Genomic DNA, 72089 nt, shown 5'->3' on the forward strand with positions numbered 1-72089 from the left:
CATGCCCTTGTTCGCCGCACTTGAAACACCGGTTATCTTTACGATAACGCTCAAGCTCTTCAGGAGAGAGTTTATTCTTTCCTTTGTAAACTCCCTTCTCTTTAGCTTTGTTGGAATTGCCCTTAGGAGACTTTTGGACATTGTCCTTCCCCTTAGGCTCATTGGAACCCTTGTTTTCCGGGGGCTTATTATTTCTTTTACCCCCCGTTTGGAAATTGATTCGCGAGGCCACCATAGTATGGTGTATTACCGCCGATATGGTACGTGGCCTTTGGGAGTTGACATACTCCGCCATTTCTTCGGTTAAGCCCGCACAAAATTGTTGCTTTTGCTCTCCAAAATCCAACTTTTTGAAGACAGTGGCTTTGAGTTGTAGGTCCCAAAACTTGTCTACATATTTGTGGATGGATTCATTGGGAGAGAGCTTTAAGCTTTGCCATTCGGTGAGTACTTTGTCTTTGGCATCGGTGGCCAAAAACTGCTTCATAATGGAAGCTCTTAAAGCCTTCCATGTTCGTGGAGCTTCACCGTTGGCTCGTAGGCTAGACCACCATTGTCTGGCGGACTTTTGAAAGTGCATAGCTACATGGCGTAGCTTAGAGGACTCCGTGAAGCCCTCATCTCCAAACGCCGCATCGAATTGCTGGATAAAGGCCAAAACTTTGTCTGTAGCACCGAAGGTGCCATCATAGGTAAGGAAAGAGATGCTCTTCCCTCCCTCTTTGAATTTCTTCAGCTTGGACGACCTCTTCCATGCGGCATAGGATTTCCTATGGCCTCTTCTTTTTGATGGTTCAAAAGTTGCACCATCACTTTCTTCAGAAGATGAAGAATTTGAAGAAGGTGGAGAAGAGGGTGACCTCTTTCTCGCCTTTTTCTTGTCTTGATCTTTGTCGTCTTCACCATAGCTTTCATAAGAGGAAGAGGATGAAGAAGATGGAGAAGAGGGTGTCCTCTTTCTCACCTTTTTCTTCTCTTGCTTTTTATCATCCCTCTTTGAATTATGGCGTGGAGAAGAGTGTGATGGTCTTCTCCGCTTTGGTGGTGATGGAGAGCGTTTAGCCCGCCGTCTTCGTGGAGCCATCTCCGCCGAGGTGGCGGGAGACTCGCTTCTTTCTCGTTCCTTCGGTGGAGGCTCTTGAGTTCTCCTTTGGGAAGGAGATGCATCATCAAGAAGTAAGTTCTTGAGCCCTTCATATGGATTCTCTTCTTCTTCCCGAATCGGAGAGAGACCTCTTTTGGTAGTCTCACAAGGAGGCTTCCTAGGTGTTCTCTCGTCATGGTGATGAACTTGGAGAATCCCGTGAGCACGGAGCTGCCGTTGCACTTCACTTTGGAGAGATGGATTGTCCATGGCTTGTTGAAGCCTAGAAACAAGATAATTAACAAGCATTGAAGCATCATTAGTAGCTTGCTCATGAGCAAAATCAAAGTTATCAACATTAATTTCACTCTCTTTAATATTGTCAGCCATTCTAACAACTTTTAGGTGTAAACTTTTTAGGTGTACTTTGGCACTTCAAGCCCTAGTTGCTACTCCTCTTTACCCCTTTAGAAAAAGCACTCAAGCTACTGTACCCGCGGCTCGAATACCATTAATTGCAAGGAATAGAAGAGAGGGTCTTTCGACACCAAAACAGCACCGGCTCCTGTCAAGCTTCTAATAGCTCAATAGTGGTTAAGCCGTAGGCAAGCCCCGTAGGACTCCACTATTAAGACCATAGCTCTCGACGGTGATGCCCCGTTAACTGCACAAAGGCAGGCGCACTGCAAGGCTGAAAAATCCCTGTTCTACTTACTCACAGGCAATTAATAATACCAACCATTTGTAGCTAGCTTGAGGACCTCCCTTCTTGAGCAAGAAAAGAGAAACCTTGAGCTCTGATACCAATGTAACATTTAATGGCCTAAAATCTTTTGTGTAGCGGAATTTAGCATGAACATAGTGGGCATTTCATTAGAGTTGATTCCTAATGAGATTTACAAGAGTGCTTGGGTGGAGAGAGCAACAAAAAGCATAACACCTAGTTAGATAGCATCGACAATACTTTCAAAAGAGAGAGCAATTAAGCTATTGACAACAGTTGAGGACCGGATTTGCATGGAGCCGGTCCCCCCTCCAAAAAGGCTTTGTATTATGGTTTCTCCCATCAAGAGAGACATTGTACAATACAATTCTTTGTGTTCCTTCAAGACTAGCTAGTGCAATGAAGATGGAAGCTTCATACACCAAGCAAAACACTTAATCAAACACAACTTGAATTATCCCCGTTCTCAGACCCAAGACCTCACACACCTTCGAAGATGGTGAGAGCTAGCAGGGTATGAGAGTAGATTGAGAGGAAAAAGAAGTAACTTACGAGAAAGAAGTACATCTCCTCACATAATCACTCATATTAGCATAGCTTAGCTTAGTAATTAGCTTGGTAGAGAAGATGAGCATGCATTGAAGCTTGGCTCTTGGTTGGATTTGCATCCACATGCCAAGAGAGAGTTGATGTAGGCTTCTATCTCACAAGCTTGGAGTAGGTGATGAGCTCTCCATTAAAGCTTGGGAGGAGATAGAGTATTTTCTCTTCACACATGGTCAAGTGTGAGAGTGTGTGTATCAATGCCAAGCAAAAATCAGCCCCCTCTCTCTCTTGGGCGAGCCCTAGCTGCTAAATAAGTCTGGCCTTTGCCTCATTGGACCTCCCCGGGTCAAGCCAATAGGGATTAAGCAGCATAAGTGATAGCCTTCTGACATGTGTCCCCCTTTCCCCTTTTGTGAGAGCTTTAGGTAATTAAATAATTAAACTAAACTCTCATTGGACCCCTTTGCCTCCTGGCCAATAGGAATCAGGCAAGCCATGGGGCTCCTGAATGCTCATTGGACCCCTTGGGAGACTGCCCAATAGTCTTCTAGGAGACTTAATTTTCATTGGTTTCTTTTATTAAATGTTTTTAAATTAATTAAACTAGATTTACTCTAGCTTAATTCTCATTGGTCCACTTCAAGGGTCTTCCAATAGGAATTGGGCACACCTTGTGGGCATCTGGCCTAGGGAGCTGACATGTGTCCCTCATTCCCTTTGTGTAAAGGGAGCCTGTGTGTGTGTGTGTGTGTGTGGCTTTCTCTCTCATCCCCTAGCTTTGGGGCTCGCCCCCTCCCATGTAGGGATGTAGAAAGACTTTTTGGCACACACTAAGCATCCAATTTTCCCTAGGGTTGACCTTTGGACACAACCTTTGAATTTTTGGAACCTTAGCATTTTGGAAGTCTTAATGGGCTGAACCTTAGGGTCTTTTTGGCCCATTGTTTCACATGGTTCTTTTGCAGATGGCCCCCCCTTTGGATCCCTATTTTCCCTCCTTTGGATCCCTAATGTGGCCGGTCTGCTAACTTAACCAATATTCTAGCTTTTTCTCCCTTGGCACTTCCCCACATTAAATGATCAGTTTAATATGAGAAAATCATTTAGGAGAATTAGATTTTGATTATTATGACAGATTGTGTGAAACTTTAAATGATTTGAAAAAAAATTAACTTGGATGGCCACTTGAATTGCATCAAAATTTTCCAAACACTAAAACTACTAGGAAATTGAGCTAACTTACCGCAAAAAATGTAAAAATAGTTTCATATCTTATTGAATATACACTTAATTACTGGGGATCAACAAAAGTAAAAATGATTATTTTTTGAGCTAGTAGATAATAAGAACCCTTATTATAGCCTACTATCCTAAGAGCTCATTTTTAACAATTTTTTGTTTCCAAGGTTAGAAGACCTATTTTTTAGGGTTGTTTTTTGTTGTTTTTGGATCTACTTTGGGATGTGTGCGAAGGAAGTTGAATCAAGTTTAACAACAGCTTAATTGCAAGTGCTTGGAAATGGCTACCACATGTGCTTTGTTGTGCTCAGATCGGGCTTTCAATGCTCAACTACCTTGGCACTTCAAAAAGCACAGAGCTTGCTTAAGGAGCAATGTTGACAATGATTTGGTTAATAAGCATGCCGAATGTGGTGGTCTTCAGAATATTTTGGTTAATATGAATGCCAAATATTGTGCTTAACAATCCTTTAGTCAATATGTATGCCAAATGTGATGCTTTTACAAAAGCAAACTTATTTATTATATGGTTTCTTATCCAAAAAGTCATCACTTATGTTTTTTCTTTGAAAGGCTTTGGGGTGGGATGTTATGAGATGTATGTTGTGCTAGGCAATGCTTTTGTTGATATGTATATTAAATGTGGTGTATTCATGAAACGGTGTGATTGCTAGTCAAGGGTTGTTGGGGAAAAATGTTGTGCTTGGCAATGCGTTGATTGAATGAACACACTAGCCGGGCCTATTGGAGAAATATTTTGTGCTCTAGTAATGCTTTGGTCAACATGTAATCCAATTATGGTGAATGGTTTACTTGAGAGAGGGTGGCTGCTCATAAGATCATGGGTGATGGCGAGCCAATAGAGAAAAAGGACTTGATATTCTTTCTTAAGGTGTGAAGAGGGGAAAATAAGGTACGTATGGTGCACAATAGCAATGAACACAAGAGGTTTTGGAGCGGACTAAGTGCTAGAAAGACCAAGAGGAAGTGCTGAGGAGACAAAAGAGAGAGAGGAGACCTTTGCACAGTGTTTGATCCCATCCTTGGTCAATTTCATGTAGGGGGAGATTCGAGACTACCACATCATCATCAAGAGTCCCATGCCACGTTAGTCACGCTGTTGTTGATTGATGTGGAGAGAAAAAAGGAAGGGAAAAGAGAGTTAAAAGGAAAGGGGATTTTTCGTATGCAGGGGGAACGAAGGGACCTACTGAGAGCAGAAAAATGAGAACAAAGAGGCAGAGAGGAGAAACTCTTGATCTTTTCTCTTGGAAACCTCAAGAGGGTGGTGATGTAACAAAAGAGAATCTCTCTCTCTCTCTCTCTCTCTCTCTCTCTCTCTCAAGCCTCAAAGCCGAGGGGAAGAACATGGGAGTGAAGAGATCATTGGAGGATGTGTGTTGGCAAGAGATGTAAAAGAAGGTGATAGAGGGATCTTCTCTCTCTCTCTCTCTCTCTCTCTCTCTCTCTCTCTCTCTCTCTCTCTATATATATATATATATATATATATATATATACACACACACACATCTTGAGACTGGAAGCAGCGGATAGGGCAAGTCAAGAGGGTAGAGGTAAAATTTCCTTTCTCTATAGCTCGCTCTCACTCTCAAGCTCTTATCACAAGAGCAAATGGAAGTCGTATGCTTGTGACAAGCATGCTCGCTGCTAGCATAGAGTCACATGCTTGTTGTTTGTCGAGAGTCACATGCTTGTTACCTAAGCCAGCAAAGTTCATGCCATCAATTCTTGTGTCCACTCTTTTAGAAGCTCTTCAATCCAACAACCATCTTGCAATTTGATGTCTCAAGAGTTAATTTCTTACTCCAATGTTGCTCAACATCTCGATTCTTAGGTAAGCATGTTGCCTCTAGCATACTTGAAAGTTGATTTATTCACTCTTGCAACTACAATGTCCCTTGCAACATAGGTTTTCTTCAATTTCATTTAGTACTCTTCACTTGTCTTACGTTTTTGTTCTTCGCCTTAATATTTGGGAAACTTGGACCTAAAGAGATAATTTGTGTTTTTTGGAGACTGCCATGGTCCGTGGGCCTCAAACATTACGTTCAATTTTTAAGCCTCCTCACAAGGTACATAAAATATTGCTTTCATTCATATATTTAAACCTTCTAGTTTGTCATTTAGAGATGTTTCTTGTGGTCTCTTCCTTTGCAACCTGCAACGTGTCATGATCTACAAGAAATTTTTTACATTGTCTAACATGTGAGAATTATGTGGAAATGTACCAATTATAGTTATGCTAGAAGAATAATTTTAAGTTGTTCCAAGTCGAGGTAGAGAGAGAGAGAGAGAGAGAGAGAGAGAGAGATTGGGTACACTCTTCGATTACAAAGCTTTAAATCTTGTGTGGGAATCCTACAAAGAAGGTGGCACATGTAAATTTGAAAATTTGATCTCTATAAAGGGGAAACTCAAGCAAAAAAAGTTCGTGGAGTTCTTGAAATTTTCTTTAAGCTATTGAATTGTTTGTACATATAAGGTAGGGAGGGCATGTTAATACTACAAAGGTCGCATGTAAGGGGTGAATTAGTTAATCCCCCTGTGCATGCATACAGAGGTGTAAGCCCTTGGCGACAATGACGGCCCCTACAAATTGAGCCAATATCTTAAGTGCCATGCACAATCTATATTGGTATGTATTTCCAATTCCCCAAACTTGTGTGTGAGTGCCCTTGATCTCAAGTCAATGCCTTGGCATGGGTTAGAAGCCTTGCTTCGCACGAATGCTTTCAAAGCACTTTGCTTTATAAAATAAGCAATCCTTGCCAATCTTAAAGGTTAAAGCATAGCAAAACTTTTAACCTAGTCATCCTGTTGTAGCCAATTGTCTTGAAATTTTGAAGGAAAATCTCGTTCAAAGCTAGCCCCATAACCATATCTACTGCTCGCAAGAGAGTTGTTGTATGTACCATGTACACCCTCTTAGCACGTAATGAAATAACATGCAGACACATGCCAAGTCCCCCCAAGTCCATATGCTAATAGCATATTCCAAACTTTGGAAACCTCGATGCCACATGCCAAAATTGAAGCCTTGCTTCACATAAGTACTCTTATGCTCTTCCCCCTATTTCCTTGGGCACCGGGTGTGAACCCTTCAACTCCAAAAAAAAGGAGCTACGGCGTATCTGTAGCTATAGATGACTGTGTAGGGGAAAAAACGCTCATAGCGGCTCGCCTTTTGCTCAAAACAAGGCAGTACAGAAGCGTTTTCTCCTCAAGAGGGGATGGCGATCCCATTTGGAAGCAACCCCACCGATTTTTGCAAAAGTCGACGCGACCCTCTCCTTCCTGTAAGATGGCTTTCCCGCGGTCATGTTTTCCTCTATCGGCCATGTCTTGCTCAAACCCAAGGGGCCATGCCTACACAGCGTGTTGGGAAAAAGTAGCTCCTCTTCCGTGAGCTTACCCTTGGCCCCCCGAGGTCATGCAGCCTGCCTTGGCAACTTGAACACACGAGAGAGAGAGAGAGAGAGAGAGAGAGAGAGAGAGAGAGAGAGAGAGAGAGAGAGAGAGAGAGCATGCAAATCCATGCAAGGAAGCTTTTGTCTTCCTCCATAGATCCCCCTCCCTTGAGAAGTAAGAACCTAGGGAAATGCATAGAGGGTTCTTCGTCCTACTTCCCATTATATAGGACCTTGGCCATCCTTTTTAGAACCCCCCTATCTGCAACTAGCAGTTGGTCCTTGGACTGAGTCCATGACCCCTTGGGTTTGCCCTTGGCCTTACAGTTGGACAAAAAGGGTTGTCAATGGAATCCCAAAAGTGAAAATTGGTACAACCTCACACTCATTTACTTGAACATATGGTGTCTCAGAATGGTATAGAAGTTGATCCAAAGAAGGTGAAGGATCTTGTGTTGATGGAGTCCCCCAAAAAGTGCTCAAGGTTTGGATTCATTTTTGTATAAATTGAAATATGTGTTGACTTTTTTCTAGATGCTTTCTCAGTATGTGTATTCGCTTCAAAAGGTGGGACAACAAGTTCATGGTTTTCAATGGACTAAAGATACACAAGAAGTTTTGGCAAGGTTAAGGAGACATTATGTCAAGAATATGATTTTTATGTTTCTATGACTATGGTCACGGTTTCATTTGGTGTCGTTTTGTTGCAAAAGGTAGGTATTTTCTATAAGCTTGTCTATTTTGACAATAGGATTTTAAGTCTGAGAGAGATTACCTACATAGAAGCAGAGTTTTAAGTCTGAGAGAGATGACCTACTTAGAAGCATTTTTTAAAGTTTGAGAGAGATGACCTACATAGAAACTGAGCAATGGGTTACTACTTTGGTGTTTGCATGCAAAAAGTTGAAATTCTACTTTATTGTTAAGTCTTATGTGATTAGTTCCAATAACCTATTGCTGAAGTGGTCCTACATTTAAAGCCAAGGAAGCATCATGAAGTGGGTATTGGAGCTACATGAATTTAAGTTTAAAATTGGTCATACTAGAAAGTCCAACTTGGGAGACATTTTGGTGAATAGGTATGCAAATCTACCTATGTGCCCAATCATGGTACAAGAGGAAATGGGCAAAGATCCCAAGATGGAGAGAGCGTTTGTGATATGGTTGATGGTGTACACAAGAGATCTCTGTAAAAAGAAGGTAGAGTAATACTCATTCAAGATTCTCAAGGTAAAGTGGTGTTTCCAACTCTAATGATATCGAGACTATGTGTACTAATAACAAAGTGGAATACTTGGCACTTCATTTGGGATTGAAGCAATGCATAGAGTTTGAGATTCCATGCCCCTTGTGAACGGTGAAGCTCTACTTGTTATAAAGAAAATTTTGGGGCAATGGTAGGTAAACAAAACTCTTTTAAACATTTTTCTTATTCATTCAAAAATCCTTTGTAAGTATTTTGAAGCAATTCAACTCAAGCATGTTAGAAGAAGAGAACAAAATCAAATGGCAGATCAGGTTGTCAGTAATCATTTGCAAATGCATGTAGCAGGCTTGTATGTGGCTCTAACCATGCATGCAAGAAGGGAAACTTTGAAGGAAAGTGATAATTTTTTAAGTACAAGGAAATGTTTGGCAACCCCACGACAAAGCTGCAAAAGAGGAGGGTTATCCAAAAAGCACACAAGTTTCACTCTTGTCGCTGATAGTTTATGGTGAAGATGAGATGTTGAGAAGGGTACTAGTACTACAAGAAGGAGATGGTGATGGTTTTGGAGAAATGTCATGAAGAAATTAAACATCAGAGCAAAGATCAAATACTTTATTGTGTCTTGAGGGTAGGTTTTTGGTGGCCTTCTATTGTGCAAGATGTTCATTATTGGTGAAATATGTGTCATGATTGTCAAATCATGGGAAAAGAAGATTGGTGGTAGAGTCGCAATAGCTATTATTTCTCATGATGCATTCAAGAAGTGTGGTTTAGATGTTATTGGCCCTCTTTCCAAGTTGGCAAGAGGTAAGAAATATGTTATTGTTTCCATGATTATCTTACCAAATGCCATAGTAAGCTAATGTGTGCTTTGGTTGAAATTTTGAATTTAGCACAAGTTTTATTTTCCATACCATTCTCAATGTAATGGCTTGGTGAAGTGTGAAAATGGAAAAATAGTCAGGGTGCTAACCAAGTCGAATGGAAAGCAATTTGGTTAAGTATTTTTGGACTTACATGACTTCTTATAAAGAGGCTATTAACTTCACACCATTTGATTTGGTTTATGGAAAAGAGATAGTCTCACCTTTAGATGCACATCTTGGAGTACTCAAAGGTATATGGCGTGTTAATAAGGCTCAAAGGGATATTGTGCAAGATCAGATTACTTGTCTTGAGACCTTGCAAATAAACGAGGTAGCTGTTGCAGATTTTTATGTGAAGCAAAGGGAGAAGAGAGTTTCCAAATTCAATCAAAGCTTTCTAAAGAGGATATACAGGATGGTGACTTAGTGATGAAGTATGAAAGCTATTTAAATTTTACTTTCCAAAAGAAGTTCAAGAAGTGGATAGGACCATACAAGGTGTAGAAAGATTTTCCTCACGGTACATACAAATTGATAAGAATGAATGGCAGTCAATTGTGGCATAGGGTTAATGGAATCCGTTTAAGGCTTTATTTTGACAATCCATTGGTTCCCAATATGCAAATACAAGGGTTGGAAAACCCACTTATTTATGGCCTTTTGGTAGCCATGAATAAGAATTCGTAAATATGGTATAGTCTTTCCCTTAAATAACAATTTTTCTTAGTGTTGTAGTTTTTACATTCAATATGCATATTATTGGTCAAACATGAACGTTCAACAAGGGGTTTTGGGAAATGATAGTGAAGCCAAAGGCTGTTGATGCTACAAGAGGTGAGAAATGCACATATGGCTACAATCAAGAACAAGCCAAGGTGTTTGGATAGTAGCTAGACCTAAAGGCAAGCAAGGGAACCAAAAAATGTGTACTGAATGTGGTTTTATAGAGTAAAGTGTACAGTTTTGATGCTACATGGTTGAAATGCTTGGCACTTATCAAAGTGCAGGTTTTGAAGTGTTTTATGTGCCACTCAATACACTCTTCATTTTTTACACCTCGTCATAAGGAGCTATGATCGTCAAGTTATGGCAACAAGAAGTTAAATTGTTTTGCAAATTTTTGCCAAGCATGCTAGTCTCATTAACCTTCAAAGTTTGTTTTTGGAAGTATGTCCAAAAAGTTTAACATGGCAAGCAATAAACCCGAATGGAAAATGTTGGGGAAATATATGTCTCTTATATAAAGGAGCATGAAACTCTCATCAAGTGAAGAGAGAGGAGCTTAGAGATCCTTGGCTATGGTGGCCACTTCATCCTCCTTGTAAGGGCATTGTGTGGGTAGCAACTTGCATGGTGGTCTGCTGGTGGTTTTGGATGGTAGTGGGCAGTTGGTAGCCAAATTGACAACTCTCTTGGGCTCGTTTCACACTCAACCCTCCAAAAAAGGGGCCCCCTTTTTAATTGAAGGTAAGGTGCACTTCTCCTTTGGAACAATCACGGTGTTGTGACTATTCCAAAGAAGAGGAGGGCAATACTCATGTATTGGAATTTCCTAAAGCTAAAATAAAGTTTGGCTGGAGGAAAAAGAGGTAGTTTCCATGGAAATCTTCCATCCAAAGTGGGTGTGGTATGAGGTGAGAAGAAGAGGGAAGAAAAATCTCTTAAAAATGAGGAAGGGAAGCTTCATGCACACTTTACCTCTCCCCTTCCCTCTGTAGCAAAGACAAGGTCTATTTCTCCCTAGTGCCGGAGAGGAAGCTTGCAAGGAGCAAACAGAAAGACTTTTTTGAGGAAGAGGAACCGATTCTTGAGGATCCGACTCCTCCCTTGTTGCACACTACAAGAAATCTTGCCATAGCCACCAATTGCCCTATTTTGCATTGTCTCTACTTCATGCTCTATGTCTTTCTTGATTTGTGAAAATCAATGGATGTGTGGGTGTGTGTAATGAGAAGAGAGTTTTGTGACAATTTGAGAGAACAGAGCAGGGATTTTGATTGCTTGGTGGTATTGGATTGCATTTGTATAAATGGTTGTGTGCATGTGAGAGAAATTGTGCAATCTTATGTGTGTTTGCAAGTAGGTTGTGGTGTAGTATGTGCCCTGGGCTATAGAGAAGAAATTGTATGCTTTGGGTGTGTTTTTCATTCCCCCTTTTCACCATTCAATTGTTTGAGCTTTTTATGAAAGAAGGTAGCACCTTTTTTGGACAATTTAATGATTTCAATGTTATATTCAATCAATTGACATCACAAGGACTCAATGTTCATAAAGAGGTTCAATTTATCTTCTTGTTATGCTCTCTATCTTTCTCATGGGATACTTTATACACAACCATAAGTAACTCTACATTTAAAGGTTAATTGGTCAAAAATGATGTAGTCACTAGTTTGCTCATTGACGAGATTTGTAGGAAAACTCTTTAACCTACCAAGAGCGGTGATTCTTATCTTGCACAATCTTGCAAAAAGAGAGGTCACACTTATGATCGTGCCAAGTCCAAGGATCACAAGAACTCACGTACTAATTTTTATGGTCCATGTGTAATGTTGAGCGCTATTGTTGCCATACAAAAAGGTATGTAAAGAAGGATTGTCGTGTTTCACAAAGAGGTAAGAAGTTTCAAGAGACGAGAAATTCTGACAGTGATGCAAAGGGCAAGGCAAAGTTTGAGTAAATCAATGTTGTAGAGTCTCTTAAGACTCATGATGTTTTTGAAATAACTCATACTTCAGACATCTTGCTTTAGAAAAAAGCAAGGGCTTCATGGCTAATAACAGTAAGGAATATGTTTTGAAATCTATATAATAGACTTTTGTGCAAAAAGAGAGCTTTGGTGGTAGTTTATTATGCCATACACACTTGCCCAAAATAGAGTAGCTAAGTATATGAATCACACAATTTAAGATCATGTGAAAACTATGCTTTCATAAGGGGAAAAAGGGATTATCTTGCAAATGGGTTTACAAAAAGAGTTTGCATCAAGAGATCCTAAGACTAAGGCTTGACTCGTACAAGTAGCAGAGAGATGTAGATTTTGATGAAATGTTTTCACATGTGATCAAGATGGCCACTTTGTGTATAATCCTTCAGCTAGTAGCTATTGAGGACTTGAAGTCAGTCCAAATGGCCGTGAAAACTTTTTTTCATGGTAATCTCCAAGAGGATAGGTACATGTAACAATCGAAAGTGTTTGTTAAGCCAAGTAGAAAAGATCTTGTACATAAACTCAAATAAGCACTTTATGGCTTGGCGCAAAGATCCAAGCAATGCTATCAAAACTTTGATATGTTTATACAATCTCATGGATACAATAGTAGTCAAAAGGATCATTGCTTGTACACAATGAAGCTTAGTGATAGATTATTCATTCTTCTTGTGTTATATGCCGATGATATGCTTATGGCTAGGAAGAACTTTCATGAGATTGCCAGTTTAAAGAAGATGTTGGTTAGATTTTTTCTATAAAGGATTCCAAAAAAGTTAGTCATTTTCTTGGTATGTGTATCAAGCATGATAGATCAAAGATTCTTGAATTGTCTCAAGAATCATACTTACATAAGGCTTTGCATCATTTCAATATGCAAGGGGGGAGGCATTTAGTACCCCAATGTTGGCATATGTAAAACATGCAAGGATAGTTCTCCTAAATCAAATGGTGAGAAGACGAAGATGGTTAAGATTCCAAATTCCTCAATTGTGGGCAGTCTCATGTATGTTATGGTGGACAGGCATTGCACTTGCGATGGGAGTGGTGAGTTGTTACATGGCTAACCTTAGCAAGAAACATTGGCATGCAATGAAGTAATCCTTGTGTACTAAAAAGATACAAAAAGCAAGTGCTTACACTTTGAAAACAATGTTACATCCATCGTTGAATATGTAGATGTGGATTATGTTGAACAATCGGATGTCTATATCTTACTATGTTTTCATATTTGTTGGAGGATCTGTTTCTTGGAGATTATATCTTCAAAATTGTATATCCTCTTTCACTACAGAGGTCGAGTATGTTGCAGTGTTAGATGCCAGCAAAGAAGCTTTATGGTAGGCACATTTAGTGGGAGATCTCGATTAGGGTCAACAAATTCTAGTGTTGCATTGTGATAGTCAGAGTGCCATTGCTTTGGCAGAGAGTCCCGTGTTTCATTCCAAAGAAACACACATCAAATAAGTGGAGAAATCTTGTCAAAGTTATTACAGATGAAAACCTTGCAGATGTGCTTACAAATATCTTAGTCATGAGGGGTTTGCACACTGCATAGAGTTGATGGGTGTGGGGTGAATCCATTGTCATCCTTCTCCACTTATTCCCACAATGGCCGTTAAGTGGGAAGTTGTTAGGGTAATGGCCAAGTTCTCGATCGGACAACCCGCACACCCATCCCTTAACTCTAAATCTACTCTTCCTTATCAATTGATTAAGGAGTTGGTCAAAGATTTGTCAATATTAAACTCCACCCACTCTATGTGTCTCCTCCTCCATAGCACACGCTTCCCACTCCCACTATCACATAGAGGTCATGAGATGGTGCAAATACATACCAATCACCAGAGGCTCATGGCCAAGTTCCATTGCATGGGGGCCATACACTTTTCCCCTTGTGCCTCTAAAGACACCCCTTCATGACTCATCTACACATGCATTCTACCCTTCATAACCCCCTCCTCCTTGCTAGTGTCCAAGCATTTGTGTTATATACCATTTGCTAGTACTCAAGATGTCTATGAAGGATGACTTTATTAGCACAATGTTGTCACTTGCAAGAACTAGTCTGTTGCAAGTACTTGAAACTATATGCTCTCTTGAAGGCCAAGCCACCAAATACAATGGTTCTACTCCGTATATATTGAGAAAACCATATAAACTGTACAAAGCTCTACAAATTCACTTGCATTACATATTCTCTCTATTAGTGGCATAATCTCATTGGAACACATTAGAAACGTTTAATACAAGAGATCCCTTGGTGGTGGAAATGATATGGTAGTCCTCACAACGTACATACGAGAAAGCATGTCAATGAGTCGTCTGACATCCAACAATGGTCTCTAAGAGTGCTATCATCATATACATCCGCTTGGATGTAGCTTTCAAATCTCCTTCGACCCCAACACTCCTCCCTCAACAATTCTTGCTCATCCTCGACTGCCACCTATCTCGCTCCTTGATCAGCTTCCCAATGCATCCTCTCATTCGTTAGTCTTGGCACTCCATTACTTTTGTAGTTTTGTTTTTTGAGTTTTTTTTTTTTTTTTTTTGGGGGGGGGGGGGGGGGGGGTGGGGGTGGGGGGAGGGATTCAAGAGACTTGTAGACTTGGACTTGTTGCCAATCCCTCACCTTGGCAATTTTCTCTCCTTTTGTTGAGAGTGTAAGGGGGGTCCCATGTCTTGTGTTGCTCATTGGTGCTATACAAGTTCCAGAAGACATACGTTTTGTTTAAGTTCACAAAGAAAGCAAATTCTCTTATTACACCCTACCCCATTAAGCAAGACAAGTTCACACCTTCCCTCCAGGTTGTGGTTCATGCGCAGCTTCGTTCTCTATTTACCTCTTGTAAAATATTGCCAATCATCAAAAAAATCTTTATTTTGCAAACCATGCCCGGACCATTCAACCTCATAAACTGTTGGCCATGGGGGGGGAGGGATGTGCTACTCATCAAGATTGAAGAAAATGAGGCCAAATGGCATGTACTCCGTCCAGTTAACTGATTTGATTATGCTGTTAAAATCATCTTATACATCAAACTAAGCATTACAGAAGCTCAAGGAAGTCAACCCATAAAATATGTAAGGGGCATTCCCTTTTATGTCTCTGTGAGCATGCCACATGGAACTTGATTGTGACATCTCATTCCTGCAACATGAATCAGTCAGATCTCTCCTACCTTCATTCTTGGTTGTTTCCCGCATAAACATTTTATCTGTCTCCTCTACCACTCGCTGCAAAAATTGTTCTTCACCTGCTAAATCGAAAAACATCACCACAAAAGAGTCCGTCAGAAAGGGAAAACTAGAAGAAAATACCGAAGCAAGGATCAAAGAGCCTAAGTCAAGACATACCTTGAGACTTTTTCTTTCCTGAGTCGTTAATAATCAGCTAGCCTCTCTAGCTCATACCACTCACTTTACGCACTTGAATATGATGGGTGGATTCTGTGCGCCATATAGGTGTTCTGCCACTCTGCACGAGTGCAACCTCTTCCCCAGCTTTAAGTAAACCACGCTTCTGAAGAGATTCCACAAATATGAGTACATAACAGAAATGGACATTTCACTTGATTTCTTTTTACCAGGTTTACAATTGCAATTTGAAAGATGCCACTGGGTATCAAACCAGGGTCTCTACACACCCACACATCCACCTTGACCACTAGGTTACGATCCTGTTGGCAATTTCACTTGAAATTTAGTACAAATAACCTTTACCTGCAAAAGAGCCAGTGCTTCAGTAAAGGTCTTCTCTGCATCCTCACAAAACGATATCATGACTGGCCGTATACCATGATATAATGCCAGCCTCTGCTGCACCTTTTTCCTACGCAGTTCATATGGGCATGTTAGGCACACGTGTACAATAACCCACGCACCTCAATAAAGAGATACATACTCATTGGTGAAAGCATATACTGTGCCAACTGGTCTATAATGGCTGAGTAGCATTGCCATAAACCCACTCCTAGTGAAAACCAAAATTGATGTACCAAGCGTATTAGACATCATCGTTGCATGAAATGCGAACATTTCACTCATGTGTCTCTGCAGGCAAACAAGATTAAAGATCCATGAGTAGACAATACCTGCTGAATATGATAGAAAACTTTAACTAAAATACTAAGCACTCACACATTAGGAAAAAAAAACTGTTTCTCACTCAAAGAACAAACTTTTCAGCTAGAACTTAAGTTTCAAAGCTCGGTCACTCTTTTTGTTTTCCAAGGTGTTCTTTTCATTGATGAGCATCAATGTGCTAGTGTGACATGTCTTCTCACTTTGTGGGTTTACCCAAAGCATTCTAAAAGCACCCATTAAAAAGCAACCTTTGACCTAAACCAAGAATACCTTAAATGCTTGCCCAAGATTTGCCGGAGGTTTTTGACTTGCAGACATAGTTGCCTCTGTACGCAAGGCGACTGTATGCATCACCTTCACAGCTTTCAAAGGGTACCTAGCGCAGCAAAAACGACATCAGCTGAATCGTAATACTGCGTTTCTCAAACAACCAAGTGACTCCCTAAATACACACTTTCCGTGTGCAGTCTCGCCTGACAACATCACAGCATCAGCTCCTTCTCTCACAGCAATTGCAATGTCGGACACTTCAGCACGTGTAGGTGTAGGATGATTAATCATGCTCTCCAGCATATTGGTTGCCACAATGACAGCTTTGCCTGCATTCTGGCACATTCTGATAATTTCTTCCTGGAAGACCATGTCATTAGTGTTAAACATATGAGATGTCAAAAAGCCTTGAAAACTACCAGCACCTTCATATTCCTACCTGGAGCAAGGGAACCTCCTCTATTGGAAGCTCTGCACCAAGATCGCCCCTAGCAACCATTGCCTGCAAAGCAAACGCATCTATTTGAGCAAGGTCCCTGTCACATTTTCAACACAAAGGTCCAGATAGTCCTTACGTCCCTCCCTTACACTCAACAAATTCCGAAGTCCCAGTAGTTCTTATATCAGACCTTCATGGTTCCTCCACACTCAACGGGACCCCAGAGGCCTTGATAGTTCTTTTGCCACGTAAAACCTACCATGATCAACATAAACTTTATATGTATGTTTCATGGCAGTGAAGACATGACAGACTACCTACAACAGAAAGGCAGAAAATGGTGCCTTGATACCCGGGAACAAAGGGGTTGCGACTAGTGGGAATCAAGGTGTTAATTATCATTTCCAAGTCGCCATAGCACGCAGCTTAATACTGGTACCAGAGCCCCATTCTTTCCTGCACTCCACCTCCTGTGGTGTTCGGGTTGCTAACCGCGTCCACATCTTGTTGCACTTAAGTTTGCCACCTTGGAAAAGCACAGTTGTCTCGCATACTCTACTACACGCAATCACTTCATGTCAGGTTCAGTTGCCCTGGTTCAAGGCAAAGTGAACTCTTCTACATCATTTCCAGCACAAAGTAGCCATATTTGGTCGCCCTGGTTTAGACCTTTTGGCATGGCATAATCAGGCACCGATTAGAGAGTGCTAAGCGTGGATTCTTCATATCAAGCATGGCCTACCTAGTTGCGCCTTACAAGAGCAGATGCCACCCTTTCAATGCTTAGGCTCCCCGAACTAATATTACAGCATTCCCCCTCCCCACTAAGAGCATCCACCTTATTCTCCTCTGTTAATCAAGAGTTTAACTCTCACTCCAGAAATAACATGTGTCATATAACTAAGTCAATCCCTTAAAAGATTTGAAAAACTTGTGGTAAAGCATTTTCCCTGAGAATTGCAAACCACAAAAGTCTCTCTATATAGAAACGTCTCTTTGACAAATTGATTCAATACAACACAAAAGAGTACAATCACACAACCATACATCTTTGAAACCTCAAAAATTATCTATTGCAAACAATTTGGTAAGTACAATGTATCATATCAACAAAGCAATCAGCGTTAAGGGCAACGCACCAGGCTCATACTCAGCCTTAATAAGGGATCTCTTAGAGAACCGATTCTTTCCAATTAAACTCACCCCATCTGATGCATCAATAATAGAATGCAAGTTCGGGATTGAATCTGCACTCTCTATCTTCACAATTACATGTATGTCAGCATTGCAACCTGCAGCACACACCACACTATTACAAGAACACCTACACAATGAATATAGAATGTGGAGTAAGAAAATGGCTTCAAAATTAGAAAATTACTTTTCAAATAAGCCTTCAACTCATGCACAACTTGTGCATCCTTGACAAAAGACACTGCATAGAAGTCCACTTCATTTTCCACTCCGAACTTGATATCCTCCCAGTCTTTCTCTGCAAAAATTTCAATTTAGTGAGTTATTGCGCCATAAAACCTTAGAGCTAGACTGCTTCAAAAAAGCCCCAGCTTTCAGATAACACATAATAATTTATCTTCCACCTACAGTACCATTTTTAAACACCAAGAGCTAGAGAAGAAAACAAGTAAAAATGGCGTCAGCATACCATGTGATGTAAACAAGAAAAGCTTTAACATTTCCAACTTTGCAAAAAATGCACATTTAAATGGAGTGTTTGGTGGCACATGCACACTAAGGAGGAAAGTAAAAACATTTGTTCATCACCAAACACCTTAGGGGCACATTAGGGGCTAAGAGCAACAACACAACTAGCAAAAGGATATGTTGCAGTCAATACTTGTCCAACTATAATCGTTTTAAAGAAGCAGGTTCTATCATTTCATAAAATTTCCAAGAAAAACATAGGTCTTTGAGTGCATAATCACCACTCATCCACTAAAATCTTTAGGCGCAACTACAGAGGTGAGAGGACGGTGACTGTGTACTGTAGTAGTTTATATAGTGACACACCAATGCTCCTCCATGCCACGTCATTACTTGTGACCTCCACACATCAATGTTACAATCTCGCAGAGATATATGATGCTATAATGGCACAATGCCAGAGAGAGAGAGAGAGAGAGAGAGAGAGAGAGAGAGAGAGAGAGAGAGAAATGAAATGTTATATTAACGTCTTCAAAAGGCCAGAGTGACCTATGAGACCAAACTGATACAAAAGTGGTGAATCTGTTACAATGTCTGAAAAGTGTGAGTGTGAAAATAAATGCGAAAACTAAATACAAAGTATTAGATAAACTTCTTGGGAGCATTCTCGGTGTCTGGCTAGAATGCTTCTAATCCTTTGCTGTAGTCTCCTCCGGTGAAGTGTGCTTCTGCATCTTGGTCGTGGCCGTCTCGATTTCCTAAGCTCAATCGCCCTGTGAATGAGGGTGCCTTTGGTATGAATGTGGGTACTCCTTTGTGCTCGCTGCTGGCCTCTTGCTTCTCCTTCCATTCCTGCTTCTCTTGATCCGAAGAAATTTGAGATCTGCCTCTGAGGTTGTAGTGCTCTTTGTCTTCTCATTAGATTATCCCTGTGCCAATGTAGTTCCAGTAGGTACATACCTAAGCACCTTTGATCTTGGTATTGCATGACTCTATCTAGAGGTCCAAAGCCTTCTTTGAATAGGCAATGGAAACGCCCACGTATCTCATAGTATACGGTGCAATGGCATATGTAGTGTAATTCTGTCTTCGGCTCCATTCTGCATAACTTGCAAATTCTGCTCTCAAGTGGGATTCCCCTAAATCTGCCAAATTCAATTTCCAGTTGGTGTGAGGATGTACGAATCTGACCAATAGCACATCTCAAACCATGAGACAGGTGGGTATCCATGTAGCTCGGGCGAATCACAAAACCATCTTCAGATAGCTGTAGGAAGTTTTCTTTGTAGTCGGCCATCTTCGTGCCCAATTCTTGTGTAGGGTCTACCCATGTCCTCTTAGTGTCTAACTGTATAAGATCCTGGCGGATGATTTTATTAATCTCCGTTCGTGTGATTGCCAGTGATGGAGCCTCAAGAGAGTATTGGAAGGGGGGTATCTTTCCATACTGAACCCGTGTCTCTGAAACCATGAGGACAGTTGCGCATACCAGCATGTTGTATCTCCTTTCATTGCTAATTGTCGAGAGGATTCGAGGGCCAATCTAGTATATCGGCAATTATTTGTATCCCATAAACCATGTATAAAGGACATTGATCTGGTAAGAGCTTCAATTTCTATGGGAGGGGCAACTAGTTCCGCTCGGGTAATCGCGTGTGGTACGGAGGCCTTGGCTCTAATCATTCGGGAAATCATAAATACCAAAGGTCTCTCCATTGACTTCCAATTATCTTGATCCACAGATGGTCCCCAAATCTGGACCCCATAAAGCATAGCCGAAGCCACCACAGTATCAAAGAGCCAAAGTTTTGTTCGCGGTTCCTGAAACTGCACTTGTGAACACATCCTCTCCAACCCTCCCAAGGCCGCAGAGGCTCTGGACAATCTAGCATCCGCTGCTTTCTTAAGAGTAAACTTCGGTCCTGTAAATACCACACCAAGGTATGTGTATGCATTTGTGTACTCTACTGTATCCTGGCCATATGCAAATGTAGGTGTCGATCTCCTAACCCACTGCGTGTGGTGTTAAACACCATAACTTTGGTTTTACCCAAATTTACCGACAGTACGCTATTAGCGAGAGAGCGAGAGAGAGAGAGAGAGAGAGAGAGAGAGAGAGAGAGAGAGAGAGATCTATTAGCGTCTCATATAGGCCACAGAGGATTGGTCTATGAGATCTCTAACCGTGTTTTGCAGCTCGGCACCCAATTACGCAAATCGGATGATGAGCGCAAAGAGGCATTTCTTTATGGCTTGGACGAGTATATCAAGTATGATGTCGAAGTACTCGATCCAATAGATCTCAACAAGGCGGTAGCGATTGCTCTCGCACAGGAGATGAATCACAACAAGTGAAAGCCTAAGGAGAACAAGTCTTCTCACAGTACCTCTCAGACTCCTCAGAATCCACAGAACGGTAAGAATGGTAAGAACGGTAACTCTTCTAGCCAATCTTCCTCTAGTATTTCGGAAAAGAACACTCAAAATGAATCTAAGGGTGAAGCTAACACACCTGCTAAACCTAAGCTCACCCCATATGAAAAAACGGCACAAGGAATTGTAGGAGGATACATAACTGCAGAAGAACAAGTCATTTATTCTAAGGAAGGTCGTTGTTATCAATGTCACGTCAAGGGTCATATACAGAGCACATTAAGCCCAAGAAGCTTCGAACTTCATGGACATTCTTCAAATCGAACCAATCACGAATAGTCTCTATCTTGGCTGGGTCCATCTGCACTCCTACTACTGAGACAATGTGTCCCAAAAAAGTGTATCTCAGGGCTCGGCTCACACGGTACGGTGGCCGGTTCGGTGGTGTGCTTCCACGTATCAAATCAATGGTATGATCCTCAGGACGAGCTGATGACAACTCGCCTGGCAGGCCCTCTGAAAAGCAATCGGCATGAGTGTGGAGAAAATCTTGTTCTTTTTTCGAGGTCAAAAGATATTCGACCTTCAATGATCATTCAGTTCTCTCCAAAAAATGAAGTAAAGAAACTAAATTTCATCAAGTACAATGGTTGTGCCCTTCATTTGTCAAAGTCGCTTTCTCGATCCAATAGTCAACCACGGCGTTGTTCTTGTGGTACCAAGGGATTTCGAAGAGGATGTCACAACCTCCCAAGGAATTTACGTAGAAGTCCTCGTGTCCTAAACACCCCTGACATTACAAACGAAGTTTGCCAATGGTCGGTGTCATGGCAACATCCCGTCCGGGTGCCCCTAGAACTACCTCCGCCTGTGGCCTCAGCCTGTCAGGCGTAATCCCAAATCGAGCCACCCATTCAAGTGAAAAAAAGTGGGTCTTGGCTCCTCCATCAAAGAAAAATGAGGGCTTCCTCATCTTTCACTTTGCCCTAAATGCGGCAAAGTTTTGTACTTTCATTCATCTCATTCGGTTCGGGCCCCATGCAATGTGATACCAGTTCTGCTTTCATCTCCCTTTTCTACCACGTTCCTCAGCTGCTTTTCGAACTCTCTGGCCTTTCTTCATCTTGTTCTTTCGGTGCCATTTTAGGGCACTTCGCGGAGATGTGTCCTGTTTCCTCGCATCCAAAACACTTTCCCTCTTTGATGTAGCTGGCTCTTTCCTGAGGAGTGAGCCGCGGTCGTACATCCTTATCTTTTTTATCTTGGGGACTCTTCTTTCTACTTTCATTTTTAGACGTCTCTTCTGTTTTCTGCGTCATGATCTCATATGTGGGTAAGTCAAACTGCCTGAGTAAATGGCAAAGCCCCGTTTCGCATGACTCATCAGTTCTTGAATAGAATCTGACTTTTGCTCTAAGCAGTGATCTCAAATCTCCATAGGAAGTCCCAAGGTAAACCGCTCAATCTGTTCTTTAAACGAGATCTTCTTAAATGAAGAAGCGGGTAGAAAGAGCTCCAAAATCTCTCGCAATATGCGTCCAAGGTATCTTTCTTGATCATCCAAAGATGGTTCCAAGCAATTCGTATATCGCATTCGTACTCCCAAGTCAACCAAGAAGAAATAAAAAGCCTCTTAAATTTCAACCATTTAACTAGCGCTTTCTTGTTCAATAGAAGAGTGGACCACCAAGTTCGAGCATTTCCCTTGAGGTAAGAGGTAACCCTCCGAATCTTGGAGTGCTCTGAGTAATGTCCTCAAAGAAAGCTATGTCAAACTGCTGTATGAAGGCCAAAGCCCTCGAAGCATCTCGAAATCCAGGAAACGTGTCAAATTTAATTGATTGTCCACCTTCTCGAACTTTCTTGCGTTTATCCTCAAGAAAATTCATATTGGTTGGCTTAATAGAAATTCTTCTTCTTTGCATAAAATCTGTGATCATCGGAGTTCGATGTCACGTGCACATCTAACCCTATGTGTACGTGGACAAGCTACTTCATGACATGGGTTCAGTTTAGTTAGATTAGGAAGTGATCTGGCACTTTTGTGAGTCTGTTCGCAGACCGTGCATGTCCAGAGTCCAGACACTTACAGCAGATGCATATCCTCTGGTTGCACACAGCATGATCATCAGTTTTCCATCAGAACCTATCAGGAGCATTTCTACAATGCATAGACCTATTTTCCCTATTTTAGCCAATTTTCACTTATTTTTTTACGTGAATTTTGTTGGGAACTAGGTAGGGCACATTAGCAAGTGAACTATATAAGAAAACCCTAGCACTAGCAATTATGGCAGAAGAGGCCGCAGGAACTTCGTCTTCAACAGGCCCCTTCTCAACAGGACCCCCGTCAACAGACCTAGCGTTTTTGCATCAGCAACAAGCTAGCGTTTTGCAGCAAGATCGGCCAGCGTTTTTGCATTGCAGTAGCCTGGCGACAGAAAGACCACAGAGCAGCCCTAGCGTTAGCAGATTTCCATCGCAAGACACTTTTCAGCCCTAGCGTTTTCGCATCAGCATAGCGTTTTGCAGATTCACCGCAACGGAACACCAAGAAGCATCAGCGTTTCCAGTTTTCAACATTCAAACATCGCATAAGAAGTCCCCGAACCTCGCAAATCTCACCTTCCCATAGCAAATCCTCGCCGCACGGTCGGATCCCACGTAGTTTGCAGATTCAGCCCGGAAAACGCTGATTTCAATATCTGCATTTTCAGCGAGTTGTCGTCGCATCGTCGCGATCGACATCGTCATCGACATAGATCCGGAATTCAGCACATACAAGATTTGTAGATTTCAGCCATTAGCATTTTCAGATTTCAGCCCGTCCCGTCTTTGTTCTCATCATCGTCGACATCGTCGGCAAGTCCAAGCATTGTAGAGATTTGTGCAATCAATAGTAGACCGCTCTCGCCATAGAGAGTGGGGCCTTCGGAGGAGGGTTTGACAACATTCTGGAGTCGTATTCTTCTCTCTCTCTCTCTCTCTCTGTCTCAACACCTTCATTCACAGTGTTCACCACTTTGTTTGTGTCCATTTGTAAAAGACTTGGACACTCCAAGTCGAGAATCTACCGCAACAGCACCAAATAACCACTTCAAAACAGTTCACAGTTCACAATTTATTCAACACTGGCCCGGCGGAGTTCCGTGCCTAGAGATATTTGGCCCCATAGACTGGTGCCCCTTCCGGTATTTCTTTTTGTATTAATCTGAGTTCAAAGTACAAGAGTGCGGGCAGGCGCTCACACTCAGACTCTACGTCCAGATGCTCTAAGTTGTGAGTGGCCTACCCACTTATTTATAGATTACAAGGGATGCCAAAAGCAAAGCCCCAAAAACTTGAAATCAAAAGCTCAAAAGCTTTGTAAAAATAATGCAGAGGATTTCTCTCTCTCTCTCTCTCTCTCTCTCTCTCTCTCTCTCTCTCTCTCTCTCTCTCTCTCTCTCTCTCTCTCTCTCTCTCTCTCAATAAAATAAAGCAGAGGCTTTCTCTCTCTCCCAATTGCGTGGAAAAAGCAATGCCCAAAAAGCTATGCCCAAAACTGTCGCTAAACTGCTTTCCAAAAAATCCGCCGCAAATCACGGAGGCGTCTGTACAGCTGCCACGTGTCAGCCTTGCCATGTCAGCAAATTAGGGTTTTTGATTTTCTACAGTTAGGTTAGGGTTTCAACAAATTAGGGTTTCCTGCAGAGCGGGCAGCCACGTCATCACTTTTTGACATACCCCCCCCCCCCCTTGAAAGCATTGTAATCGCCCTCGATTACGCCTACAAAACAGACAGAGGCCATAAACTGTCTTAGCAGACACTGACTGTTAGTACCGACGCACTAGGAACACACATCTAGCACATGTACCAATCGACAGAAACATTACACGACATCACAGGGCATCACATGACATTCCACATTCATTCGGATCTTAGACCATGATTTATCGACAATGTAGCTAGCAATCGCATGTAGATCCAGTCGAGACCTCATAGATGCCCGATTGAATAACCCCTATTGCAACCATGTCTATTCGAGATCATTTAGACCAAAATGTTGCAGTCATTTCGTCTATCAGTTCTTGCACTAAAAACAAGTCAAGAACAAATCAGTTTCATATTCCGGAATTCCATTTCATTAAGTCATGCAGCAAAATACTGTCAGCTCTCAGTATCCCCGAAGCTCAAAGAGACATCAGTGACTCTAGTACTCTAAAAATCAAGGCATCTATTGACAAAGGAGCGGAGTAACTCCCCTCTTGTGTATCCCACTACACCAGATCTACAGCCAAGCTGAATTCTGGGTTCCATTTGGAGTAGACTATGCTAAACCAAAAGCTTCGAGGTAAAGTTTCACAATTTGAGAAGTATCTGCTAGGTCCTCCTCCTCCATCCACTTCGCATCCAATGCAGGATAGTCCTTGAATTTAACCATGCACCACCTTCGTACTTTACCCTTATTCTTTGTGTCCTCATGTGCCAAAATCTGTTCAAGCACAAGGATCTCCTCGTTTTCCTCCACTTCGGGTTGCTCATCGGGCTCCCCATCATCAAGCACATCACCTTTGAAAGGTTTCAAGAGACTCACATGAAATGCATTGTGAATCCTCCTAGTGTCAGACAGTTTCAATCGGAAGGAGACATCATTCATCTTTTAGGAGACCTGGAAAAGTCCGTAGTATCTCATACTAAGCTTTGAAAAAAGCCTCTCCTTTCCCTTCTTCTTTCTTAGGCGTGCCTTCTCAAAACGTAAGAGCACCCAATCATCCTCCTTCAATTTCAAATCGCGACGATGGCGATCCTCTACCTTTTTCTGTCGTTCTTGAGATTTATGCAAAGCCTCATGGACTTTGGCAAAAGCCGTATCTAAGTCGCGCGTGTATTCATCCGCTTCAAAAATCTTATCTTTCGTGCTTAGGAAGGGTGGAACCTTGGCAACACCTTCAACAATCTCAAATGGCGCCTTCCCCGTAGAAGAGTGTATCGTGTTGTTGTAGGCAAATTTCACCAAAGGTAGATACTTTTCCCATTGAGTCTTCTTATCCGAGATATAAGACTTCAATAAATCTAAAACCACTGAATTGGCAATCTCAAATTGCCCGTCAGTCTGCGGGTGGAAAGAAGACGAGAACTGCAACCGCGTGTCAATGTTCTCCCAAATTGCCTTCCAAAATAAACTCGTAAATCTAGGGTCCCTGTCAGAGAAAATTGTCTCAGGCATGCCATGTAATCTGAAAATCTGGGCCACAAACAGTCTCGCTAAGTGATCCGGCTTGACTGTTTTCTTCACACGAATGAAATGAGCGTGTTTGCTAAATCTCTCAATAACAGTCCAGATACCATCGTGACCACTCTGTGTTCTCGGGAGATCAAAAATCAAAACCATTGCAATACTTTCCCAGGGGCAGGTGGGTATGGGCAAAGGCTGTAGCAATCCCTGTGCTTTATGCCTGTCAAACTTGACATTCTGGCATACCAAGCAAGTGCGCACAAACTCTTCCACATCCTTCTTGAGTCTCGGCCAAAAGAAGTATCTCTCTACCCCTTTCATGGTGGTAGCAATGTCGCGGTGACCCGTAAAAGGCGGACAGTGGCATTCAGTCATTACCTTTTCCCTCAACGGCTGAGTAATGCACAACATGGTTTTCCTCATCAAGTAGCCATCCCGAATGGAATATCCCGCTATTGTCTCCCCATCTCGTATCCGTGTGAGAGCGCTTGCAAAATCCGGATCTATGGCATACTGGTCGACCATATCCTCGAAGCTCCTATGATGTATCGCGGAAATAGCGAGAACCAACGGCTTCCGAGACAAAGCATCTGCCACCACATTCTTTTGTCCATGAACATGGACAATCTGAAAGTGAAACTGTGACAAGATGTTCCCCCACTGCATCTGCTTTTCCAATAGCTGCTTCTGTAACAAGAAGTAGCGTAAACTCTGATGGTATGTAAAGACAGTAAAATCCGCTCCGAGTAGGTAGTGCCGCCACTGAGTAAAAGCATGGATGACTGCCAAAAGCTCTTTCTCATAAATCTGTGTTGTCATTTCCGGCCTTGAGAACAATCGGCTCTCGTAAGCAATGACATGGCCTTCTTGCATTAAGACCGCACCCAGACTACGACCACAAGCATCACAATATACTTCAAATGACTTCTACAAGTCCGGCAAACTTAAAACTAGTCCCGTAGTCAATTTCTCTTTCAAAGTCTGAAAGGCAGTCACCTCTGTGGGTCCCCACGAGAAAGGGACTCCTTTCTGTGTCAAAACATGCAAAGGGGAAGCAACCTCTGCAAACTTTCGAATGAACAGCCTATAGTACAAACACAGTCCCAAGAAGCTTCTAACTTCATGGACATTCTTCGAATCAGGCCAATCACGGATAGTCTCTATCTTGGCCGGATCCATGTGCACTCCTGCTGCTGAGACAATGTGTCCCAAAAAGTGTATCTCTGGTAGGAAAAATTCACTTTTCCTTGTATTAATCACTAACTTGTGATCTTGTAATGCTTGAAAGACCTGAAGCAAATGATCTCTATGTTCCACCTCATTCTTGAAGAAAACAATGATATCGTCAAAGAAAGTGCCAACAAATAGCTTGTACTCTCGAAAAATCCTGTCCATCATCCGGTTAAATGTCGCACGAGCATTGGTTAAGCCAAAAGGCATCACCAAAAACTCAAATAACCCAAAAGTTGTCCGAAAGGCTGTCTTGTAGACGTCTCCCGACGCGTATCTGATCTGATGATATCCACTCTTCAAATCAATCCTGCTAAAACACGAGGATCCTTGTAATCTGTCGAATATATCATCGATCCTAGGAATCGAAAATCTGTTCTTGATGGTGATTTTGTTGAGAGCTCTATAATCGATGCACATTCTCCAAGATCCTTCTTTCTTCAAAACCAACAACACTGGAGAGCAATACGGTGAAGTACTAGGCTGGACAAGACCCTTTTCCAAGAGGTCTTTCACTTGATTCATAATCTCTTCATTCTGTGCTCGCCTCACATGGTAAGGTGGCAGGTTCGGTGGCATGCTTACAGGTATCAGATCAATGGTATGATCTTCAGGACGAGCAAGTGATAACTCGCCTGGCAGGCCCTCTGAGAAGCAATCCGCATGAGAGTGGAGAAAATCTTGGCGTTCTTTATCAAGTTTAGACATATTTGTTCTATCCTCATCACTCAACTCTTTCATAAAGATCAAGTAAACAAACAGACTGAATTTCATTAACTTTGAAATGGCCGAAGCCGATACAATAGGGACAGACTCACCCTTAAGTTTAATATCAAGTACAATTGTTATGCCCTTCTCTGTAGTCAATGTCGCTTTCCTTGCCCGATAGTCGACCACGGCGTTGTTCTTGTGGTACCAGGGAATTCCCAAGAGAACATCACAACCTTCCAAAGGCATTATGTAAAAGTCCTCATGCCCCAAATACCCCTGGCAATGCAACCGAAGTTTGCTAATGACAGGTGTAATCGCTACGTCCCTGTCGGGTGCTGCTAGAACTGCCTCCGCAAGTGGTCCCATCCGATCGGGAGTGATCTCAAGCCGCACCGCCAATTCCGATGAATTGAAGTTGGCCTTGGCTCCTCCATCAAAGAAGATCAGGGCTTCTTGGTCTTTCACTTTGTCCCAAGCTCAGCAAAGTGCTATAGTCTCGTCCATCGTGCTGGGATCGATACCCACACAATCTGGAACCAGTCCTATTTTCATCTTGTCTTTTCTTCCACGTTCCTCAGCTGCTCTCGAACTCTCAGGCCTTTCGTCGTGCTTGTCATTCTGTTCTTTCGGTGCCTTTTTAGAGCACTTCGCGAAGATATGTCCAGTTTTCCCACATCCAAAGCACTTCCCCTCCTTGATGGAACGAGCCCGCTCCTGAGGAGTAAGCTTGGGTCGTGCATCTTTCTTTTTTGAGTTGCTCTTTCTCTTTCTACTTTCATTTGTCGAAGTTTGTTCAGCTCTTTGTGTCATGATCTCATCGGTGGGGAAAGTTAGACTACCAGAGTGGATGGCAAAACCCCGTTTCACATGACTCATCAACTCCTGAATAGAAGTTGACTTCTGTTCCAAGCAGTGATCTCGGATCTCTGTAGGCACACCCAAGGTAAACCGCTCAATCTGTTCCTTGAACGAGATCTTCTTAAATGAAGAGGCGGGTAGAAAAGAGCTCCAAAATCTCTCGCAATAAGCATCCACTGTATCTTTCTTGGTCATCCGAAGATGGTTCCAAGAAGTTCGTATATCACGTTCATACTCTCGAGTCAACCAAGAAGAAATAAAAAACCTCTTGAATTTTAGTCATTTAACTGGCGCAGTCTTGCTTAATAGAAGCGTGGACCACCACGTTCGAGCATTCCCCTTAAAGTAAGAGGCAGCTCTCCGAATCTTAGAGTGCTTTGAGTAACTTCCTCCCGCAAAAGCGATGTCAAACTACTGTACAAAAGACAAAGCCTTTGAAGCGTCTCTATATCCTGAAAACGTGTCAAATTTAATTGACTGTCCACCTTCCTTAAACTCTCGAACTTTCTTGCTTTTGTCTTCGAGAAAGTCATATTGGTTGGCTTTGTAAAAATTCTTCTTCTTTGCATAAAAGTTACTCTCATCAAAGTCTGAACTGTCTGTAACGAGTCCTCGGTAGGGCTGTCACTCGTGGGGCGAGATTTAGACTTCTTTGCCTTTTTCTTGCCATTTCTGAAGCGTTGTTTCTTGCTTCGCTTTTTGCCTTTACGGTCTTCTTCGCTCGAGTCAGATGAGCTAGAAGTACTGTCAGAAGAAGAAGAACTGGGTACTCCTTCGAATCGAACACGCTTCTTCTGTTTCTTTGCCTTTTCAAAAGTCGTCTGACAACCCAAATAGCCTAGGAAGTCAGTGCCTTTCTTCTGCTTTTTGCCGTGCTTTTCAGCTTTGTTTTGCGCGTCAAAAAGCTGAGCAAGTCGTGCATCCACCACCTCTTCTAATTCCTTCTCTGTATACTTCTTGGAAGTAGGAGGTTTCTTGAGAGCGGGTTTTGGGGGTGGTGGTGTGGTTTTCTACCACTGCATGTGCACCTCCTCCAGAAAGGTCTTGCTCATATATTTTGCCATTTTCGGGTCCTCGGCAAAATTAAGCATCATCTTTGTTGCATCGCCCATCAATTGTCGATGCTCCATCTCTTGACGCTCCGCCTGAGGAGGCCGAGGCGGGCCATACTCCTCGCGTGAATCTTCGTTGTAATCCCTTCCCGCATCTCCGGATGCAGAGGGAGTCAACTTATCCTTGACTACACCATAGGTGCCGCGGAAAAAAATTAGGGATCGGATTTCCCGTAGAAGAGAAATCGGTCGTGCTCTGATACCACTGTAACAGACTCGAACACTCCCAAGTCAAGAATCTACCGCGATAGCACCAAATAACCACTTCAAAACAGTTCACAGTTCACAATTTATTCAACACTGGCCCGGCGGAGTTCCGTGCCTAGAGATATTGGCCCCAAAGATTGGCGCCCCTTTCGGTATTTCTTTTTGTATTAATCTGAGTTCAAAGTACAAGAGTGCGGACAGGCGCTCACACTCAAGACTCTGCGTCCAGATGCTCTGAGTTGTGAGTGGCCTACCCACTTATTTATAGCATAGTTACCGGGAACGGGATTTCGGAACAGGAACGGGGAACGGCAACGGGCATGAAACGCCATTCTCGGTTATAGATACTCACGTTTCAAACACGGAACGGGGATTCGGAACGAGAAGTTGGAATGGGAACGAGAAGTTGGAATGGGAACGAGAAACGGAGACCTGAAAATGACCATTCCCTGTTTCTATGATTAATAGATTACAAGGGATGCCAAAAGCAAAGCCCCAAAAACTGGAAATCAAAAACTCAAAAGCTTTGTAAAAATAAAGCAGAGGATCTCTCTCTCTCTCTCTCTCTCTCTCTCTCTCTCTCTCTCTCTCTCTCTCTCTCTCTCTCTCTCTCTCTCAATAAAATAAAGTAAAGAGGCTTTTTCTCTCTCCCAATTGGGTGGAAAAAGCAATGCCCAAAAAGCTATGTAAACTGCTTTCCGGAAAATCCGCCGCAAATCAGGGAGGCGTCCGTACAACTGCCACGTGTCAACACTGCCACATCAGCAAATTAGGGTTTTTGATTTTTTGCAGTTAGGGTTAGGGTTTCAACAAATATGGGTTTTTGATTTTCTGCAGTTAGGGTTAGGGTTTCAACAAATTAGGGTTTCCTGCAGAGTGGGCAGCCACGTCATCACTTTGTGACACCATTGCACTCTCTCACTAAAGGAACGGATGGCTCTCCCTTCCGAAAGTCAAAGGAACCTTGAGCATAGTTCGGAGCACCATCTTGAGCAAAGTTCAACATTCACTTTCGTTGCACCTTACATTGGTATCAGAGCTTTGGCAGTGTTCTTTATCACTCAAGGAAAGAACAACATAAATTTTTTTGCTTCTTGCGGTCGCACGTAACCCAAGTCCTCTTGGGCGCGCGATTCCTAATCGTGTTTTTGAAGAGTGACAAGAAACCCAAGAAAGAAGGGCTTGTTCAACCTCCCCTTGTGCCTCTTTTCACTCAGTGAGAGCGGACCAAGCACTTAGCGGCCGGCCAATCGACGTGAGGTGGGAAAAAGCAACCTTGGTGTGAGCGCAAGGCCGCTAAGGGGTGCGCCGGCGGAAAAGAGAAGAACTCTCCTTCTCTAACACAGATTACAAGCTAAAGAAGAACCTCAAGAACCCAAGAATCAAGACCCTCAAGAACCCAAGAACCAAGATGTCACGTGACACATCCCAACCCTATGTGTCCGTGGACAAGCTACACCACAGCAGGGTTCAGTAAGTCCAGTCAAGTCTAGATTAGCAGTGATCTGGCACTTTTGTGAGTCTATTCGTAGACCGTGCATGCCCAGTCACTTAGCATAGATGCATATCCTCCGGTTGCACACAGCATGATCATCGGAATTCCCATCAGAATCCATTAGTATCAGTTAGGGGAATTTTCCAGTGCATTTAGCCTATTTTCCTATTTATTGGGATTTTCACTTATTATTTTTCAGTGACTTTCCAACAAAAGTAGGTAGGGCAATTTTGCTAAGTTAATATATAAGCAAACCCAAGTTAGCACTTTCTGGCAGAAGAGGCAGCAGGAGCTTCCCGCCAACAAGCAACTTCTCAGCAGTACCCCCCGCAGCAGTAGACCATCGCCATACTTCCCCATCCCTTGGCGTTCTCCCTTCACAGAAGCCATCGCCATCAACCTCCCGTGCTTGGCGATTTCAGCCTCAACCCACAGCCAGCCCTGGCGTCTTTACTAACGCTAGATCATCAGCCTTCTCAGCGTTTTCAGCCATCACTAACGCCAACCTCATCAAGCACTTCAGCGTTTTGCATTGGCATAGTCAGATCAGCCTCGCATGCATCAGATCCATCAGCGCTTTGGGATTGCAGATACAGATCAGCCTAGCGTTTTGGCAAAGGACAGATTCAGCCAGCGTTTTGGTTTGCAGCCCTAAACCGCATCAGATCCACTCAGTTTTCAGCCTAGACTCAGTAGCAAATCAGCCCCCAAGTCGGTTGCACATGTTCCCCCATTTTCAGCCATAAAAACGCAGCCAAAACAGTCATTTTCAGCCACCAAAACAGTCCCGAAAATCAGCAGTTAGAAGATCTCAGATTTCAACCATCAAGTCGTCGTCGTCATCGGCATAGTCCCATTGCATCAGTCCATTACATTCGCATTGTACACCTTTGTGCAATCAAAGTAGACCACTCTCGCCGACGAGAGTGGGGCCTTCGGAGGAGGGTTTTACAACCTCTCGGTGTCGTATCTCTTCTCTCTCCTCTCAGTCTCATTCACTTGCACGCACAATCCACTCACTTTGTTCGTGATCATAGCACTCTCCATAAGACGGAAAGCTCTCTCTTTTCCTAAAGAACTAAAAGGAACCTTGAGCAATAAAGATCACTAATCTTGAGAAAATACAACATTCATTCCGCTGCACCTTACATTGGTATCAGAGCTTTGGAAATGTTCTGCATTACTCAAGGAAAGAACCACAAGAATTTTTTTTGCTTGTTACGATCGCACGAACCCAAGTTTACTTGGGCGTGGCGATTCCTAATCGTGTTTTGTTGAAGAGTGACAGGAATCCCAAGAAAGAAGGGCTTGTCCAGCCTCCCCTTGTGTCTCTTTTCACTCATTGAGAGCGAACCGTGCACTTAGCAGCCGGCCAATCAACGTGAGGTGGGAAAAAGCAACCTTGGTGTGAGCGCAAGGCCGCCAAGGGGTGCGCCCGCACAAAAGAGTAGAACTCGGGTGAAGAGAAGATCCTTCTCCAATGCGATTTGCAAGCAAAAGAAAACCTCAAGAACCGCAAGAACCCAAGTTCCTCGTGAACTTAAGAACCCAAGACCCCCAAGAACCCAAGTTCCTCGTGAACTTAAGAACCCAAGACCCCCAAGAATCCACAAGAACCCACGACTTCAGAATGGTCATCACTCGAAGCGGAATGGATACTTCGCTTGGAGGTGATGAGCATGAGAGAGGCGAAGAAGAATTTTCCCCACGAGGAGGTTTTTCCGACCCTTCCCCGTCTACGCCAAAGATTGCACCAGATCCTATGGAAGCTTGGTGCAAGACAATGATGGACAGGATGGTACGACAAGACAACGAGAAGTGTGGCACGAAGAAAGAATGGCAGCCATAGAGCGTGAGTGCAAGCAAGCACGCTTGGCTGCCACAGAGAGAAACGCAGAATTAGATCGCGAGTCCACAGAAAGACTAGCCGAATTGGCTCGCGAACGCCAAGAAAGACGGTTAGAGCGTGAAGCGCAGATAGATCAACGCATGCAAGAGTATGTTCTACTATTCTCTAATGTGCAAGCGCCGATTGAAGAGAATCGGGAAAAGGAGACTCTCTCAGTCTCTTCTTCTCCCAAGCATGACACAGGATTTGCATGATTGTATGACGCATGATGATGATTTGATTGACAATGATTTGCATGATAATTTAAATGACAATGATAAGCATGATGATTTGGATGCCAATGATAAGCATAATGATTTGGATGACAATGATAAGCATGATGATTTGCATGATCAAGATGTGATTTCTCACAAGCATGATGAGTTGCATAAAGATGATGTGATTGTTCACAAGGATGATGTGTTAGTGGATGCTTTTCCTAGCGAAACTAACCTCGTTGTAGATTCGATCAATCACGAAGTTCCGATCTTGGCTTTCAAGTCAAGGTCCAAAGAACCCCCACAAGACAATTCAATCATTCAAGAAGAAGCGATCTTGGCTCTCGAGCCTTGGTCCAAGGAACCATCACAGGAAGTATTATGTGTTCGCATGATTGATACGCACACATTGTTCGAGTGTTTCATTCGTGACGGTTTCCTGTATTTTAGTCAGCATCGTTATGTGATCCCTTTTCCTAGGCATGACATATTGTATGTTGAGCACGTTTCTCTCATGGATGAGCACGAATGTATACGGATTGTTCATGAAAAGCTGAAAAGTTTGTATGTAAGGAAGTCGCATTCCATGTCTCTTTCTTGGCATGACACAGTTTCCGAAAGAGCACATGATAGTATGAGCACCAAGCATGGGTATTTCCAGTGTGATTTGCCACAGTTGATTGACTTCGGTCACACAGAAAAGATTCGAGCGCATTGTTTGCATGTGTTTGATGAACGGGTTGTCACTCCGTCTCTATGTTCATCTACATTGCATACACAGTCTTTAGAGAAGACAAGTTTTTTTTCCTTCACTTTACATCGAATGGGTATGTTCATGGTTTTGTGTTGGAGATGGTTTCAGGAATTTTCAGCCATGGAGATTCTTGAAGACGAAAGAAGCAGGACTCTAGACAAAGTTGAAGCATCAAAGGAGCCACAGAAGACTGTGTCGCTTTCGGCGCGGCCCAAAGAAGCAAGCGTTGCAAACCTTTATGAAGTTCAAGTACTGCTCGACCCACACAACAGAGTGGGCCAGCGAAGAGTCCCTTCCAGGATTCCGGATGCTGTTGGCGATCTCCCTCGACGCCATACAGTTCGGTACCAGTCCCTCACTTTGAAAAGGAGGGGATGTCACGTGACACATCCCAACCCTATGTGTCCGTGGACAAGCTACACCACAGTAGGGTTCAATCAGTCCAGTCAAGTCTAGATTAGCAGTGATCTGGCACTTTTGTGAGTCTATTCGTAGACCGTGCATGCCCAGTCACTTAGCATAGATGCATATCCTCCGGTTGCACACAGCATGATCATCAGAATTCCCATCAGAATCCATTAGCATCAGTTAGGGGAATTTTCCAGTGCATTTAGCCTATTTTCCTATTTATTGGGATTTTCACTTATTATTTTTAAGTGACTTTCTAACAAAAGTAGGTAGGGCAATTTTGCTAAGTTAATATATAAGCAAACCCAAGTTAGCACTTTCTGGCAGAAGAGGCAACAGGAGCTTCCCACTCAACGGGCAACTTCTCAGCAGTATCCCCCGCAGCAGTAGACCATCGCCATACTTCCCCATCCCTTGGCGTTTTCCCTTCACAGAAGCCATCGCCATCAACCTCCCGTGCTTCGATTTCAGCCTCAACCCACAGCCAGCCCTGGCGTTTTTACTAACGCTAGATCATCAGCCTTCTCAGCATTTTCAGCCATCACTAACGCCAGCCTCATCAAGCACTTCAGTCAGATCAGCCTCGCAAGCATCAGATCCATCAGCGCTTTGGGATTGCAGATACAGATCAACCTAGCGTTTTGGCAAAGGACAGATTCAGCCAGCGTTTTGGTTTGCAGCCCTGAACCGCATCAGATCCACCCAGTTTTCAGCCTAGACTCAGTAGCAGATCAGCCCCCAAGTCGGTTGCACATGTTCCCCCATTTTCAGCCATAAAAATGCAGCCAAAACAGTCATTTTCAGCCACCGAAACAGTCCCGAAAATCAGCAGTTAGAAGATCTCAGATTTCAGCCATCAAGTCGTCGTCGTCATCGTCATAGTCCCATTGCATCAGTCCATTACATTCGCATTGTACACCTTTGTGCAATCAAAGTAGACCACTCTCGCCGACGAGAGTGGGGCCTTCGGAGGAGGGTTTTACAACCCCTCGGTGTCGTATCTCTTCTCTCTCCTTCTCTCAGTCTCATTCACTTGCACGCACAATCCACTCACTTTGTTCGTGATCATAGCACTCTCCATAAGACGGAAAGCTCTCTCTTTTCCTAAAGAACTAAAAGGAACCTTGAGCAATAAAGATCACTAATCTTGAGAAAATACAACATTCATTCTGCTGCACCTTACACAAGAACTACAAGAACCCAAGTTCCTCGTAAACTTAAGAACCCAAGACTTCAATGGATGGTCATCACCCGAAGCGGAATGGATACTTTGCATGAAGGTGATGGGCATGAAGAAGGTGAAGAAGAAGTTTCCCCACCAGGAGGTTTTTCCGACCCTCCCCCTTCCCCATCTACGCCACGGTTTGCACCAAATCCTAGGGAGGCTTTGGTCAAGTCGATGATGGACATGATGGCACAACAACAAGAAGCGAGTGGCTTTGCGATGGCACAACTAGAAAGAAAAGCAGAACGACAGGAAGCTATGTTGCCAAATTGGCTTTATCTGACAGAAAAATAATTCTAAATGAATTATTGGATTTATAAGTGAGAGGATTTTCTCGCTTGGAACACCAAGGAAAAATAATTCTAAATGAATTATTGGAATTTTAAGTGAGAGGGTTTTTCTCACTGGAGACATCCGAGTACAGAATATTCCTAGTACGTCATTCAGAGTAATGACAGGAGCACTATGAAAGGGAATATCTGTAAGGCCACGAGGAACGGGTACTTCTGATGCGTCACATCGGATGGGTGACAGGGAGCATCGGAAAGAAGTATCGACCATCCGGGAACGGACATCTCTGATGTGTCATAGGATGGGTGACATAGAGCATCGTGAAGGAGATTGTACCGTAAGTTCGGTAGGAAAGGACTAGGTGATGGGTATTCCTGATGCGTCACAAGGTGGGTGACGGGTGCATCAGAAAGGGAATATCCATAGTCGGGAGGAAATTCCGAACTGTGTTAGAATTGTGCACAAGGAAAAGCAAGCACTTGAATGAAGATGGGTTCAGAGGAAACTTTGAGGAAAAACAGATGCTTTCTGAGAAAGCGGGATTGCTTTTCGGGAAAGCAGATGCTTTCCCGCGAGGAAGTCTATGTCTGCATTGCAACTGTGCATGTGATTGCATCCAGGGACGCCTGGGAAATGTTGTGAAAGCATTGTTTTTAACTTATAAGGTTTTATTGAGTTTTTGGGCAGGTTCAGACTATTTTTAAAATACGCCGGCCGCCCACTTAATAAGTGGGCAACCATCTGATAAATAAGGCAACAGATCAGCCAGCGTTTTCTCTCTCTCTTTTTCTGGCAGAACGGAAAAAAAAATGGAAATAATTATTAAAAAAAAAAATCGGCCGCGATCTCTACGCGAGCAGCTATTCGTGCCCGTGGCTAGGAGCTATAAAAGCATCACATGCCCTCACTCAGAGAGGAGGACCAATCTTTGCAAGGAGGAGATGCTACTGCAGATTTCAGCCATAAAGAAGACGTTGCCAGTGATGCCCATGGCTGCCCCAAGTGTACCAGATGTCGCCAAGACCCAGTGCGCGAGTTCCCTCGCGAAGAAGTTGTTGTAACGAGGGCTATGGAGGGTGACGTCTGAGAGGAGTCATGGCGAGCTTGGAGATGGATGCAGCTGCAAAAGCGAGAGAAAGAGAGGGAGAGCAGAGATTAGGCCCTGAAAAACACACATTATTGTTTATTGAAGTATAGCCTTACATATAAAGGCAAAAAGCCATGCACCACTTGACTTACAACTAAAGTTGATCTGCATGCTATAAAGCCTGTACCCACGAGCTAGACACCGGACATTCCCATAATTGGGCTTGCATACCCAACAATCCCCCCCTCAAGCCCAAACTGGACAAGCAACTCATGATACCTCAAGTTTTTGGTGTACTCGTCAACCGTGAGTTTTAGGTTTTCTCACAACCAAAGGATTTCTGGTGTATCCATAACCTGGTGCTAGATCAATAACCCCCCCTTGAACAGATAGGGTGTAGGTCAAAAAAGTTAGCTACCAAAAATGGAGTTTTTGGTTCACTGCCAAACCTTGGGTTTCAGGTGTACCCAGTAACCTCATGAGAAGCGGTAAAAATAGGCTGAGAACTGACAAAAATTGGGAGGTCTTACCATTTATAGATGGCAGTGTCTATATCCCGTACAACTTTTGACATGGCTGACAACAGATAATGTAAAAGAGGCTTTGACTGAAAGTTTATGATGGTTTTGACAATAGACAGAAGCTGACAAAACTATGACATTAAATTGTGAAAAAACTTGTACTGCAATCTTGAAGGAGATCTTTATGGTGTAGCATTTGCTGATGTACTGAGTGCTTGAAGTAAAACCATTGAAAAATCACCATTGTCTTTCTTTCTGGAAGAGCTTTGATTTTGGAATTTCTCTTCTGTTGTTTGCTAGCATCACTATCCAAGTTATCATCATCAACAGTCCGGTTCTTTTCATATGTATCAACAACCTTCCAAAGATCCTCTTTATCACCACTTGGAGACAATGTTTTGAAAAGCAAAAGCATGCAAGCAAAAGAGCTGATTCCCTATACTGTCATCGACACCGTGGATATGTTAAATGCTAGCAAGAACGTGCAAGGCCACCAAACCAATTGCATGCAAAATTGCCAAAAAAATAAATTTGTTGTCCGATAGGAGGTTGGAAATCCTGCAAAAATTGCACCCATAATAAAGATGATCCTCCATACAAAATCCGCCTGCAAACCCTGTCTATCTGCTATGACCGAGCACCAACAGATGTGGCAGCTCTTACAAGGTGTGAATAAGGGCTAAGAGGAGATAAATCACTTTAACTGAGTAAATTAAAGAAAATAGAATAAAATTGCAGCTTTCTGTAGCGATCGAAACAGTGCGATGTCGTGATCTGCTTGCATCGTGCTGTAGAGACCGAAAAAGCAGATGATCAAGTGTCGAAGACTTCTCCCCAAGCCAGGGCGACCACTTTGATGGTGGATCTGAGCAGTTTGACGCAGGTCGAAATTCAGGCTGTCCCTCTGCAAGCGGCAGTTTCCGCGCGCTGAGTCAAGGGCCGAGAGCCGAGGCCGGGGCAAGATGGCTCTGATACCAGTTGTTGTAACGAGGGCTATGGAGGGTGACGTCTGAGAGGAGTCATGGCGAGCTTGGAGATGGATGCAGCTGCAGAAGCGAGAGAAAGAGAGGGAGAGCAAAGATTAGGCCCTGAAAAACACACATTATTGTTTATTGAAGTATAGCCTTACATATAAAGGCAAAAAGCCATGCACCACTTGACTTACAACTAAAGTTGATCTGCATGCTATAAAGCCTGTACCCACGAGCTAGACACCGGACATTCCCATAATTGGGCTTGCATACCCAACAGAAGTGTCTACGAAGCGTGTTTCCATCGCAACAAGTTGCTCTTTTTCTCTGTTTTCAGCCCATAAACGTCGTAGACGAGGCTGATTTACGAGAAGGAACCCGAGAACACACCTCTTTTGTGTGCAGGATTGGAAGAGAGGATTTTTCTATGTAAAGATCTCTTCCGGGGAATTGCTTTTCGAGAACGGAGTTGCGTTTCGAGCGTCGAGACTTTGAAGGTAACGTTTTTCATGTTATGATCTTTGAGTATTTGATTGCAGGTGTACTTCCTCTTCGTGAGGGAGTAGGAGCAGAGGAAGGCATGAGCCTCTGCAGGAGAAAAGCGCTCTGAGGAACTAGAGCCAGATCAGCCCAAGGGTTTCGTACCCGAGTTTGGGAAGAAGATCCACGGATCGGAGAGAAGTAGTCTCTCAAGTTGCGATCCGGAAGTTGGGATTCCCAAGTAAGGACTTCGTGTCCGGGAAAGCAGAGTTGTTCTGCGGGAAGAGGACTCTGGAAAGAGAGTTAGAAAGAGTTGCAGGGATGTCATGCCCTGAGTCTGGAAGGTGAGATCCAGAGGCGAGAACCTTGGTTCTCAAGGATTTGGAATAAGGAACGGAAGTTCCTTGGAATAGGGTTTTGCCCTAGGAATCGGAAGCTGAGGCTTCCGGGAACCATCAAGTCTTATTCTAGAACGAACGTGGTAATACGTTCGGTTCAAGTGCTTGTATAGACTTCTCCTCAGTAATAAAGATACTATTACGGGGGGGACCAGCCCATCTTCTAGTCCCCAGTACTGTGTCGATCTTCTCTCTCTCTATTTATTTCTCTCTATATCCTCTGGCTTCAATAATAAGTGATAAATCCTATTTATCCGAATGTATTTTATATTGTTATGCGCTCCCGTTTGTGACAGAAGCTGTGGAGCGTGAACGCCAACACAGACAAGAAACCTTGGAGCATGAGCATGAGCAAGCGCGCTTGGCAGCCGAAGAAAGACAAGCAAAGCGTGAGGCACAGAGAGAACTACACATGCAAGAATTGGTTCGACAGGTTCTCACCTCGAAGTCTGAGCCAGCCAAAGATGTTGGTAGTTCATCCACTAGCGCAAGCCAAGATTCGTACTCCAACAACCCAGTCACAGAGAAGATCCAGTTCAGTAAGTATGATGGTAAGATGGATGCTACAATTATTCATTCTTGGCTACATCAATTTAATGCTTATTTTGCGACGACTAAGAAGACAAGAAATAGCAAGGTTTTGACGGCAGCTATGTACCTTGCCGGTGATGCCATTCATTGGTACGACGCACGGCAAGAGGCACAGTTGCGGGTTGGACGACTATATCAGGTTTGGTGTCGAAGTCCTCGACCCAGTTGATATCAACAAGGCGGTAGCGATTGCTCTCACACAGGAGATGAAGCACAACAAGGGAAAGCCTAAAGAAAACAAGACTTCCACAAGTACCTCACAGACTTCTCAGAACCATCAGAACGGTAAGAATGATAAGAACGGTAACTCTTCTAACCAATCTTCCAATAGTCTCTCATAAAAGAACTCTCCAAAGGAACCTAAGGGTAAAGCTAACATGATTGCTAAACCTAAGCTCACTCCAAATGAAAAAGCAGAAGAAGGAATTTTAGGAGGGTACATCACGTCAGAAGAACAAAGCATTTATTCTAAGGAAGGTCATTGTTTTCATTGTCACATCAAGGGTCACATAAAAAGAACGTGTCCTAAGCTTGAATCTAATGAAATTAAAGAACCCATAGAACTCACTTCCTCTGTCAATGCAATAAATGAGAACACGGGTGTGACCCAAGTCTCTCATGATCCTCCCATTGATGAGTCTCTCATTAAGTGTTATGGTCATGTGAAGGGTCAACGTTTGGTCATATTGTTTGACCCAAGTAGTATGCATGATTTGATTAGTGACTCTCTTGTCGAAAGAGCCCGCTTGGAGGTTCGCAAGACGTCTCCTTTTGAGGTGTCAAGCTTCTCTCCCGGAATGGACTCTCTCATCACGCAAGAGTGCCTTGATGTTCTGTTCACTGTTCAACAAGTATCCTTCCGCAGAAAATTTGTAGTCTCTCCTCTTTCAGGATGTGATATGCTTTTGGGCATTCGATGGTTTCATGAGCATAACCCTCTCATTGATTGGGCGGAAAATACGTTCATTTTCAATGCCAAAAGTGACTCTCCCCTTGTCATTCGTGGAGAGCAAGTTGTTCATTCTTCATCTCTCATTTCTTATGTGCAGGCGAAGATGGCGAAGAATCCGTAAAAGGAGACTCTCTCAGTCTCTTCTTTTCCAAAGCATGACACGCATGATTTGCATGATAATGATATGCATGATGATTTGCATGATCAAGATGTGATTTCTCACAAGCATGATGATTTGCAGGAAAAAGATGTGATTGTTCACAAGGATGATGGTTTAGATAATGCTTTTTCTAGCAAAGCTAACCTCGTTGCAGATTCAATCAATCACAAAGAACCGATCTTGGCTTTTGAGTCGAGGTCCACAACACCCCCCAAAAGAAGATTCCATAGATCACGAAGAACTAATCTTGGCTCTCGAGTCGAGTTCCAAAGAACCCTACAGGAAGTATTATGTGTATGAATGATTAGTCAGCACCCATTGTCCGAGTGTTTCATTCGTGATGCTTTTCTTTATTTTAGTCATCGTCCTTATGTGATCCCTTTTCATAGGCATGACATATTGTACAATGAGAACGATTCACTCATGAATGAGCACGGATGTATGCGGATTACTCATGGCAAGATGACATGTTTGCATTCAAGGTATTCCCATTCCACGTCTCTTCCTTTGCATGACACAGTATCCGACAAAGCACAAGAAGGATTGAGTATCAAGCATAGGCATTTCCATTATGATTTGCCACAGTTGATTGATTTAAATCAGAAAAACAAGTTTCGATTCTATTGTCTGCGTGTGTTTGATGAACGGTTTGGCACTCCGTCTGTATGTTCATCTCAATTGCACGCACGGTCTTTAAAGAAGACTAGTATTTTTCCAGTCACTTTACATGGAATGGGTATGTTCATGTTTTTGTGTTGGAAGTGGTTTCAGGAATTTTCATACTCGGAGATTCTTGAAGAAGGTAGACGCATAACTATAGACAAAGTTGAAGCATTGAAGGAGCCACAAATGACTGTCGCCTTCGGCACGGCCCAAGAAGCAAGCATTGCTAACATTTATGAAGTTCAAGTATCGCATGACCAACAAATCAGAGTGGGCCAGCGAAGAGTTCTTTCCAAGATTCCAGACGTTGTTGGCAATCTCCCTCGACGCCATACAGTTCGATACCAGTACCTCACTTTGAAAAGGAGGAATGTCACATGCACATCTAACCCTATGTGTATGTGGACAAGCTACTTTATGACATGGGTTCACTTCAGTTAGATTAAGAAGTAATCTGGTACTTTTGTGAGTCTGTTCGCAGACCATGCATGTCCACACACTTAGAGTAGATGCATATCCTCTGGTTGCACACCGCATGATCATTAGATTTCCATCAGAACCCATCGGGAGCATTTTTACAGTGCATAGACCTATCTTCCCTATTTTAGTCAATTTTCACTTATTATTTTTAAGTGACTTTTGGTGGGAACTAGGTAGGGCAAATTAGCAAGTGAACTATATAAGAAAACCCTAGCGCTAATATTTCTGGTAGAAGAGGCAGCAGGAACTTTGCATTCAACAGGCACCTTCTCAGCAGGACCCCCATGAACAAACCTAGCGCTTTTGCATCAGCAACAAGCTAGCGTTTTGCACCAAGATCAACCAGCGTTTTTGCATTGCAGTAGCCTGGCGACAGCAAGACCACAGAGCAGCCCTAGCATTAGCAGATTTCCATCGCAAGACACTTTTCAGCCCTAGCGTTTTCGCATCAACATAGCGTTTTGCAGATTCACCGCAACGGAACACCAAGAAGCATCAGCGTTTCCAGTTTTCAACATTCAAACATCGCATAAGAAGTCCCCGAACCTCGCAAATCTCACCTTCCCATAGCAAATCCTCGCCGCACGGTCGGATCCCACGTAGTTTGCAGATTCAGCCCGGAAAACGCAGATTTCAGCATCTGCGTTATCAGCACGTCGTCGTCGCATTGTCGCCATCGACATCGTCACCGACATAGAGTCGGAATTCAGCAGATACAAGATTTGCAGATTTCAACCATTAGCATTTTCAGATTTCAGCCCGTCTCGTCGTCGTCGACATCGTCGGCAAGTCCAAAGCATTGTAAAGATTTGTGCAATCAATAGTAGACCGCTCTCGCCATAGAGAGTGGGGCCTTCGGAGGAGGGTTTGACAACATTCTGGTGTCGTATTCTTCTCTCTCTATCTCTCAGTCTCAACACCTTCATTCACAGTGTTCACCACTTTGTTTGTGTCCATTGCACTCTCTTACTAAAGGAACAGAAGGCTCTCCTTCCGTAAGTAAAAGGAACCTTGAGCATAGTTCGGAGCACTCATCTTGAGCAAAGTTCAACATTCACTTCCACTGCACCTTACATCCGAACTATCTAAAGACGGGTCCTTTGTAGAACAGTCAGAAACTGGGCGAAACCTAGGCTTCTTTGTCTTTTTCTTGCCCTTTCTGAAGCTTTGCTTTTTGCTTCGCTTTTTCCCTTTTCTGTCTTCTTCGCTCGAGTCAGAGGAGCTAGAAGAACTGTCAGAAGAAGAAAAAGAAGAAGAAATGGGTACTCCTTCAAATCGCACACGCTTCTTCTGCTTGCTTGCCGAGGCAAAAGTAGATTGACGACCCAAATAACCCGGGAAGTCAGTGCCTTTCTTACGGTTTTTGTCGTGCTTTTTAGCTTTGTTTTGCACTTCAAAAAGCTGGCTAATCCGTGCATCAACCACCTCTTCCAATTCTTGCTCTGTAAACACCCTCAGAGTAGGAGGTTGTTTGAGCGCTGGTTTGTGGGGTGGCTCCGTGGTTTGCCGCCACTATGAGTGCACCTCGTCGAAGGAGGTCTGGGTGAAAAATCTTGCAGTTTAGGGTCCTTCGCAAAATTCATCATCAACTTTGTCGCATCATCAACCAATCTCCGATGTTCCATCTCTTCAAGCTCCGCCTGAGTAGGCCGAGGCGGGCCGTACTCCTCATGTAAAATCTTCTTCGTGATCTCTTCCCGCATCTCCGGGTGCAGAGAAAGTCGATTGTCCTTTGCTTGAATCCATAAGTGCGACGTAAAAAGGATCAGATTTCTCGGTAGAAGATAAATCGGCCACACTCTGATACCACTGTAACAGACTTGGGCACTCAAAGTCAAGAATCTACCGCGACACGACAGGAATTCACTTCAAAACAATTAACAATTTGATTCGGCACCGGCCCGATGGAGTTCCATGCCAAGAGGTATTGACTCCAAAGACTGGCGTCCCTTTCGGTATTTCTTTTTGTATTAAATCTGTGCTCAAAGTACAAGGGAGTGGGAGGGTCCCACTCTCAAACTCTGCATCCAGATGCTCTGAGAAGTGGGAGCCCAAGCCACTCTTATAAAGGTTTACAAGGGATGCCAAAAGCAGGACCCCAATAGCTTTCACAAATAAAGCAATCATCTTTCAAGCCATTGCTTGGTAAATAAAGCAATTTAAAATAATGCAATTTTTCCCAAAAGCTGCTTTAGTTTTGCGTAGAATTCAGCCAACACTGCGTAGGCAAAAAGCAGTCCGTACAGCACGTAAAAAGCGCCCGGCGCCACAAAACATGGGGGCTGCAGTACAGTCATGCCACGTCAGCAGGTTTGCGTGAATTTCGAAAATCTGCAGCCATAGCCACGTCAACATTTCAGCCAACCACAGTCATGTAAGAGGTGTGTGTGTGTGTGTGTGTGTACAGTCTGCAACCCTAGGGATATGCTACGTCACTGGTTTGTGACACAATCCCGATATCCACTAAAGATCGGTGAGATCTGGATGTGATTGCTAAATACGTTACGAAGATCATGACTCTCATCTAAGATCTCGACGAGGATGGTGATGCGAATGTCATGTGAATGTTCAGTGACTGTCGTCTTCGTGCAAGTACTGGATACGTGTTGTCTAGTGCGTCGGTACTTAAAGTCAGTGTCTACTGAATTGGTTTCTGGCTTATGTTGGTTTTGCACGGGTAATCAAGGGCAATTATATTTCTTTCAAGAGGGCGGTATGTCACAAAGTGATGACATGGCATGACCTAAAGGACAGACTCGAGACAAAGAGGGATCAGAGACCTACTAAGAGATGCAAAAGAAGTTGTATCAACTTACAGAATCAATCCGAAAGTTCAAAAATGAAAGGATACCAATTTTTATAAGTTGTACCAACTTATGGGGTCCTAGCCAATGGGGCCAGGGAACAAAAGGCTAAAAGAACTACATGAAGGCTGATGATGTGGCAGCTGTACGGACGCCCGCGTTTTATGTTGTTGAGTGGCAGGCCGTACGGACTCCCGCGACATGCGCTAGCAGATTTGGTGCTAGCTTTTTGGGGATTCAGTGCTTTTGAGGCTCTACTTTTAGGCATCCCTTGTACCATCGGTTACAGATTTCAACCATAGCCTCATCGTCATATCGCAGATCCAAGACATCAACCCTAGAGTTTTCAGATTTTTGCCTTTAGCCTCTCAAAACCAAGCATCATCAACAAGATCCCATCAACATCTCAACATCTAGGACCATTGTATCAGCATTTGTGAAATCTAAAGCAAATACCTCTCTAGCAATAGAGGGAGCAACCCTTCGAGGGGGTTTGGGAGCCTCTCAGGTGTTAGTCTCCTTTCTCTCTCTCTCTGGCACTTACGGAATCTTCACTCACGTTATCATTCTCTCTTCTCTCTCTAGTCTCACACATAGCTCACATATAGTAAAAGGCATTCTCTCATGCAACAAAAGAAACCTTGTAGGCATTAAACACTCGTCCTGAGCATTCACCATCAATCACTTCTACTACACGTTACACTACTCCATTTCCCACTAGTGTCACGCCCATAGTAGCCATGACGTTTCAAAACGGTTTCGCTAGACTATGAAACGCCACTACAAAAGTTTCGCCACCAACCATGAATAACAAACCATCAACATATCTGTGCAAAGCTTACACATACTACCCATTGACACAAAAACCCATCGTAAAAAACTACGAGTAAAAAGGCACTTTAAAGTCCAACACTTGGACCAACATCATACACATATATGTGTGTGTTGTACATTCATACATACATGCCTGTGAAGTTTCTTAGTTGCAAAAAGGAGTCACACATCGCTCACATATAGTAAAAGGCATTCTCTCATGCAACAAAAGAAACCTTGAGTACGCATTAAACACTCGTCCTAAGCATTGACCATCAATCACTTCTACTACACATTATACTACTCTATTTCCCACTAGTGTAACGCCCATAGTAGCCATGACGTTTCGAAACGGTTTCGCTAGACTATGAAACGCCACTACAAAAGTTTCGCCACCAACCATGAATAACAAACCATCAACATATCTGTGCAGAGCTTACACATACTACCCATTGACACAAAAACCTATCGTAAAAAACTACGAGTAAAAAGGCACTTTAAAGTCCAACACTTGGACCAACATCATACACATATATGTGTGTGTTGTATATTCATACATATATGCCTGTGAAGTTTCTTAGTTGCAAAAACGAGTTTCTTGGCAACTATGTGTGTGTTGTACATTCATACATATATGCCTGTGAAGTTTCTTAGTTGCAAAAACGAGTTTCTTGGCAACTATGGGACTCACGCCTGTATGTATATATGTATATACATACGTTACACATATGTATATACATATATGTATATGTATAATGTATGCTTTGAGATGAATTAGAAAGCATTGTCCTTTGAAGCGTCCAAGAGAAGTTTCGAAACATTTGAAGTTTCTTAGTTGTTGAAGAAACCAGTTTCTTGTCAGCTATAGGACTCGCACCTGTATGACTATCACACCATTGTGTACTTCATGGTTGTGCACTTCCCTACACATTGTACCACCATTGCAGACTACTAGGACGAACCACTCCTAGAGCATGTCGCTCACTAGACTCTAGAGAGTTGCCTGACAGAGTTGGCTAGTGATCGATTGCACACAACTTGCCTGTCTACAACATTCTTAAGTACGAAAGCATGTGAGAGGGGTCACCATTCCAAGAGCTACCAACCAAACCACCATTACAAGAACTGCCAACTCATGAAAAAACAAGTTTAGAGCAAAAGCTCTCTACAATATGTCTAAATTAGGCAAGAGCAAGTGAGAGGGATTATACGTCATGGTTATTCATGAAGAATGTCCCCCTCATCTCCGCCACAAGAAAAATAGAGGGAAAAACTATTCCGCTTCATGACAAACTCTTATCAAACGAGGATCCACTTAATCTCAAATTTATAACACCTTTGCTGTAACACTGCAACAACATGTCACTCCAATTCGGTTGCACGGCTTCAAATTTGACGAACCACCCCCAATTGGTCCAATAAGCCGCCAATAGAACCCGGATAACAAGTCGCACCTCTTTGTCAAACCCACAAGCACACCTCTAGCGTCAAATCAAAAATTCTCTCATATCAAGTTATGAAAACGCATTGCGGACACATAAATGCGACACATGCGGTTACACACACGCGCAAAAAAAGTGAGCAAGAAAAACACACAGAGAGAGAGAGAGAGAGAGAAATGAAATGAAATGAAATGTTATATTAACGTCTTCAAAAGGCCATAGTGACCTATGAGACCAGAAAGTTACAAGGTGGTGGATCTGATACAAAGTCAGAGTAACAAAATAACAACAGTACAAAACAAAGATATATACTATGGGATCCTAGACTGGTCGATGTGAACTAAGCAAAAAAGGGGCGGCTTGCTTGGATAGCTGAATCACAAGAGATCTAGCATCGGTCGTTGGCGGATCTCATCAATCTCCTCCATGGTAGTAGTCTGACCGGGCGTCGTGCATGCCTGGCCAGAGTGCTCCGAATCTTCTGACGTAGCCTCCGTCGATGGTGAAGAAAGCTATTGACAGGATGAGGACTGAGAGAGCATATGATCATGATGGCTTAGTCGTTGAGCATTTCATGCATGCCAAAGACCTACTAGCAGAGCTTATAGCAGTTATGTTTAACCGTGCCATGTGTGAGGGCCTACCGGACACTTGGAGCCTATCTACGATCATACCTATCTTCAAGTCAGGAGACCCCATGGAGCCTGAGAACTATCGCACTATCATGATTGGACACACATTGGCACGGTTGTATGCATCCATTCTTGAGTAACAGCTGAGTAGATGGGCAGAGAGGGAAGGAAGGCGTGCGCTGGGCAGGCAGGGTTCAGGAGAGGCTTCTCTACTCTTGACCATATCTTGACACTCAGGGCCATCATCGAGGAGGACAGATCTCATGGGAGACGGATCTATTGTAGCCTTGTGGACTTCCGCAAAGCTTTTGACACAGTACCCAGAGTTAGATTATGGGAGTACCCACAGAGCTCATTTGGGGGATCATGGCATTGTACAGATCAGTAGTAGGGAATGTACGCACCCCGGTTCACTCCACTATTGGGGTGAAGCAGGGCTACCCGCTCTCTCCTACTCTTTTCGGTATGTATGTGGATGAGGTTTCTGACTACATTGAGAGCGATGGTGATAGAGGTGCACAATTGGTAGGGACATGGATTCCACTTTTGTTATATGCTGATGATATAGTGTTGATCTCCGAATCTCCAGAGGGAATGCAACGTCAATTGGATGCTTTGCATAGGTTTGCCCACGAAAGTGGTTTGTCTGTCAGCCTTGGTAAAACCAAGGTTATGGTGTTTAATACCGCCCCACAGTGGATCAAGAGGTCAACACCTACATTCGCAGACGGCCAAGAGATTGTAGAGTACACAAATGCTTACACTTACCTTGGAGTGGTTTTTAGCCGACCTGCATTCTCACTCAGAAGGGCAGCAGAGACCAGACTGACTAGAGCCCACGCAGCATTGGGTAGATTAGAGAAGATATGTTCGCAGGTTCAGTTTCAGGAGCCCCGGACGAAGCTCTGGCTCTTTGACACTTTGGTGGCTTCAGCATTGCTCTATGGAGCTGAGATATGGGGACCTTCATTGGATCACCACGGGAGGCCGGGGCGCACAAATGGATGGGGGAACATGGAGAAACCTCTCGTCTCTATGATCTCGCGGCTCATTAGAGCCAAGGCATCAGTACCACGGGCCATTATCCGAGCAGAGCTAGCGGGGAGAGAGAGAGAGAGAGAGAGAGAGAGAGAGAGAGAGAGAGAGAGAGAGTGGAAAGCCAAACACAAGTTTTCTCCAATTAAGTCTAGCTAAATAGATTCTGAAACGACATTACGAAGCCAATAGGTTAAAATCCCTATAAATGATGATGTCAAATCATTGGACTCAAATGCGAGTGCTCACAAACATAAGATACACTACAACATAAAAGGGAAACCATTAGACACACCTCAACACAAAGGGAAACTATTAGACACACATCAACACAAAGGGAAACTATTGTGATGAGCAATGGAATACACTTGACTTCCCCAAATGAGAAGGTAAAGCTGTAAAATTGGGATTCTAAGCAGATCAAAACATAAATACTGGAAATTGAAGAAGCTTGGTCAATAAAACAGTAAATATCAAATCAGTATTCACCTGTAATTGAGGGCAAGGTTGCACTTTTTCCTCGAACATTGAGATGTCTACGTGATTTCAGTTCACCACCGTCAACAACTTCACATAAAACTGAATCCTCACTTTTAGACTGAACCAGCAAGGACATCATTCCTCCTGCAACCAAGGAAAAAGCAGAATCGCATTGGCATTGTACCGATATCGTGTCAATCAGCCAAAATATCAAGCGCTTACCATCCACCAGCAAAGTGTCCCCTTTCTCAACATCATTGACAAAATCATCATAATTGACACTCACACTTTTATCGGTCCCCACTCCTCTTTTGATTGTAAAAGTGAACTCTTGCCCCCTTACAAGCTTCACAGGTTGAGGCAAATCACCACTTCTCACCTCAGGACCCTGGTAGATAAATGCAATGTAAAATAGCAAAGACAGAATGGAGTGAGCAGATTAACGGTGATTTCTGTGACAGCAAATCCACGATAGTAAATCTACCTTCGTATCCAGCATGATAGCGATAACATTTTCTGGTGATTGTGCATTGTACTCCTTTACAAGATCAATAACCTTCTTATGGGAGTTATGATCTCCATGTGACATATTGAGACGAGCAACATTCATTCCCGTTTCAGCAAGCTTCCAGATCATCTCTCGACTTGCAGAAGAAGGACCAATTGTGCAAACAATCTTAGTCTTGCGCTGGAAAGTTGGGTGTTTCCACAGCCCTCCAGCTTCCCCCAAGGCAAGAAGTTGCTCAGGGGTGAAGTAATCAGTTTCCTACAACAATGAATATGAAAATATTAGTGCCAAAGTATGAACAAAAGGTGCCTGCCTTCCAACTGTGAACTTGAAACTCAATAAAGTAATCCTTCCTACAACAATGCATATGAAATATTAGAGCCCAAGATGCCAAGAATTACAATTATGATGGCATGAGAACCAAAAAAAATCCTGCCTTCCAATTGTGAACTAGACACTCAATAGAGAAATGACAAATTTTATACCGACCCCCCAGCATCGCTTGTCTCCTTCTTGTGCATGTGTGTGGTGCACATGCGTCAGAAGGGGAAGGGGAGGTGGGGGTTAGACAAGAGAGGAGGGGAATGGCTAATTGATGAGGGGGATATCTGAATTAAAGTCTACTTTCCTACCATAAACAGAATTTAAAATTGTGTGCAATATATAATGGGACCATTTTAAGTGTCATTCTGAGATTGTGCAAATTATGATTCAGTAATCTTAGTTTACAGATGATCTCTTAGCATTGAAATTACACCCTTACAACATTGAACTACACACAAAGTGATGAGTGATGGCATGCTAGAAAATCAAGGACGAAAAAGGTTGCATTGGTGTAGTTGCTAAAAATTGCAGTGGTCCATGTTCTGGTTTTATAGAGTCACTCATAGCCTTAAAGGAAACAACAAGATCACCACATTTCTCCTGCCTGAAGAGACTTTCATCAACATACAGAACAAAAGATGCAAGCGATACGCAAAGATAATGAGAATTTACAGAAAGCGGGGATGAAGGAAACGCAGGGGCAGCATCATCCTCGGGTGAGACAGGAACAAGCTCCTTCTCTTTGACAGATGTTCGACGCGGCCTTCCACTGCTAGCTACTGCTCTGACTCCTCCTGATGATCCACAATGTAGCTCCACTCCTCCTTGCCTTAAAGATTGTGTTCGAAGAGATGCTCCCCCACACAATGAAGACAGTGCATGAAACCCTTGTGGCGACTCTACACAAAATGCCTGGCGTGCTACAGTAGGAGATGCAGAAGCAGCCGTGAGCGATGGGCTCGCCATGGCTCTGTCGGCAATCAAATGCACGAGGTGATGCTCTGTGTGTGTGTGTGTGTGTGTGTGTGTGTGTGTGAGAGAGAGAGAGAGAGAGAGAGAGAGAGAGAGACCCTGATAGGAAACGCAGAAAGGACGTCCAAATTACTGAAGGCTTAACAGCAGAGACAATCCCGAGATTGGTGAGTAGGCCTAGAGAGGAGTAGAGGACAAATACGAGATTGGTGAGAGAGAGAGAACGATCGATGCCTCCCAAGCTCCCACTCCCTTGGACTTGCATGCATGCACTCATTGGTTCTAGACACCTTTAAAGAATTGATTGTTTTAAGAGTTCATTAAAGCCCATTGTCACAAGTAGGGCACCCACCCCCTCTCATTTTGATTGTGGCCACCCAGCGATGTAACAGAGGTCTTATTGCAAAAGGCTACAGTTCCCAGTGAGTCACTAGTAGCCAAGTGGTAGAGCTAATGCTTTTGCCCCTAACTATCAAAGTTCAAAATTATCGCATCATTTTCCACTTTGCTTTTTGTAGTTAGCCTTCGTTGTTGCAAAGTTGGTCGAGGGGGTTTGCATGCCCCTCCGACACAGGAACAAGACCATGTTACACTTTTGGCGTGGTCCACCGCCTCGGCATGTCCAGCCACATGCCCACCCTAGTGTGACACATGCCTAAGTAAGTATTGAGAGAGGTCGTTACACACAGGTCTTAGTGCAAAAAGGCTACATTTTCCTCAGTGAGTTGCTAGTAGCCAAGTGGTAAAGCTACTTCTTTTGCGCTTGGCTGTCAAATTTGAGTTCAAAACTATCGCATACTTTTTCACTTCACCTTTTGTACTTAGCCTTTGTTGTTGCAAAGTTGGCTGAGGGGGTCTGCATGTCCCTCTAGGCCATGTTACACTTTTGGCATGGTGAGTGGCTACCCACCACCTGGGCATGTTCAGCCACATGCCTAAGTGAGCATTTAAGAGAGCTTGTTATTAAGCACAATAGGGAACGGGGCTCGAGCAAGCTTTAGCTCAGAAGAAAAACAACCATATAATGTAGCTTGTTTGCTGAAGGGGGAAGCTTGAGCAACAACAAGTAATAGAATTGTGAAAAAGATGTTGCCAAGTTTAACGGGGGCAACCGGGCTAAAGGCAAGACCCTTAGCAACAATAGGAAGAGAAGGTGAAGAGCTTCCGACCATAATGAATAGGAGCTAAATTACAATGATCAATAGCTAGTTACTACGAGGAAAATTGATATCAATCTTGGCACCACATCCCTAGAAAATTAGCTATTATCTATATAAAACCTAGCAAACTTACTACCACGGGTGGGTGGGTGGGTGGGTGGGTGGGTGGGTGTGTTTCATATATAAACAATCATAAAAGAACATATAATATGCTCAAAAGACATCTTGACTTTTGAAGTAAACAAGGTTATACAGATACACATTCAAATAAAAATGGCATAAATAGAATCAATCTCAAACTCTACATAGTGTAGCATTTACACAGATGAAATTTCATTGTACTTGAGCCTTCAATAAAAAACAACTTCACAAAACGAGAGACGTCCTCTATGTCTAGTGAATCTTCTATTTGACACAATTGTATGCTTCCACATGAAGTAGATATTCAGTTTGTTTACAAATTCCCTTGGTTGTTTAACTCTCCTCAAAAGCATTTATTTTTATCCACGTTTTTGGCACTCGTCAAGGCCTTCATTCTCGTTAAGCAAGAACCAAAATGTAAAAACTAATTTCATCTGAATGACCTCGTCATCATTGTTTACCTCCATTTCAGCTATCAAGAATAGAGGAGATCTCAGATCTGTTGTAGGGTACTTCTCTTTTGTCTAGCTTAGGTAGTCGCCCCGATGTCATAAATTCACCATTTCCCTCTTTGTAGGACCTTCAATAGAGGACATCATTCTTATTGGCACTATGTCATAGCCATCTTCATCACAAAACTTGGTTTCTGGCTCTAAGGCACAGGTGTCTATAGTGGCCAAAATGTGCACCCACTCTTGATCGACGGACTCTAAATCAAGAAAGTCTTAGTAGACATAGTTTTCATTTGTGGTAATCATTACAAGCATTTTTTCCACTTAGATAGCTAGAAGGTCACTATCCTCCTCTTAAAAAAAGGAATAATTTGTCCTTACCTTCATAGTCATCACTTTCCCCGCTTATGGGCAACGTACTTGCTGATTCAAAATACGTGACTAGTATAATCATGAGTCGTAAGGTTTACTCTCATTGTCAATTCCTCGTGTGGTAGGTAAAGGCAACCATAGCCCTGATCTTGTACTACCATGAGCTACCACATGAAAGAACACTCTAATATGGCATGGAAATTGCGCAAGTGGTGACTTTCGGACATTTTCAAACAGTCCCATGTTTTTGTTTAGCCTTTTATCATCTAGTTGGAGGACCACTTGAGATTTTCTAAGAGCTAACCTCCCCCATTTTTCCCACATGCTCTTTGTTGACATGCTCACTCCAGTCCCCATATCCAAGATAACCAAAAACTTGTGGTCTTTTTACTCCATAGGCAGGGTGGTATCGCCCTTTGTGGTGTCATCATCCTGATAGGAAATCTAACAAATTGGCAAAGGTTTTTGTTTCCTCCTAGGGGTGGGTTTAAGAAATTCACGATCCAAACCATGATTCATGCAGTATTCATTCACGGGACTAGTTTGCATTATGTCCTTCCACAATGTGAGTTTATTTTTTAGGCAAATCTTTCAAGGGAAGTTCACAAGTGGCAAGAGCTGCCAAAATAACTTTGGAGGTTGTCAGGTTACTTTTTAATGGTTGGGTAGAGATGAGGAGATGGGCTCAAAGTTGGGATAGGCATAATTTAGATTTGATCTCAAATTCCCAAGTGTAGCTTGACAAGGTTTATAGTGTTATTTGCTTCTAGTCTTCTTTTTTCCTAGAATTCCTACATAGATGCCCCCACTTCAAACTCGTTGTCCCATTCCTCAAGAGGTGTTATAGTCAAAAAAGGAGGAGTGTTTACCTTTGCCTATCCATGGCACTTATCATGGAACTTTTTTCAGAGTTGAGCGATCGTATGTTCATTAGGCTCTTTTTTTTTTTTAAGAACTTGGTGGGTGCCTTCTCTGTGTGGAGTCCTTCTTTGAAATCTGGAACCACTAGATCACACAAGGTTTGTGGCTCACTTCTTGTGAGCCACAAATAACCTTTCTAGATTCTAGGTGCCAGATACGATATCCCATCTCTCCAGCTGCACCATAACCAATAAAGATGCACTTGTGTGACTTGGGATCTAGCTTCTTGCGAAGTTCTTTGGGAATGCTTGAGAATGCTTCACACCCAAACACACGTAATCTATCATAAGTTGGCTTCTTGCCAGTCCACATCTCCTACGGAATCTTAAAATGCAACAAAGTACTAGGCGATCTATTTATGGTGTGTACAATTGTCATGACAGCCTCTCCCCAATACTCAGGAGGTAAATTCACCATAGATAACATGGATGTGACTCTTTCTTGAATCATGTGATTTAGACACTCAGCAATGCCATTCTGAGCACGTGTGTACGGCGTAGTAAATTGTCGCCAAATCCCTCTTACTACAAAAATTATTGAACTTTGTGGAGACATACTCTCCACCATTGTCAGTTTGAAAAGCCTTTAGTTTTCTACCAGACGGGTTCTCAACCATGACTAAGAATTTCTGGAATGTAGCAAACACTTCGTCTTTCCTCTTCAAGAGGTAGACCCACTCCTTCCGAGTATAGTCATCTATGAATGTCAAGAAATATAGTAGAGATTTGTGTGGCATAGGCCCACATAAATTGCTATGAACCAAATCTAGAGGGTTTCCAATTCTTGATGTAATGGCAAGGAAGTTTTCTTAGTGTGCTTGCCATAGATGCAATACTCGCATAAATTGAAATCAAAATAGTTTTAACATAGGTAAGTAGCCAAACGTTGAAGGATTTTCATTCCTTTCTCACTTATATGGCCTAGTCGGCTATGCCACAACTCAGTAGAAGGCTGCTCAGCTACATAGATAGAACTCTCTTTGACTAAAGAGGCATACAAAGAGTACAATGAACCATATTTGTGACCTTTTTGACAACCAAATTTTCTTTACGCACCATCCAAGAACCATAGCCCGTTACCATATACATGTGGTAGTGATGTGTGTGAACACACTTAGGATCGTCGGGGCATTTTTTTCCTCGCTAGGAGGTTTTTTTCCCCCATGCATTGTATATACGCCCATCACTCTAGGGCTATCTTATATTTCCATTGCACACTTAGTAAAACACTCTCTTTTGTGTGCCTTGAACTTCCTTCGTCTTCTCCAAGCTGTGTGTGTTTTCCTGCAACCCTAATTCCAACAAGTGGTATCATAGTAGGTTGCTTCCTCTCAGGCTTATAGCCAGCAACTCCAACAGACGCCTGCTCACTTTCTTCAATTTCTATGAACTTTGGCGAGCGTTTGTAGGTCGACAAATATTCTAGGTGGACACGTACAACTCAATCTGCTCATATTTTTTATTCGGGCTCATTTCGGCCTCCGTTTCCACTACAGGCAGTACTGTGCAGGCTATTTCATCATTTTGTGCAAAAATTTGTCGATTCCGTTTTTTGTATAACAGGTCCCTTACAATATTCTACCGTTTTTTCTATATAGTACGTGTTATTCCCGTTTTCTTTCTCCTCTTTTCGGGTAGTTTTCACATCAGGTGCAACATTTACCATGGCTGACAACAACAAAAATGTGTTCAAGATGTTTGTTGCTGAGGATAGATTGGATGGGGACAATTACCCTATGTGGGCCTAAATGGTGCAACATGTTCTTGTGTTGAAGGGTGTTTGGAACATTGTGTAGGGCATTGACGTACGTCCTGGTTCTGAGGATACATGTGATGTTACATGTGATGTTGAGGACGTTGCAGGTCTTGCTGCAAGGATTGTTGTTGTTAGAGTTGTTTTTCCTACGACTGAGCAAGCTCGTTAAGATGTAAAAGATGCATAGGCTCATGCATTGATTGGGTTGTCTGTAAAGTGCACTATTACTCCCCACATTCGTTTAGCAAAATCTACAAAACAGGTTTGGGATATTCTTGTTGGTCTTTATGCAAGTCGCATTGAGACAAAAATTGCATTGCTACATAAAGAGCTGGAGTCAAAGATTATGCATGAGAAAGATGAAATGGACACTTTCCTTGCTGGTGTCAAGGATATCAATGAGCAACTTATTTCTGCAGGTGAAATCAATTTTGACAATTCCCTTGTGCAGATTGTTTTTTATGCTTTGCCAGATTCTTACCATACTTTTGCTAGTACTTGGAGATTTATGACCCAAGGAAATTCTGAAGTTGTCAAGTTTGATGCATTATGCACATTGCTATTGCAAGAGTTACTTTCCAGAAAAAATAGGACTAGACAGTGTGCAGTCGAACATGCCTTTATTGTTGCTCAAAGAAAAGGTGGTAACAACAATGTTGCCACTTCTCATGGTTCTTCTGGGAGTGGTAAATCACTTGTTTCTAATGCTTCTGCTGGCAACAATTTGTTTGAGAATTCTGTTGATAAGGGTAAAAAGAAGATGCGTTGGCATTATTGTAAAGACAATGATCACTTGATCAAGTAGTATCCTAAGTTGAAGGCCAAAGAGGCTAAGAGGAAAGAGGCTGGCTCCACTGCAAATGTTGGTTCCACTACAAATGCAGCTATTGTTGAGTCTTCTAAGAAAGGAGACTGTGATGCTGGTGTTGATGCAAAATGGGCTTTTAGTGCAAAGTGCACTTACGATCCTAATGTCCATCATGCACGTTTGTTAGTTGTTGTAGATGCTCAAGTGTGGTACTTTGATAGCGGTGCTACAAAGCACATTATCTCTCATGGTGAACAAGTCCTCTCTCGAGGATGTCTCTCGTGGGAATTCAGTTGCTTGTGCCAACAATACCTCTTATCCGGTCAAGGGAGTTGGAAAGATTGTGCTTACTTCTGCAAATGGCAATTCTTTCACTGTTGATGTATTGTATGTACCTGGGATCAAGAAGAATCATTTGTATGTATATGCACTTGCTAGACTTGGTCTTGTAGTCAAATTTATGGATGACATATGTATAATACATGATCTCAGTTTTGGTGATGAAATTATTGCATCTGGCATTTTATGCCGTGGGCTGTATAAGCTCACTTTATATGACAAGTGTGGCCAAAATTTTGCAAATGTAGTTGTGGATTTTAAGGCTATTTCAGATGCAAATCTTTCGCATGCACGTTTGGGCATCTGAATTTTTCCAGTTTGTTGCGTTTGCAGAAATTTGATATGGTTGCTTCTTTGCCGCCTCTTGAAGCAGCTATCAAACATGTTTTTGAAGGTTGTATTTGGGGTAAGATGCAGTGTTCAAAGTTTCCAAAGGATGGTTCAGTTAGGGCCACATGCAGATTGCAGGTTCTGCATAGTGATGTTTGTGTGCCCATGCAAACTTCATCCTTGGGAAATTACCTTTACTTTGTGACTTTCATTGATGATTACTCTAGGCATGCGACGGTATATCCACTTAAAGCGAAGTCCGAAGTTATTTATGTGCTTCAAACAATTTTTGGCTATGGTTGAAAATGTCTCAAAATGTACTATGGGCTCCCTTTGTTCCGATCAAGGGGGGGAGTATATGTCTCATGAGTTTAATGCATCTTTTGCTAGTCATGGGATAAAACACCAATGTACAATGCCTTATACACCTCAACAAAATGGTGTTGTTGAGAGGAAAAATAGGTCACTTACGGAAATGGCACGATGTATGGTCAAGAGTCAAGCTTTGCTGCATTCGTTTTGGTTTCAGGCAATCATGTGTGCCACTTATGTACTAAACAAGTGTCCTACAAAAGCTTTGCAGTCTATGACTCCAATGAAGCATGTCATGATAGAAAGGCTTCTATTGAGCACATGCATGTTTTTGGTTGTTTAAGCATATTCTTTGGTGACACAAACGCAGGGCATGAAATTGGATGATGAGGCTGTCAAATATATTTCTGATGGTTATAGTGCTGAAAGCAAAGGTTACAAGTTGTATCATCCACAAACAAAGCATATCTCGGTCTCACGGGATGTTGTGTTTGTGGAAGATTTTGTTCAACCCTTGTTGTCATGTACTAGAGATTGCAATGTAAGCTCACATGACATTTATGACACTTTGTTGCCTCTTTTTAGTGATGGAAGTTTGAATGTAAAATCCAATGAGGCAAATGTACAACCTATGGGGTTTTTTGAAAATGTTACAAATCAGCCTATTACTGACGCAGATGTACATGATGTACTTGATAAGGAAAGGGTTGAGAATGAGGAGGCTAGAGGTATGCCTATAAGGTTGGTGCATACTTTGCATGACAGTAAATTGGATGCACCTTTGTATAGTCGTACTTGTTCAACTTCTCACCATGATTCTTATGCATCATATTGTTATGCTTTGGCTGTGTCTAGCTTACATGATGTTGAGGAACCTCTGTCTTTTGATGAAGCAAATAATTCAAAAAATTGGATGGCTGCCATGCAATCAAAATATGATGCACTTATAGAAAATGACACATGGACTTTATGTGATTTGCCTCCTAGCAGAAGGCCATTGGTACAAAGTGGGTTTACAAGTTGAAATGCAAGTTGAATGGTGAGATCAATCCCTATAAGGCTCGACTTATTGCAAAAGGTTATGCACAAGGCATAGATTATGAAGAGACTTTTGCTCCCACTTGTTGTATGACTACTGTGCATTTTCTATGTGCATTGGCAGCTCATTTTGGTTGGGATGTACATCAGTCAGACATTGTTATTGCTTTCTTGAATGGTGACATATTTGAGGAAGTTTATGTAACGTAGCCTCGCGGTTTTGTCAAGAAAGGACAAGAGGATAAAGTGTGCAAATGTAAGAAAGCTTTGTATGGGTTGAAGCAATCTCCTCATACTTGATATGAGAAGGTTGACACTCATTTGGTCAAACGAGGCTTTCGTAACAATCCAATAGAAAGCACATTGTATGTAAAGTGTGAGGGTGATGTACTTCTCATTGTGGTTCTCTATGTAGATGATTTGCTGATCATTGGACCAAATGAGAGTCATATTGTTGAATTTAAGGTTGATTTGAATGCTACTTTCAAGATGAAAGATTTGGGGCTGTTGCATCATTACTTGGGTATACAGTTTAAGCAGTGTGATGGTGGTATTGCCTTGTGTGTGAAAAGTTACATATAGAGACATTGCTATGTAAGTTTGGACTTGAGGATTGCAAACCTATTGCCTCTCCCATGGAAATGCTACAAATGGAGAACGCAGTGGCCCTGCAAAATAGAGAAAACAGCATATTGCAAGCCATAAATCGACAAAGCTGAATACCTGACAACCATCCTTGCACATATTCCACGCCCTATGCAACATAGAGAGACATAGAGCAAGAGAGAATAGAAGAGCACGTGTGCAGGTGCACCTCTTAGAGTGGAGTGCTACACCAGCATGATGAGAGAATAGAAGAGAGGAGAGAAGAATACACAGACACTGGGTGCAATCTCCCCCTGTGCAAGAGTGAGCATTTTTCTCTTGCACGTATTTATTTATAGATTAGTGAATGCTCAAATGAATACATATTGACCGGCCGAGCAATAATTGGCCATGGCTCATAAAGAGCACTTAAATGATAAAATATATTATCCTTTCGCATAACCCTTGGCCTTTTTCACCTGTCAGCTGCATAAAATATCAAAATAGCAATTCCATAACATACCTCTCCTTTGGAAACCAATTGTCCTCAGTTTTGTGAAGATAAAAATCTGCAAACAATACTTGTCAAAAATAGTGATTAGAAATGTGTATTGAAACTATCACATAGTAAAAGAAAAAATCATAAAATTAAACAACATTGCTTATGCCTGCCGTCATCCACATACTACCTATTCTAGTGTCCTATACCACTAGAGTAGGCAGTATATGTCATACTCTAATGAATCAAGATATCATTGGTCACACTCATTATTCAATAATCAATGCCATCAATGTTCTTGTGTCTTTATAATAAAAGCTTATAAAAACAACCATGATTACAACATGTGTGCACGGGTGAGATGGTTAGCTCATGTGTCTCAATCTAGGTCACGAGGTCTTGGGTCCAAATCCGGTTAATGGGGGGACTCATTTTTTGCGCTAGTCGATTTTAATTTTGCCTTGATTTTTTTTTGTTCGGGTTTGATCTGCCTCGGCCTTCACATGTGGACTTATCGATCGTCGATCCCCCCCCCCCCCTCCCTCGCCCCTTTAATGCCTCATGTCACTTAATGTCATGGTATCACAATGTGTGTGCACCTAAATATAGTTTAAAACTTTATAAAATGTACCCTCCAAATGAATTGAACCTTAACAAGATGAAGTGTTCAATGGGGCCTTCAAAAAGCAAAAAAGTGACTATTGAGAGTCATTAGAGTTAAAAATCTATTTTAGAAAGGTAAAAACTCAGCCTCTCACTTGCAATCGAAAGCCAAGCGATGTTGATATGTACTCAAACTATCAGATTCTACTATTTTCAACACCTGTGGAAAGCCAAGAATCATCGGATTTTTGAGAATAACACCATGGCAGCTAGCTTCAAGGACGTTATCCACGCAAGCAATGAACTAATTATTTCCATGGGAAAAAAGAAGAATATGGACAAGCGGAGTCAGGCATCTCTAGCGGTCATAACCTCTTGCAATGAGTAAGGGTGCGTGGGTAATGGTTTACCATTACTTGACACTGTGTAAACCTTCTGATGTCTCAAACGGCTCCTCAAGGCTCGATATGAGCTTGAGGCTACTGTACATTTTTTATGTTTAATACAATACATCTACTCACAATTATGAGTTTGGTAAAAAAAACAAGTGAAAGGATCGCGATGGCTTTCTAAAACAATAATAAAGTGATAAAATTGTTAGGTTGAGTTCAAATAAAAATCTAGAATTAAGTTATAGAATGCAAGAAAAATCAAGCCCTATGAGGCTGTGTAATGAAATGTGAAATAAAAAGAACTCATCAATGTATATATGTGTGTGTGAATATATATATATATATAGATATATATATATATCCTCCTTGATCCGCCATGTGTACTTGACGACTCCAGCTACATAGCGATGCAACGAGAGAGAGAGAGAGAGAGAGAGAGAGAGAGAGAGAGAGAGAGATCGAAGGCTGCCCACCATACTAGTAACTATAGAATTTTCTAAAATAATGCAAAGTGAAGCTTCACTTTAACATTTTATAACAATAGAATGCAAGAAAAATTGAAAGGTGAAATTAAAAGATCCATTTACTATTTTAAAATAACAAGGTGAGATTTCACGATGGCTTTTCAAAAAGGAAATCAAGATACGAGGGAAATAAAAATACAATATATATATATATATATATATATATATATATATATATATATATATATATAGAGAGAGAGAGAGAGAGAGAGAGAGAGAGAGAGAGTGTCACAATCGCTTGTTCTTGTGAAAAAAACTCTTTACTCTTTAAAAGCTTTAAAAATAGAAAGGTACACAAAATAAAAGCAATGTAGTCACATCCTAAGAAAAAAGAACAAGTATAAATTGTGTGTTCATGTTGAAAATAATATAAGATGAGCAAGGGAAAAAAAAAAAACAAGGCAAAGTCTTAAAAAGCCATGTAAGGCTATGAAATGAAAGGGACCCATTTGACAAACTTCATCAACATTTAAGATGAGTCTCCATCGTTGGCACTGAAAACATGGAAAGGATGCCTAACTCGACTCAACACTAAGGCTTCTTTTAGAAAGCCAAAAATAACATTTAAGATAAGTCTCAATCATCACTCATCTCTGAAAACATTGAAAGTATGTCTAACCTAACTCTCTCTAAGGCTTCTTTTAGAAAGCCAAAAAGATACTGTGGTGTGTGTGCGTAGGGTTCTTGGAGAGAACCCCCATCTTAGCATGTAGTCAGTTCCTCTAATATAAGGACGTGCCCTCTCATGGAAGAGGGAGGTTGAGTTTAGTCTAATTCTCTCTCCTGTAACAGTACGTTACATTGGTGGAGGCGGCGGGCACAGGTTAGGTAGTTAAAAGCCTTTTCTCGATTTCTCTCCCAAATTAGCGATGGCTTTCTTGTGGGATACAGGGTAGGGATGCTCCTGTTTATTGCAAATCGTACTGAGCCTTCGGGCGCACAGGCCGTCGCCACAGGTTATTCGCCCCATGCAGGCCCTTCTCTTGCAGCCACACAGGCTTTTTCCTGTCTGTTTTCAGCCGCCTACAGACACCGGCAGGTCCCATCTTAGGGCCCCTTGGTTCCTCCTGCTCTGAGCCCTTTTCGTTTTTCCTCACCTGTAAGTAGCCCTCTGATCTCCCTCACGGGCGTCGTCTTTGCCCTTGGTAGATTTTTAGAATCTGCCAAACCACCAACTTACCTCAAGGGTGACCCGACAACCTGCACCGGCTCAACTGTAGAGGGTTTCCGTGCTGCTCGCATTCTGTACAACCTGCACAATCCTGCCCCTCGTTATTTTCCGGCCATCAACTTCACCCGTGCAACGTTTTCTCACTGACTCTACCATCTCTTGTGTTGCCATGTAAGAATCTACCCGGTCCTCCCTCTTCAGCCCATCGATCTCAACTGCGAGCCACTAGCCGACGCCATGCCCGCCAAGGAGTCGATAGCAAAGAAGAAAAGCAAGAAGAACGTGGACGCAAGCACTGTTGCTCAAGGTAATGCAGAGTAAATCCAACAACGAAATTTTCCAGTAAAAGGAGAGTTGTCCACCACAACTGGTCCAATTATCATCTCAACAGGGAAACAACAAAAGATGGAGCCTAAACCTCCAAGGCTAGAAGGAGAGTTGCGCCTGGCCCTGTGCAAAGATGTGAATGTGATGCTAATGGATTTTCAAGACTGTTTTTTGCATATCAAGTCCAGATCTCAAGAGTACTGCTAGAGGGCAACAAACCTCGAAGTGAAGAATCGAACAAAGAAGGAGACCCAAAAAGGAGTTGCTGCAACATTGTTGCAGAGGTGCCTTTCTTGCCGATAGAAGCTGCCTCATGTGAATAACAAGTCATAGTGTTTCCACATTCTGTTATTTGCATCAAGATTTTTGTAGTCTTATCCCCAAGAAAAAAGTCTTTCTAGTTCAATAACTCACAATCACACCAAGCCCTTTTGGAATGGATGAATGTCGCAAAAATTTCGCACCCAATCTTTAATTAGTCCTTCCTCGTCTTGTCCATTTCATTGGGATAGTGACCAAATGTTTGCACAAGCGAGATGTATGAGTTCCATGCCTTGATGATGATCGGCATGATGTCGAGTCTAGTCCCCCAAGCTCAGTTTCTTAGCCCCTAAGCCGTTGTATGATCACTCCCCTCGGATGAGGCGTTGGAGTTGATCCCTTCCTATCGAGTCCATTCTCAGCCCAAATTGTAAAAAAGATGTCCATCTTTTTTCTCTCTAAGGGGGGAGGTGTGGTGTGTGTGCGTAGGGTTCTTGGAGAGAACCCCATCTTGGCATGTAGTCAGTTCCTCTAATATAAGGACGTGCCCTCTCATGGAAGAGGGAGGTTGAGTTTAGTCTAATTCTCTCTCCTGTAACAGTACGTTACAATACTCTATAATTTTTTGTTAGTTTTTTCAATAAGCTTTTTGGAAAAAGAAATAAAGAAATAAAAATATTTTAATGTTTTTTAGTCAAAAAAGTAGATTTGATAAGCATAAAAAAGAATAAAACAATTTAATAAATTTTTTTTGAAATTCTTAAATGAAAGGACCTTTTATCAATATCTCATATCATGGGATCAAGCTCCTATACATTGTTTATTCATTTGTTCTCTAAAAGTCTTTGTCAAGCATGCTAAAAAACGAAGGCACCTTTGAACTTTTGGAGAATAGCATTGAATAGGTTAGCATCTCTTTCTATCCATTCATCTATATATATACTATATATGAATATATATGAAGTAGCTTAAAATTTTCAAGGAAGAGAGACCCTCCATGTGTCACATTCTGCTTCATTTTAAAGAGAACCTTTAAAAAACATTTAATTGAAAATGCAAAAAGTGAAGGTGTAAGTACTAGGAAGTAACAGAACCTAACAATTTGTGTATATATTAGCAACGCTTGTCTTTTCATCAATCATTCTTAAAACCTATTTTTCGGGTCGTTTGAAGCAAACACCAAGCACTCCTTAAATAAATGAGAGTGATCTTCACTTGACGTTTTGCACCCTGAGCACCTATCCGAGTCAATTCCTCTGGCTAGTATCTAGATGCCAATTGGCAAAAGCCCCCCATAGCAACAAAACCTGCAATGCATCCATGCCTCAAAACTCTACAATAGCCTACCATGTGCACTAGGCTCAATTCTTGAAAGGGTCTTAGATAACTAAGCAGGCTTTTTGAGACATTGTAGAACTAGGACAAAAGTGTGTTCCGTTACTAGGCAAACATGAGTTCGTGTCTGCAAATTAGTTTTTCTTTTTTCAGGAACCGTATACACCAACACAAAAGAAAAACCACCTTTGTAGTCAGGATGCTCGTGTGAAAAGATAATCGTATCAAACAAAGTAGCTTCAAGCCGAACACAGGATCTGTATGTGACTTGCCTACCATAACCCCGCATTCAAACTAGACTAGAAAGGGCATGCTAGTCTCTCGAAACGGCAGAACTGAGCGAAGATAATGTCCAAGTTTTTCAAACTTTTGTAATGGAATTTGCCTATTCAATTTGAGAATAGCGGAATTTAATGAGAGTACTTTCAAGAAATGATTTTGTGAGCATAGCGGGTAGACATAATTGAAGATAGCAACATAATCATAGCAATTAGTTAACTTGGCATAGACAATACTTTTGCAAGAGAGAGAGTTTAGAGAACATGACAACAATTGAGGACCGGATTTATGTGGAGCCGGTCCCCCCTCCAATAGGTATTTGTATTATGATTTCTCCCATAAAGAGAGACTTGTTACAATACAGTCTTTGTGTTCCTTGTGACCTAGGTGATGCCATGAAGATGGAAGGCTTCATGCACCACAAACATAACATAAACTTGAAGAAAGCTTTAACTATCCCAAGCCTCAGTTCCAAGACCTCAAACACCTTCGAAGGTGGAGAGAGCTAGCAGGGAATGAGGGTAGGGAAGAGGAAGAAGAAACATTTCGTAGGAGAAAGAATTAGTTCCTCACTTATCATACTCTTGTTGCTAGCATACATAATAGCATAGTAATGAAGAAGAAGGAGATGGCAAGCCTTAAGCATTGAAGCATGGCTCTTGGTTGGATTTGCACTCCATAGCCAAGAGTGTTGGTGTAGGCTCTCAACCTCTACTTGCTTGGAGAGGGAGCTCTTGCACTTTGCATATCACACAATGAGAGTGCTTGTGAGTGTGTGTGGGTGAGTATACCCCCTAGGCACCCCCCTAGCTTGCTTGGGTCGATCCCCCCTTGTAGCTCATGCCTGAAGCTCATTGGACCCCTCCAGGCCTAGCCAATCACAAGCAGGAGCCATTACAAGCAACATGGGTAGCCTTGGGACAAGTGTTCCCCTTTCCCCTTTGAGAGAGAGGACTTGATAAATGCTAAAACAATTAGATAATTCATGTAATTTATCATTGGACCCCTTTGAAGCCTAGCCAATAGGCTTCAAGCAACACATGAAGGTAACATGGGTAGGGGCTTGACATGTGTCCTTGCTGCCTCTTCAAGATGGGCTTCCCTTGTGTGTGTGAGTGGGTGTTCTCTCTCTAGGCCCTAGGAAAAGGGCTCGCCCCCCCTCTTGTAGGAATGCTTTTGACTTTTAGGTGATCAAGCACCTTACTCACCAAGCATGACAAAGCACTTGAACTAGGGGGGGTTCCCATAAGCATCTCAGGCAAGCTTCTCAAGGCACCTCAAGTACTTTAATCATGCAGCAAGTCAAGCACCTCAAGCATGGAGCCAGTCAAGCACCTCAAGCATCTTAATCAAGCACCTCAAGCATGAAAAACACCTCAAGCATGACAAGCACCTCAAGCAGGACAAGCACCTCGAGCTTGGGCCGGGTTCCCACCTCAAGCTCAGCCCTAGCTTACGTAAGGTCAAAAGGACTTTTACACACATTTATTGGAGGTCTTCAATGAAGCTAACCCTAAGGTCTTATGCTCCATTGGTTAGCCTTGCTCTTTGATAGACCGTCTCCCTTTTGGGCCCCTTTACATTGGCCCCGTGTTGAGATAGATCTAAAAGCACATACCTATATCTTAACACTTGTTCCCGTTTATTCTCCCACATTAAGTGATCAATTTAATATGAGAAAATCATTTGGGTTAGTTAGATATTAGATTTTATGACAACTTTAGACTCTTCACTGTTGGCAGGTACATGAAGCAGTATACCCTCTCACTAGAGAGCATTGGTAATTTGCTCTGATGCATTGTGTATACAAAACATAGAATAAGGTGCAGCCAATTCTCACAACAAGGAGACCAGTTAACAAATCGAGTGCATGCTAATGTTGCAGTCTACTCCCTCGATAAAGGGGTCTTGATAAATTGTTGTCATTGCCTTTCTTAAATCCACACCTTAAGAGACAACATGAGATGTAGACCCCTACAATAGCTAGATGGCCAAGCAAAATCGAGACAATAGGCCTGCTACTACTGGCTTCTTGCAGCTTCTTACAAGCCAAGATAGCCATTTCCAAAAGAAAACATGCACACAAACTTGCATTGTGTTGTTTGGAAGCCATTGTCAAGCAACACTCAATCTCAATATCAAATATGCTCTCATAAATTCAGATGGAAATACACAGGCAAATGGCTCCTCTTATACAATTTCATAAACCAATGTTCACTGTGGCGCTGAGCACGCTTACCAAGTTGGTCACAAAAAGCCACAAGCTTGAGAAGACAACCGTTTTTGCCTCTGACTGGACTAGCATGAGGCATTGAATGCGCAACAAGGCGAAAACCAAAGAGTACGCCATGTGAGAGAAAACCAAGGCACGCCCCATGTAGCTGCGTGTAGCATGAAGGACGCCGTGAAAGACGCCGCAGAGGAGCATAGCAGCATGCAAAAAACATCTACACGCCCTCCTTCACAAAAGCAATACCTGCCTTCATTGCCACGTTGCAAAGGAAGCATACTTGCACCAACCTGCCCAATAGGGACGTGCAAATAGAAAAACAAGGGGCCTTAAAGCTTACCAATTGCCCCATTTCTTGCATACATACATGCCCTGCTTATCAAAGCTAACCTTTATTAAACATCCTTTATCTGCTCATACGAGAAATTGCCTTCCACTCTAAAGATGAAGCTCAATGTATCAAAGCTAATATCGAGATTTACTCCATGGAAAAAATTAAATTGGAGATGGACTTTAACTCTTCCTGTGTAAGGTCAAAGAGACAACAAAAGCAAGCAGAGAAGAGAAGGGCACCTGCTAAGGTGCATTGAAGCCAGAAGGGACATGGAAGACATAAACGTCTAGTGGCATGTCGACAGAGGCCTCGACAGAGCGAACATAGAGGTTGGTATGGCTGCCATTAATCGCCCCCAAATCAACAGCAACGTCGACACCACAAAGGAAGTGGCAACATCAGCGCTGCATCTTGCCATGATACGCCAAGCTTGACTTTAATCCACCAAAAGGTTGTAAACCATGCCCAAAAACCCGGGGAGAGAGAGAGAGAGAGAGAGAGAGAGAGAGAGAGAGAGAGAGAGAGAGAGAGAGAGAGAGAACTTCTGGTAGAGAACGACATGTCACAGCATGGAACTCATGAGGCGAACATCGTCAGGCTGTTACGTAGACGGCTCTACACAATAGCTCGCATGCACACGCATTCTCCACACTGCCACATCGTTTCACGCTTTAGCCTGCCCACATTTCCTCCAGTCACGTCGTCGTACCTTCACCCAAAGCCCTCAAAACATGATGGCCGTCCACGTAGATGGCATCCTTCAAAGTACGCCCAACCCAACCCAACACTAAGGCCTTCCCTAAGCAGGCCAAAAAGACCTTAGTATATCTAAATTTATAATACTCAAGCCTATAGTTTTTGGGAGGCCATTTCATTTCTGCACTAGATTTCAAGGCTGACCACTAACTACTTTTATTTTTGAGAAGTATTTGAAGGGTAGCTTTCCTTTACATTTTGATGGCCATAAAGAATTTTTCTCCATGTGTTGCTCAATGAACCTCCCTCCGAAGGTTTGCACGAACCTTCTATGTCGTAAATGATCTTTGATCTTGATGCTCAGAGACAAAGTCGACATGCCATTCCCCGAGGTGTTGGCGCATTGCACGAAGGCTTTCCACATTTGCATTGCACTAATGAAGTAACAATTTGTTATGTGTGTGTGTGTGTGTGTGTGTGTGTGTGAGAGAGAGAGAGAGAATGCATTTATAAGTGAGTGAGAGAGAGAGTACCATTCACTACAACCTGTTGAGTGCACATGTGTGTGTGTGTGTGTGTGAGAGAGAGAGAGAGAGAGAGAGAGAGAGGTCTCTCACATTGGCACTAGAGAGAGAGGGGAGGGAGAATAAGCATTGGTTTTACAATCAGCAATCGACAAAGCGACAATCGACGAAATCCACAATCGAGAATCAAAAATAAAAAATCGACATCGACATCTACGAAATTGGAATTAACAAAATTGAGAGTTGATGCAATTTCAAAAGTTCAATCCAACAAATCCAAGGCAGAAGATGTGCAAGCCCAAGTAAGAGCAGACCTCAACAAACGGTAAAGGTGGATGACGAGAGGGAACTTCGACAATTCTCGGCTATTTTTGAAGGTTTTTACGCTAGATTTCTTTGAGCTTTGTTACTGCTCTCGCCTTTGGGTTGACTTGGAATTCAAAGGTGAATCTCAACACTTGTAAGTGGAATTGCACTAAATCTAGGTTTTCTCGAGCGTTTAAAGGCAAAATTAGAATATTTGAGGTAAATCTCAAAATTTTGCAAGGGGGGTTACACTAGATCGAGTTGAGGCATACTGCTTTCTCCTAAAAACTTAGAAAACTTGCATATGAGAAATTTAAGGGGCCGCTTGATTATACTTGAAGGCTTTTACACTCAATTTCTCTATACTTTGTAGGTTTCCTCACTTTCAAGTCTATAATTTAGAGATAATTTCAAAATCTACAGGTGAGATTGCACTAAATTGAGGATTTTTCAAGAATTTGGATATACCATACCTTTTTTCAAACACTTTAGAGGCAATTTTGTTATATTAGAAGGGTTTTGCACTAAACTTCTCTACACTTTGTAGATTCTCTAAAGATTAATTTATGTTCTCTAACCTTTGTAGTCTTTTTTAAAAAAATGTTCTTAAGAGCTTGATATGAATTAATTTTAAAAAATACATGCAGACTGTTGGAATTAGGGTGCCAGAGAAACACACAGAGCTTGGAGAAGACGAAGGAAGCTCAAGGCACACAATAGAGAGTGTGTTACTTAGTGTGCAATGGAAAGATAGATAGCCCTAGAGTGATGGGCGTATATACAATGCATGGAGGAAAAAACCTCCTAAAGAGGGAAAAAATGCCCCGACGGTCCTAGTGTGTTCACACACATCACTACCACATGTATATGGTAACAAATCCCCCCTGGAGTGATGCGGTGAACGAGAGCTGGCACATGAGTAAAGGGAAGTGCCATGCCCTCAGGACAGGATCAATTCACAAAGGGGAGTAAGCCCAAAGCTTTGCGAAAAGCTTCAAGCTTCTCATGAGACAATGCCTTTGTGAAAAGATCTGCAAGGTTGTTCTGTGTTGGCACATAAGCCAAGCTGATCTCTCCTGTTGAGAGCCTCTCCCTGACATAGTGGTAATGCACCTCAATGTGCTTTGTGTGAGCATGAAAAACTGGGTTCCTCGCAATTGCCAATGCGCTCTGACTGTCAGTGTAGATAGTGTTGGCACTGTCCTATCCAACACCCAAATCAGCCATAAGGCGTCTGAGCCATACACACTCAACCGTAGCTGTGAAGACTGCCCTGTACTCAGCCTCACAACTCGAAGTGGCCACAGTAGGTTGCTTCTTGCTCAACCATGATATACATGAACTACCAAGCATGAAACAAAAACCACTTGTGGACACTCGCGTGTCAAAACAACCAGCCCAATCTGAGTCCGAAAAAGCATGTAAGTCTGGCGGCAATGATCCCCCCTTGGGATAAAACAAGCCAAGATGTAAAATGCCACTAAGGTAGTGGAAAATCCTCTTGACAACCTGCCAATGCTTAGACCCTGGGCTATGCATAAATCTGCTGACCTGTGAGACTGCAAACTGAATATCCGGCCTCGTGTTGCATACATAAATGAGGCAGCCAACAGCAGTTTGGTAAAGAGTGACATCAACAAGATCACTAGAATCATGTAGACTCAACTTCAAACCTGTTTCCATGGGAGTGGCAATAGGTTTGCAATCCTCAAGTCCAAACTTACATAGCAATGTCTCTATGTAACTTTTTTGACACAAGGCAATACCACCATGACACTGCTTAAACTGTATACCCAAATAATGATGCAACATCCCCAAATCTTTCATCTTGAAAGTAGCATTCAAATCAGCCTTAAATTCAGCAATATGTCTCTCATTTGGTCCAGTGATCAGCAAATCATCAACATAAAGAACCACGATGAGAAATACATCACCCTCACGCTTTACATACAATGTGCTTTCTGTTGGACTGTTACGAAAGCCTTGTTTGACCAAATGAGTGTCATCTTTCTCATACCAAGCACGAGGAGATTGCTTCAACCCATACAAAGCCTTGTTACATTTGCACACTTTGTCCTCTTGTCATTTTATGACAAAACCGCGAGGCTGCGTTACATAAACTTCCTCAAATATGTCACCATTCAAGAAAGCAGTAACAATGTCTGATTGATGTACATCCCAACCAAAATGAGCTGCCAATGCACATAGAAAACGCATAGTAGTCATACGACAAGTGGGAGCAAAAGTCTCTTCATAGTCTATGCCTTTTTGTTGTGCATAACCTTTTGCAACAAGTCGAGCCTTATGGTGATTGATCTCACCATCCGGCTTGCGTTTCAACTTGTAAACCCACTTTGTACCAATGGAGTTTTTTCCAGGAGGCAAATCACATAAAGTCCACGTGTCATTTTCTATAAGTGCATCATATTCTGATTGCATGGCAGCCATCCAATTTTCTGAATTCTGTGCTTCATCAAAAGACAGAGGCTCCTCAACATCATGTAAGCTAGACACAGCCAAAGCATAACAATCAGATGCATAAGATGCATGGTGAGAGCCTGAACGAGTACGACTAGACAAAGGTGCATCCAATTTACTGTCACGCAAAGTGTGCACCAGCCATTTTGGCATACCTCTAGCGTGCTCATTTTCAGCCCTTTCCTCATCAAGTACATCATGTACATCTGCATCAGTAATAGGCTGATCTAAAACATTTTCAAAAACCCCCATAGGCTGTACATTTGCCTCATTGGAACTTACATTCGTATTTCCACCACTGAAAAGAGGCAACAAAGTGTCATAAATGTCCTGTGAGCTTACATTACTGTC

At 42.6% G+C, this 72089-nt stretch overlaps 1 protein-coding gene across 1 annotated transcript; it reads right to left on the bottom strand.

Moving 5' to 3' along the window:
* Positions 1–14793: 14793 nt before the first annotated feature.
* Positions 14794–51858, bottom strand: LOC147457310 (pyruvate kinase isozyme G, chloroplastic-like). Its single transcript, XM_086512228.1, has 15 exons — positions 51665–51858; positions 51267–51564; positions 50247–50528; positions 49985–50150; positions 49772–49906; positions 17984–18094; positions 17806–17894; positions 16603–16665; positions 16348–16523; positions 16164–16269; positions 15712–15860; positions 15531–15639; positions 15285–15330; positions 15165–15182; positions 14794–15064 (listed from the first exon to the last, which is right to left on the bottom strand). Exons 1-15 carry the CDS (start codon positions 51841–51843, stop codon positions 14850–14852), a joined length of 2142 nt encoding a protein of 713 aa, XP_086368354.1. The 5' UTR covers positions 51844–51858; the 3' UTR covers positions 14794–14849.
* Between the last annotated feature and the right edge of the window lie 20231 nt (positions 51859–72089).

Source organism: Adiantum capillus-veneris, chromosome 5, assembly GCF_014529385.1.
Source record: "Adiantum capillus-veneris isolate H3 chromosome 5, ASM1452938v2, whole genome shotgun sequence".
Taxonomy (NCBI): Eukaryota; Viridiplantae; Streptophyta; class Polypodiopsida; order Polypodiales; family Pteridaceae; genus Adiantum; species Adiantum capillus-veneris.

Coding starts and splice junctions, on each gene's coding strand:
- LOC147457310 (XM_086512228.1), bottom strand. CDS start 51,843: ATGAGTGCATGCATGCAAGTCCAAGGGAGTGGGAGCTTGGGAGGCATC. Junction 51,565..51,664: donor TTTCTGCGTTTCCTATCAGG/GTCTCTCTCTCT, acceptor GATTGCCGACAG/AGCCATGGCGAGCCCATCGC. Junction 15,861..16,163: donor ATCTTGGGCAAGCATTTAAG/GTATTCTTGGTT, acceptor GTTTGCCTGCAG/AGACACATGAGTGAAATGTT.